Source organism: Vulpes vulpes, chromosome 12 (assembly GCF_048418805.1).
Source record: "Vulpes vulpes isolate BD-2025 chromosome 12, VulVul3, whole genome shotgun sequence".
Lineage (NCBI taxonomy): Eukaryota > Metazoa > Chordata > Mammalia > Carnivora > Canidae > Vulpes > Vulpes vulpes.
In genome coordinates, this window is record NC_132791.1 from 65,711,239 (window position 1) to 65,783,327 (window position 72,089).

The 72,089-nt window shown below is 40.5% G+C and overlaps 1 pseudogene; it reads left to right on the forward strand.

Moving 5' to 3' along the window:
* Positions 1-667: 667 nt before the first annotated feature.
* On the forward strand, positions 668-52,053 carry LOC140594901 (elongation factor 1-alpha 1 pseudogene; annotated as a pseudogene).
* Positions 52,054-72,089: the final 20,036 nt, after the last annotated feature.

A 72,089-nucleotide genomic window follows, 5' to 3' on the forward strand; every position in this document is an offset into this window, starting at 1 on the left:
AGGTTAAATAATTTGTCCACAGTCTCCCAGGTGGTAAGTGATGAGGTTGGCCTTGGAACTGAGGCCTGACTCCTTGCAGATTTTTTTTTTTTTTTTTATGAATGAGGCAATTTATTAACCCAGCATTTGTTCGAATGCTTCTTGTTGGCAGCTGCCACCTGTCGGCGATTCTGCCCAGATCCCACTGTCCCTGAGGTGTCAGTTTGCGGCCCCCATCTTGGTCCTTTTCCACCATTTTCAGCCCCTCTAGGGCTTGGAGGGCCCTGCGGGCCACGCTCTTGGAGCGTCTGCTGAAGTGGCTGGGCATGACCCCGTTTCTCGGACGTCCCCAGTAGATCTTAGTCATGGAGCCGACCCCAGCGCCGCCCCGGAGGTACAGGTGCCGTGCTGTGGAAGCAGCTCGTGTGTAGAACCAGTTCTCGTCGTAGGGAGCAAGCTCTTTATGCTCGGCCAGCTTGGCAGTGTCCACCCATTCAGGGACTTTCTGCTTCCCGGACTTTTTGAGGAAGGCTGCCAGAGCTCCGGCGAGCTCCTGCTGGTTCGCGTCTTCTACAGTAACTCCAGGCATCCCGTGGCCTCCGCGCTGCCAGCCAGGGGAAAGGGAGCAACGGGGTTTCCCGGGCGCACAAGTGGGGCCTCGAGTCTCGCGAGAGGCTCGAGAGGTCGCGAGAGGTCGCGAGAGCGGGCCCAGAAGAGCCGCTCCACCTCTCTCAGGCCGAACGCGGCGTCGCCTCGGTGGAGGCGGCAGGGCGTGTGGCGAGGGGTTGTTTTTGGTTTTGATTATCAAATATCTAACATGCTAGAATCCATACTGGTTTGAAGAGGTTTGCTTCAGTCAGGTTTGCTCAGCGACGGCACCTCAGGTAAGGAAGACCTCCCCAGCCACAGCTGACGGCGGGGAGTCTCCTTTTCTTTATGAAGCAATAATGTTTCCTCCGGCCTTTTCTCTCTCCTCTCTTCTCCCCCTGCAAAGCTCCTCCCACCCGTGGCCCCTGTCTCTGCCCACACTGGTTTCTAGTGAGGAGCAAGGGCATGATTTGGGGCAGGCGAGTTGACGTAAGTAACAAGGAGGAGAGGGAAAGACCCGGACTGTCCTCTTCGTCTCCCGACTCATGGTGTCCCGCCTTTTTCTCCCACTTTCCAGTCCTCCTATTCCACCCCCCAGACTCTGTTCTTTATATTTTGTGCCCCGTCCTAGGTCCAGAAATGAAATGCTCGGGTGTTCTTTGTGCGACAAGATGTCGGGGCGTCCCTCCGAAACTCAGATGGATCTTCACTAGATCCAAAGATCTATGCTGTAGGTCTTCAGTGGGAAGATCTTTCCCAAGCACCCCACACTGGGATGTGAATGAGTGATTGGAGCACAACCTATTTGTCTCGAGCTGCCTGTATTTTCTCCCTCTGAGCTACAAGTTGAAGAGCCAGTGAGTTCCGTTTTTGTTTTTATATTTTGCATACTATTTCTTCTTCATGTATGCACTATGGGAATATATTTATAAGTAAATTACCATAAGCATAATATTCTAGAGCATACAGTGAAGTCAAAGAATGTATTTTCAAAGAGCTTAAAGCCTACTTCAGGGTTGTATGACACAATAAGAAGTAGGGCTGAATTTTCAGAGGACTCTGTTTATGTGATACTTAGTTCTTCTGGGTTTGCAGCACAAAGTTAAAACGGGAAATTTTAAATTGTTGATGTCAACGAAATATATATGTTACACACATAAGAGCAATAGAAAGCAAATAATTTGCAATAATTAAGTGCTCAACCCCATGCTGAAATCTGTCCACTGTCATACAAAGCTTTTTCTCATGACTTTGAAGTTCTCATTAACCCAAGAGTCATAGCAGGTAGAGAGCCAGGATTCTGTGGTTTTTTCCCACCTCACTTACTCCTCCCTAGTAGAGGAAGAATGACTCAATTTTATTGGTAAACTAGAAGGAGATAAGGGTCATGGCATCCCATTCTTTGTTTCCTCTTTAAAAGAAGACATAAAGTGCCTGAGTTCACCTCCCAAGGGGAATCCTTTCCCAGTATAGCACTTCCTAGAACTGAGTGTGTAAGTTTAATTGTGGAATTTGCGGTTGGGAAGCCCATTGACTCACAAATATAAATCACTTTTCTCCAATGTCAGTTTCATAATAATGATAATAATTTATTATCAGAGGCAGCCCGGGTGGCTCAGCGGTTTAGTGCCACCTTCAGCCCAGAGCGTGATCCTGGAGACCCAGGATTGAGTCCCACGTCGGGCTCCCTGCATGGGGCCTGCTTCTCCCTCTGCCTGTGCCTCTGCCTCTCTTTCTCTCTGTGTCTCTCATGAATAAATAAATAAAATCTTAAAAAAAAACTTACAAAAATTTATCATCAGTAAAATGTGGCTACTGTATTTGGATTCTGTTTATCTTATTCTTATCTTATTCCCAGTTTGAATCCGGTGGGGATGAGGGATGTCATTTGTCAGTTTCTACTTAATTTGAATGTTCAAGTTTAAGGTTTCCTCATGAATTAATTCCAGACCCAGATGACTGCATACTAGACAGATCTGCATTTATTCAACAACATTGTGTGTGTGAGTGTGTGTGTGTGTGTGTGTGTGTGTGTGTTTCTTCCAAATAGGAGCTCTTGGGAAGCAGGAATTAGGGAAGAACTGCTAATTTGAGTAGATCCTCTTTATTCAGCTGAACAATCATTTTTAAACTCCCCAGATTAGGTAATTGGTGCACCAGGCCCAGAGGACACAGATTAATAGGACATGCCCAAGGGCCTTTGGATCCTACAAAAGATAGTGGCACAGGGGAGTGGAGGAAAGGTCAACCAGGAGTCAGGGTGGAGAGTGGTTATTCTTTTTCCTCTGTTTATAACACTTCCTGAATGAGGAGCACTTGGGTCAGGCTCTAGGGTCAACTGTCATCCTAGTGATAAGGATAATTGAAAGTAGTCTGATGTTTTTCCTCACATGTCAAGTTTTATATAGACTAATCCTATCATTGTACAGAGATGAGAGATAAAGAGTACATGCTTTGGAGTTTGATTAGGACAAGTGACTTAGCTGTGTGTTTTTGTTTCCTTACGTGAGAAACAGGGATGATAATAGTACCTGCCTCATAGGCTTATGGGGAAGCAGAAGTGAGCTTATGCACATGGAGGCTGAGACCAGTGCCTGGTATAGAGGGCTTCTCAACCCAAGTGAGATCCTATGGTTACTAGCTATTATCAGGAATGTAGACGTATGTTGAAAATTTAGCTAAATCACTCCATTGATATTGCTGCCTTGGCATCTGTTTCGTGTGGCCAGACAGTCTCCAAGATCCTTGAACTGTCCCTAGTCCATCCTGAGATGCATGTTCTAAATAATGGTCAGTAGAAAACGGCCCACAGGATCACAAGCAAATTTAAGCTCCTACAATTTCCCATCAGCTCTTGTGAATAACATTCTCCTCAGGTCTTTCCCCTTTTGTGTCCCTTAGATAAGACCCCCTTGAACTTACCAAAACTCTGCTCTTTTTGAACTGACCAATCTGGCCTTAGTCTGGGAACCCCAAAGCACTCTACCTCTGGTCTCTAATAAAGGCATGTGACCTAGGGCCTGTCACTGCCTTGACCTCCGCATTTAGCACCTGTAGGCATGCACTGTGTACTTCCTCCAGAATCTGTAATAATCTTCTCTATTTCAATCTCCCTGTGGTCTTTTTATTGAATCTAGGCTCACCATCCAATGTCCCAGGGCTCCACTTAACAAATGTTAAGTTAACAAAGTCACAACAATGTGGCATGGAACTGGGGAGGAGAATTTGAACCAGGAAGACCAGATAAATGGGTGGTTCTTTATAGCTCACTGAAAGACTTTCTTTACAGTTATGGTGGGGACAATTAATAGTGGAAAGGGTCTCCATATCCAGAGAGGAAAGTTAACTTATGTCCAGCCTCTCCCTTTTATCCCAAGTATTTGTTTGTCATTTGGCATAGCAGGAAAGTTTGGTGCTTGTCTTTTACCAGTAGTAACAGACAAGAAGGTCAGCAGTGAGAGGCAAAATGGTTTCCAGTGTCACCAAATCCTACTTGTTTTGGATGAGTGGTGAAAACTGCAGCCCAACCTTAATGTTCTTTATGTGGGAGCTACAGATATTTATCTCAAATGCCCATTCTGATTGTGTTTGAAAGTTGGACGAAGTACTTATCATTGAATTAAAATAGGAATTTACTGGATGCCTACTAGGTACATGGATCCATACCAGGAGCTTAGTTATTAAATGGTTTAAGCTCATAAAAATCATTCAAGGTAGGGGATCCCTGAATGGCCCAGTGGTTTGGCGCCTGCCTTCGGCCCGGGGCGTGATCCTGGAGTCCCTCAGTTTTCAACTTCTATCTTTATATACAAATATTTTTCAAAAATTTAACTATATATCCTTAAAATAGTGTCTAAAAGTACTCTACCCAATACTTCCATCAGTAACTATTTTTGAACACATCTTTATAATTTATCAATTATATACATTTTTTTTTACTATTGTATGACATATATCAATATGAACTTTTAATGAGATCATTTAGAAAGGGATCCCTGGGTGGCTCAGCGGTTTGGCTCCTACCTTCGGTCCAGAGTGATCCTGGAGACCCGGTATCGAGTCCCATGTCAGGCTTCCTGCATGGAGCCTGCTTCTCCCTCTGCCTGTGTCTCTGCCTCTCTCTCCCTGTGTCTGTCATAAATAAATAAATAAAATCTTTAAAAAAATCATTCAAGGTAGATGTTGTTTTATAGATGATAAACTTGGGGTTTAGGATCTTTCCAAAGATAATAAGATAGAAGTTGCCAGAATTTGAACTCAGGATTTCAATAAGACTTTTTAAAAGTTACATTGATTTAATGAGGTCCTTCCATTTAATATTAGCATGTTGCCTACTACTTTTATTATGAATTTTAGAAATGCAGAAGATCATCAAGAGGAAAATAAAAATCATCCATAATATCATAACTCAGTAATAGACACTGTTTAAGTTTTGGAGTATTTTCATCCAGTTTTAGTGCATGCATATATGTATATATATATATATATATATATGTTTTTTCCCACAAAAATGTTCTTTTAGAAATCTCCTTAAAAGTATGTTATGAAAGTTTTTTCATATTATTAAATAGCTTTCCAGAACCTGATTTTACATTCCTACGCCTACTTAGGTGGATGAAGAAAGCCCTTATTGTTCAAATGTATATGTCCCATTTTCCAAATTTTAAACCTCTTTGCGTATAATTCTTGTGCATATCTCTAATTATCCCCCAGAATAGACTTCAGAAGAATAATTACAATGTTAGAGGTTTTTTTCACTTATGTATTGGTGTATAACAAACCAGCCCCAAACTTAGCCACATTAAATAACCACCATTTTATTATGCTCATGGATGCTATAGGTTAGGTATTCAGTCAGGACACAGCAGGGATGGTTGTTCTCTGCTCCATGATGTCTGGGATCTCAGCAGACAGACTCAAAGGCTGGGTATAGCTAGGACTGTTGAGTGCTGTTCCTACATGTGGCCTCTCCAGCCTGGTAATCTCAGTGTGGTGGTACTTTTATGACTTGGCACAGGGATCCAAGAGTATGTCAGCGGCACAAGGCAGGTGTATATGGGCTTTATGACTAGCCTTGGAGGTTACATGGTGTCACTTTTGCTGTATTCTATTGGTTGAAGCAGTCATAATTCTGTCCCATTTTAAAGAGGAGAGAATATAGACCCTTACTCTCAGTGGAAGGGGTGTCAAAAAATTTATAGCCATGTTTTCAAACTACCAGAGAAGCTATAAACCACTTTAAGGATTTCAATGTATATCATCAGGTTGGTCCCCAGAAATGTTATATAAATCAATATTTTTTCTAGTAATAGCTGAGAGTACTCTCTTACTCATACTGGATATTGTAATTTTAAGAGTTATTTTTTGTCAATTTGATAGGCAAAAGATAGCATATCATGTCATTGTAAATTTCAAATATCTAAATTCTATTTAAATTCTGTGTTTCTTTTCAGATATGTGTCAAAATTTAATGTGAATTTTTTATTTTTTGCTGCTTTTTCTGTTGTCCTTCATTAATTGGTACATTTTGCCTATCTGTTAAGACTAAAGCCAGGTTATCTGACTCTGGGTCAAATTCCCTCACTACCATACTTAGCAATTGTAAGAAATGAATATTTTTAGGACTACGTGTAAGGCACTGTTTATTTGTAATCCTGACTCTGCCTCTTCCAAGCTATGTGGCTTGAACAATTTATTTAAACCTCCTGGACTTGGTTTCCTCTAATACTGGGATGGTAACATTCCTGTCTTACTGGTAACTGGGGGGGATTCAAAAATGTCCATGCAAATGCTATGAAGAAGACTTATTATATGCTAAGTATCCAGTAAAGGTAAATGGTTATTCTTAATATTATTACTGTCACCATAATGGTTGACAGTGAGACCTGGACACTTGTGACTATCCTAGTGATTATCTCATTCTTTCTCTTGGCCAGTTTGTGACTGTGTGTAACTGCTAGTCATGTCAGAGCCATTTGGCTTCTGAATTCAGAAGGCTCATGGTTCCCCTGAGAAGGATTTCATCTTTTGCTTGCTAAACTTGGTTCTCAAGTTTTTCAGAGTAGCTAAGTCACAAACAATGCAGGATGGGCTTTGGAGCAAGGGTTGGGAGGGGGCATTTTAATTAATTGTTGAGATGCTTGGAAATAATCACCAGCCTTGATTGCCATGCCAGTACAATTAGAAGGATGTGGGGAAAGAATTCATTTCTTTGTGAAACTCCTGAGACAAAACTAAATTTGATGGCATATCCTCTGCTTTTTTCATTTGTCTTTCCATCTGTCAGACTGATTGTAGAATAGAGCATCGTAGAGCAGTGCTGATAAAAGAAAAGTAAAACTCTTTAGAAGGGTGAGTACCAAAGGGCCCTCATTGCTTCAACTCAGGAGAGGCCTTGGAAACAAGCGGCCAGGGTCTGGGTCTGAGGTGGCCAGGGGCAGGGTTCAGCCGCACACCTGTCTCATTCCTCTGAGCACGCACCTTCCTCTCAGCCTCACACAGCCTCTTTGTGTTCTTTCTTTTCTGAGCCTCATGGGGGTGTTGGAGTGCCTTGCTTGGAGGTGTGGGGAATGGAGGGCTGCGGAGGCGGAGGCAATGTGAAGTGAGGCCTGGCGGCCTGTCTGTACCACCTCCGGGGGCACTGAACATTTGTTGTCTCCAAAGAGGGCTTCTCTGGCTTCAGCCCAGCTGTCCCTGTGTGATAACCACCATGGCTAATACTGTACTGATGAGCCACTTCGGGTCTCCGCCTCACCGCCTCTGATCACTGTGAAATATGAGTTGGGGGAGCTTTCTGTAACAAATGCCTGCTTGACTGAGTCCCTATTCAGGCATCCAGTGTCAGCACTTGATGCAGACAGCCGCTCCAGCCAGACAGTGACAGATTCAGCCTCCTGCTCAGACTGTCAGGGGAGTCTCCCCAACAGGCTTGGGCTTGTCACAGGAGTGCCTGGCTGAATCCTGCCAGGGCTGTGGGCCGCACCTGTGTTTCCAAATGTCAGTGGGCTTGAGAGCCAGCCACTTCCCATCGCCCTTGTTGTCAAGGTCAGCAGGCCTGATGGGGGAGGGGTGCTCCTGAACTGAGACGGACCTGCCTCTTTTGTCCTTTGCCCCTCCATCAGAAGACAGATCTTTCAATACCAGAGGGTCCAGGACATGTCAAAGAAAGCATGTGATAAGATCTTCAGTAAACATTAAGAAAAAAAAAAAAAAAAACGTAAACAAACTTGTCTGGAGATTGGTCCAGGCAAGTTTACTTCTTTGAAATGTCATTTCAGGTTTCCTTTAATACTATCTTGCTAGTCTTGACTGAATATGGTGAAGGAGAACAAAGCTAGTAGTGGATGATAAGGGAGAAAGAGTTCATTTCAGTGGCCACTTTTGGGATTCTTGCAGCGGTGGCCATATGGTGATCATAGTGATGATTTATAAATCAGAAGTTATAACCTGATGGCCCATGGACTGAATTTGGCACGAAGGATTTTTATTTGGCCTAGAATGCTTATTTGTTTTTGATAGAACTTAATGCTAATATTTAGAATCCAGACTATCTCACATACAAACATGGTTTCTGGCCTTTCTTGAAGCACACAACATTGGACTTGCATAGGTAAACAACATCATTGTCACTGCTCACTTTAGAAAGGGCACATAGTCTGACTTTGCCACAGTCCTCACTGTTCCCTGTTGTTAGATCCAAACTGCTTCTCTTATTTCTATTACATGGATGATTCCTGTAGATACTTGAGTTGGTAACATCCTAGAAAAAATGCTGAACTTTAAATTTTACTCAATCTTGAGTGAACTCTACTCAGTGTCTTTTTCCCCCCTTCCTGGGATGATATGTGATGGAATTGCTTGAATTTTCAAGATGTAAATGCAATTGATGTTAGAAAAGAAGAAAAATAGTGGTTTTATTGTTATGTGAGGACCATAGTTAACCATTGCCAGGCCTTACCTTTTGACTTTAGACAAGTGTTTCATAAATGATCCACTCTGTGACAAGTTTTGGTGTTTCTACTGCCAGGAAAAGAGAAATATGTTAATTGAAACCTATTATATTATCTCATTTTTAATCCTTACCCAAATCCTTCCAAGCTAGCAATATGGCTTCTTCTCTATGAATGACGAAATGGGGCTCAGAGTTAAGGACCTTTCTCAGTGTTTTAAAGCTGGATATTAAGGGAACCAGAATTTATATTTACGTTAAAGTATTTCTCTTTTCTACAGCATACTGCTCTAAACAATAGTATTTTGTGTTCTCTCTCAGCTAAAATTCAAGTATTGTTGAGATAAAGTGTGCTACCTTTCTGAAATAGGATGCATTCTGTTTCTGGAAGCATATGTTTTTTGTTTTGTTTTTAGTGGGGGAAGGGGCAGGGGGCAAGGGAGAGAAAGAATCTGAAGTAGATGAGCACAGACCCCGACATGGGGCTGGATCTCACCACCCTGAGACCTTGAGATCATGACCTGAGTCATAACCAAGAGTCGGACACATAACTGTCTGAGCCACCCAGATACCCCTAGGAGCACCTGTTTAAGAGTCTTTGATAATAATAGTAAAAAAAAAAAACAAAAAACAAAAAAACCTTAAAAGGCCTTGTTTTTTGTGATGATTTTTTTCCTTATTTTTTTTAACCCATGATGTGCAGATTAAAATAGTACTTTATTGATTTCCACAGTGGAAATAGTAACAACAAATTTATAGAGCACTTACTGTGTGCTCTATATAGGTAACATAGGTTACCTTACTTAACTATCTCAGCAACCATTCAAGGTAGATAGTTATTATCCCTATTTTATAGATGAGGAAGTAGAGTCATGGAGAATTCTGAGACACATTAATGAACTGCTTGATAAGCCATCAGACAGGTTGGGATCAGAATCATTAATAGTCTTCTGTGTTAGTCTTCTACCTGTCTGACCTTTGATGAATATTAGCCAAGATATTAGACGTGTTGTAACTATTCCATTTCTGTGGTCTCTAGCTATGCCAATCAGCTATCCCCTGTTCTACAGGGGAATAGTGAAAAAATCCCCTGAGAACTTATCTGACCAAATAGAACCTTAGCAAGTGCTTCTACAAATGGTGGTTTAGGAAGGTCATTAGTAGTTCTGATAGTTATAAATAAGTCGTTTTGCAGTGATGATTATGAGGTGGATCACTTATGGTTAAGTGGTATGACATGAGAATTGACCTAATTTCCAAAGATAATGAATTGTTGATTATGAGAAAAAAAAAAACACTTTTAGATGACATAACCACTGTGCTAGGGTTGCTGTTTGAAGTGTCCATAGATGGCAGTAGTTGGAACATTTGAAGTATTTGAATTGAATGCATTTGAAGTAGAGGAAAGCAACGAAATCTCTGTGCCTGTCACAAAGGTGCTATACGGGTCCACATTGTCTAGCATTAAAGTGCAGAATTGACTTGGAATAGGTTTGAAGGACTAATTCCTAATGCCTGCCTTTGAAGAATTTCTTGTTACTGTTTACTCTTAATGCAGTTGGAGGCTGGTCTATGTCTTTTGGAATCCAGGGTCCATTGACTACTCTGATGCTGTCGCAGGGAATATATGAGAAAGTTAGTATCACTCTGCTTTTTCTACCACTTGTCCCACATTCTGGAGCTAATTGGAATCTAGGAGTTGTCCATAATGCCTGTGTGCATGGAGCTGTACCAATGGCTACTGTGCATTTTTTTTCTGTTGTGACCAAAGCCATCTTTTTTTTTTGGGGGGGGGGTGGAATTAGGTAGGAAAAAGCATGAACAACTCATGGATAAGGTATTATGAAACCTCTCAGTATAGATTTAAGTGGTAAGCCATCTGACATCCTCTCTTTCCCTTCCCTAGAGATGTAATGGATTAGAGTCATTAGAAAAGCTATGCTTGCCCAAGGTTTCCTCTCTGCTGGTTAAGTAACAAACCAGAGCTGAACCCAGTGCTTTTGGTGCTATTACTTGCCATATTTCCTTGTGGGCTGCTTTTCCTCTGACAGCATCCTACACCTCCCGGTTCCCAGGGTTCATCTTGGGCCTTTTCTTACCACTTTTCTTTATCTCCAGGATGATTTTGTTAAAAAACAAACAAAACCCATATCTTTAGTTGCCACTTAAAAGCTGTTGACTCCTAAAGAAAACAGCTTCAGATCCTTTCTTTCCCTTGAGCGAGAGTCCTCTATTATCTGCTGCTCATAAAACCCATCCCTGTGGATATTCTGCAGGCTTGTCAAAAACAACAGGCTTTAAGCTAAGCTCATTAACCTTCTTCACTATCTCACCTGCTCTGTTTTGTGCATGTCTTACTTTTGTGAAGTGTGTTTCAAACTTCATCAAGCATAAATTTTGACTCATTAAAATGTCTACGATGGGGTGAGATACGTTGTTTTGCAAACACCTCTAGTGATTCTGGTGTTGTGGTCCACATATAACACTGAGAAAAGCAGCTGTGTGTCTGTGCCTCTCTCCATTTGGTCACATAAGGTAGAAATCTTGGAATAATTGTAGACTTATTTTTTTCTGCTTAACCAATGTCTCAGGGGCTACTGTGTCCTACTGATTCTACTTCCTCAGTGTGTTTCAAATCAGTCCCTTTCCTGTCCCTACTGCTGCTTCCTTCCTTCCATCTTAGATCATCCCAAGCATCTCCTTTCTTCTTCTTTTTTTTTTTAAAGATTATTTATTTATTTATTTATTAGAGACACACACACACAGAGGGAGAGAGAGAGAGGAGAGAGAGAGAGAGAGAGAGAGAGAGAAAGAGAAACAGACAGAGGGAGAAGCAGGCTCCATGCAGGGAGCCCGACAGGGGACCTGATCCCAGGTCTCCAGGATCACGCCCTGGGCCGAAGGCGGCGCTAAACCGCTGAGCACTGGGGCTGCCCTCCTTTTTTCTTCTTGACTTACTCTTGTCGCCTTTCATCTACTTTCTACTATGCCAGTAGAAGATTTTTCCAAAATACAAATATTATCTTGCTATTTCTCATCTCAGAGGTTTTCAGTGACTATCTATTCTAAAGGATAGAGGCTAACCTCCTTAGTGTGGCATATTAATTCTTGTGTGATCAGGCCCTGACATATACTTCTAGTTTCACCTCTTTTTCAATCCCTTATTTCAACCCATATTCCAAATATATTAAGCCATTTGTAAGTCTTAGCATTTTTTTTTTTTACTCTCTGTATTCCCTGTGTTATTATGCAGGTTAATCTTTTTGCTTCTACTACCCTTCCTTTTCTTTGGCTGGCTAAATTTTACTCTTTCATCTGGTAAATCAAGTCAAGCATTTCCAATTTAAAGAAGGACTTCCATAATCTTTACTGACTGACTTAAGGATTTCTCTGGTTAAATTTCTTTAGATCTCTATGTCTTTAGACATCAGAGTATTTATTACAGAGTGTTAAATTTGTTGGTTTACTTCTTTAAAACTAGAATGTGAGTTTCTTGAGAACTTTGACTATGTTTTTAATTTCTCTGTGTCTCATACTATGTCTGGCATTTACTGGGCAGGCAAAAGATTCTTGAGAATGAATGAATGGCCAAATATTTTTAAATAACTTGGTAAAACGTTAGTCACATAAAGATTCAGAATGAAGAGAAATGTCCTTTGGTCATAAGCCTAGCAATATAGGTAACTCTTGCTTTAGTAATGGAAGGGTCCCATCAGTTTCATTTTGTTTCTCCTAATGAAGGGGAGGTATATGTGAAGATCAGCTTATACCCTAGTCACCCTTCCCAAATTTTTTTTAACAAGTCCTAGTTCTTAGAGTATGCAAAAGTAGGTGGTGTTCCATTGCTAAAATGCAGAACCTCTGAGACAATTTTAGGATGTGGATTTCAAGCCTAATTTGTACCAAATCAAATGGAATTTCAGGAAGGTTGCTTTCAGTCCAATAAAAGCAGTTGGATTTTCCTGGGTAAGGGAGTGGAATCCAAATAGTGAAATAATCTCTTGTCACCCAAACTCACACAGAAACCAGGCTGTTGTTCGGGGCTAAATGGCAACTTGCTTATCAAAACATCGCTTTTATACAAATATTGTGAGGGTCTCTCTGGCTCTCCTGTTTCTTCTTAAGAATAATCATTAAGTCAATGTTCAGTAGTATTTACTGAGCAACTATAAAGACCCTGGGATTGTGTCACAAGCTTAGTGTACAACAGTGAACAAGACACTGTCCTGACACAGAATAGGCCAGCAGGTAAGCAAGCAACCTAGACTTTAGAAGTCCCTTACTGGCAATTTCTCAAAATCCTCCTCCACATCAAACAAACAAGAGCAGAGTTGGGAGTCAGGATGAAAGAAACTTTTGCTTTCTGTTGTGTAGAAAAATTCCTTTAATGAAAGGTGACATCTGCAATGTTTTAAGTGAGGATGTACCAGTGGTCTGGGGCTCCTCATTTTTTTTTTATTGAAAAAGTGTTTCAGAGTGCAAGTATGTTTGCTGGATACAATAAATGTGACCCTAGAAAAAAACACATTCCTAGAAACAGAAAGCCTGTGTGGCTTTTGTCCAACCAAGGCCTTTGGATGGAAGGAGCTGCCTCACTACACAGTGAGAATGTGAAGAGACTAGAAAGAGGACACAGGTGTCTTTCTGAGAGCAGCCCTAGGGGAAGTATATGATCAAGTGACATGGTAAGTGGGATTTGGTAGGGGATATCTCTGGTTACCTAGGGATTGCACCTTGTGTAATCGAATCCTATTTTAGATTTTAAGAGTATGCCATTCTTCTAGTTTTTTTTTTTTAATTTTTATTTACTTATGATAGTCACAGAGAGAGAGAGAGAGGCAGAGTCACAAGCAGAGGGAGAAGCAGGCTCCATGCACCGGGAGCCCGACGTGGGATTCGATCCCGGGTCTCCAGAATCGCGCCCTGGGCCAAAGGCAGGCGCCAAACCGCTGCGCCACCCAGGGATCCCTCATTCTTCTAGTTTAAAGCCATGTTACAAAAGAAGTGAGTTGAGGCTAGTCTATGAAAGAACATGGAACAGTTGATTTAAGTGAAGGAGAAGAATATGAAACTATCCATTATGTTTCTTAGTCTCACATCAAACTTATTTGTTTATTTATGATTTTTTCCCCCAGAGAGCAATGATTTTGTTGTTTTCTCCATAAAATACATTTATGTCACTGATGAGTTGGCTACAGATCCTTTCTCTAAATAGAGTGTTCCTTGAATATGATATTACCCATTCACACATCTGGTGTTTTCAGGATATTTCTGGAGGCAGAGTTGCTCTGTTACTTCCTACGCTGAGGAACAGGGCACAGCGAAGCATTTCCAGCATTGCTCCCTCCAAGGGAAGCTGTCTTTTGTTTGACCGTGGGTGATTAGATGATGGAAGGCAAAGAACTTTTGCTTGCCTGGAACTGGGCCCTGAGGAACTGTGCCACTGGCCTTCACCATGGAGCCAGGAGTGGCTCTGTCAGGGAGTAGAAATCAGCTTTTTTTAGAACTCAGGAAAAGCCTCACAGAGATACTTTTGAACAGTGCAACAAAAGTGATGTTAAATTTTAGCTCTCATTCTTGTCAATGCCAGGGGCCAGGAGCTGGGATCCTGGGTAACTTTATTATAAAGGGCAGTTACTCAGGACTTCTCATTGAACCCAAAGGGTGGTGGAACATCACTCATTGCTGGGGGGACCCCTCAGCTCACCAGTGCTGAACAACCGGGGGCCTCTGACTGTGGGCCCTCTGTCCAGCGTGGCAATGGCTTCCCTCTGCTCGCATGTCACTGCAGCATGGGAAGGAGCTGGGAGTTGGGTTCAGCCTGCAGATGAAATATTTATAAAATATCCAATCCACTCCATTTTACCAAATCCAGCAATTTGGATTATAATATACCATTAAAATAAATCTGCACAGGAAACAAAGGGGGTATTATGAATTGATGTCAGTTATTGTTCTACAGATAATAGTATTATATATCAACTTGTCATACCTTACGCAATAGATCAGCAATAGAACTTAGAGGAGAGAGCCCAAGACTCCTCTCGTTGCTCTTTTTTATGCAGCGAGAAGGGGTGTTGAGGGTACTGTGATGGCGTATAGCCTGTTTGTCCATATCCATCCTTTCTATAATGAATAAGAGGAAATTGGAAGAACGGTGTGAAATCCTTAGGGTGGGTCCCTGCATAATACGATATATCAGCAGAGTAGGCTAAAGATGGATTTTCCTCTGGAGGAAATACTGCCAGTGTGTAACTGAATTTTAGTCTAATTTGAGGCCAGAGTTTTAAGGAGTCTGTCCCCAAATAAGAAATTATCCTCTTCATGGTGGATTCTTGAAATTTTTGGTGTTTATGAGCTCTTGCTGGGGAAAATAGGGACCAAGGTTTACTCAAGATGGGATTCTGATTGTTAATCTAGTAGTCACTAAACTTCTGTGGGCCCCATTCCTTTATTAAAAAAAAATAGAGCATTGAATTGGAACTTTATTAGATCATTTCTTTATCCAAAGTTTACCTATTTATAGGAAAATCCTATGTTCACTTTTAATGCCGTTTCACTTTTCTATCATTCACTTATTTAGTAGATACTTACAGACTACATACTTCTGTTTCAAGCACTATGGGAGATGAGGGATATGCCTGCAATGGTGAAGAGCAGAGTCTGGCTTCCAAGGAGCCCAACATAGAGTATGTATGTTGTCAGTGTGTGGGGGATGATAAATGATACAGATAAATCAGTAACAATTACACAGTATAATACATGGTAATCTGTGAGAAGTATAGGGTGCTTTGGAAATGCAAAGGAGGGATAACTCAGCCCTAGGAGCAGACAAAGACAGATTCGAGGAGCAACTGAGATTTAATTTCAGTCCTGCAAGAGTTCTGCTGAACAAGAGGTTGAGGGGTTGGAGCTGCAGAGTAGGTCATTTTCAAAGGAAAGGATTTGCACAAGGATTGAGAGAGACAGAGAAACAGAGTGGGGATGAGTGATAATCTTATGGGGATGGAGGAAAATCTGCATGAAATCCAGCACACACAGACAGGAAGGGAGAAAATGGCAGGAGACAGCTGGAAAGTAGGGTGAGGGCAGGTCATGAAGTATATTGTACTTTGCGTGTGGGGTTTAGATATTATTCTGAATATTGGCTGAGAAATGGGGGTTTGTAAACCAGGGGAGTGGAGCTATCAGCACTTTGCTTTGGAAGGATCTTTGGCTACTGTGTAGATGGTATTACAAGGATGGGGAGGTGGCTTGGAGGGCTAGACTGGAGGGAAAAACCAGAGAAGATGCTTCCATTTCTTGACAGGGCCACCAGCTGCGTAACTGGAGTTTTCCAGGCTAGTGGACTCGGATCTTGAGGCTGTTGAGCCAGAAGTGAATGATGAGAGGGTACCAGATGCTGCTGTGTAAACTTGGGCTCCCTCTGAGGTTGCCTCAGCAGGCAAGGGAGGAGCTGCTCACTGCTTCTTCTAACCTGGGTGCTAACTGAGGCGTGTCTCCTGTCCAGATTGGGGCTGGCATTTGCAGCCTCACCAGGAGTGGAGAAAGAAGAGCCAACTCTGTTGTAGGCTGATAGGAAGAAGCTGAGGCTCCACAGGACATCATCAGTCAGGATTTGCTCATTGCCTGGCTGAGTTGTCCAAATGGACCCATATGCCCACAGTTCCTATCCGTGCCCTTGAATAACCTTGTCATTCTCAGCTTTTACTTTGTTGATTCATGCAATATGTGGACTTTCCAAAGAATGTGCAGACTCCTTTGTTGGAAGCAGACATCTTCTTCATGCTTGCAAAGGGCTGCAGAGTCCTGGGTGAGGGGCCTACAAGACCCCCAGAGAGAGCAGTGTTACAAAGGAAAACAGGCTTGGCCCCATATTTCAGGGTCCTCCTTGGTCCTGGTGGGTAGAAGAAATGCATACCAAATGCATATTTGGCACCTGTACCACATCCCATTCACACTCTAGTAAGGTGGGCTGAGGTAGGGGGATGAAGATTGCCAGTCTTTCTATCCAGAGGAATCTGTGCTTGTATCTCTTCTTTGCTACTTTACTTCTGGGCCTGAGGGATAACCACTCAGTGTCAGTCCTTGATGAGCCTGTGCAAAACTCATGGAAGGCCTATGCTTCCTGAAGGTGTTCTGTGAATATGTTATCTTAGATTTCATTCTATCTGTCACTGTTACATGTAACTGTATATTTCAATCCCTTAGTAGGCTGTAATTCCTTGAGAAAAGCAAATGCATTTATCTTTCCTGGTTTTCCTAGAATCAGTAAGCAGGGTGCCTTGATTTTAAGACTTGTCCAGTAAGTGCCTCTTGGAATACTGGGGACTATGCACTATATGCTTAGGTTTGCTCACTCAGGTCTTAAGAGTTTAATAGGGAAAGGAGGTCTTGTAGACAGGGTATGCTGCCATCAGTCATTTGCTTTTAATTATTGGATTCTAACCTTTGATAGCTTCCTAAGATAGATGAGATCCCAGATACAGAACAATTTCTGAAGGGCTCACAGCCAAGGGAAGGTCCATGAAAAGCATGGTTTTGTGTGTTCACTATCAGCCTTGGAGACCATTTACTGATCATTAGTCATCATATCACAACTTGTCCCTCACATACAGGACCTCAGTGTCAGGCCCTGTGTGCCCAGTGCTGTACAAAGAGCATCTCTGCAAATCCTTGCCACAACCTGTGAAAATAATATTGCTGTTTTTAAGATGTGGACACCTAATGCCCAATGGAGATTATGGCTTTTGTTCAAGCTTAAGTAATATTAAAACAGGCCTCAAATCTAGATATGCTTGACTCCAAAGCTTTGGAGTCATTATATAGCTTCATTGGTTGTGTTAGTAGGACAGGGTTTTGAGCAGGTGGGCCAGCATCCCTGCAAGCTTCACTGGCATGGGCATGCATGTGTGGGAATTTGCTTCCTGGAAGATTCCACAGCAAGTAGAGGGCCATGACAAACTCCAAACTCCCTCCTCCTAGCCCTGGAATAATGATGGGTTGTTGCTATAACTTCTTGATATGTCCAGTTATGATCTGGAACAGAAGGAAGAGATATGGTTGTGGCTGAAGGGCCATTTCCGGGCAGGACCGTAGAAAGTAATTGTGTGTGTGTGTGTGTGTGTGTGTGTGTGTGTGTGTGTGTGTTGGTGGAGTGGTTTACTGACTGCAGATCTCTGGGCCCTCTGTCTGACAATTGTAGAGACAGAAATAGCAACCTTAGAGTTTGGTGAGTTTGTGTGGACTCTGATTAAGGTAACCCGAACAGGTAGTATCTACTCTCTACCGAAAAGTTGCACTTGAGGGCCAGTCAGCTATAGTCTACGGAGCAGAGAGGCTGTTTCCTTGTAGGGATTACCCAGATTGAGGGGTTAGAGGAAAGAGGAATGTATAGAAGTCAGGAAGTCTAGAAACATTAAGGGATAAAGAAACCAAAGAGCCATTGATTATTTGTGTTGTTGAAATTGTCTGTGTTTTAGCTTCTGAATCTTTATGGCAGGTAGAATCATTCCTTCCTCTTAGAGCAGCATTAGGTACATGGAAAAGATAATATTCTTAAATGCACTTTTCAAAGTTTGGCAGAATTGTATGAACCCAAGGTGTTATTACTATAATGTAACAATCTTTGCTTTGCCAATAACCCTGATATTTTCTTGTGAATGCAGTCAAGAAATTGAGGCTCAATTTTCCAAAAATTCTGAAGTTTTTGTTGGAAAAGTAAAAGATGCTCTTCATTGTCACACTTATAATTCTAGTGAAAGTTCTTCTCCCACCACCTCCCTCAAAGACCCCATTGACTCTGTTCTAGAAATAAGGTTCAAATGATAGAACTGAACATATAGGCTTTGATTTATCTGTTTCTATTATTTTTTCTCAGTGGGAGAGAGAGGGCATCTTTGTTTAAAAAGGATTTGGAAAACAAACCCCCAGTCTAATTAAAGGCATTTTCCTGGTGATGTTAGACATTGTTTTTTAGAAATTGTTGCCATTGGCAGAAGAAATGGTTGAAGTTTGAACAATCAACAGCACTGAATTATCTACTTCTCTCTGCATAGTGAGCATATGGTAGTCCCTTTCATTGTGGTGTAGGCTTAATTCATCCAGGGAAGCTGTAAGTGGTCCCTTTTAGGTATGGCTCTGACATGATCAAGGCCACCATGAAAGAGAAAAAAATATATATATATATTGTAGTCATGCAGCAGAACAAATGATTATAGCCCTACCTACTATTCCCCCTAAACAAACAAGTGCAGCAAGAATTGATCTGTTTACAGAGAGACAACTTTAGACTATAATGACCCATTCCTGGCTCACCATGTCCCCTAGACTCATTAAATCCATTTCAGCCTTCTTTCTCCTTTGTCGAAAAGCTCTCAGTAGAGCTAGTGACTGAAACAGTAGGTTTTTGAGATTCTGTTATTTGGTTGGTATCTGCATAATTCATTTAACTAGTTAAGTTAAAATTGTATAAGAGTTGACTTCACCAAACAAATAAATGTGAAACCAACTTTGTAATTGCATTTTGGGTGCATTTTTCAAATGGCATCTCCTATCTTGAAGTCCCTTCCAGACTAAAATCCGTCATTCTGAATGGCAGTTACAGAAACCAGATCTTATTTGGATCACCTCTTATAGGCAGATTGTCCATCTGTGGCCTTGGTTTGAAATCTTCAGTTTGTTCTTTTCTGCAGAATCTGGTAATCACACCTCAGACATAGGTTTTAAGGGGAGAAAATCTGTGCTCCTGAGATATGGACTATCTTGAAATTTTGTTCAGAGATTACTATGGGTGCTTCTTAACCATTCTCTTACAATCATAAAATCATAAAATCATAAAAATGAGTCCTGGCTAAGAAGGACTTAAGAAGACTAAGGACTAAGAAGGACAGGAATGGTATGAATGTGAACCTCTGGCTTTGTGCTGATTCAAGTTCAGGGAGAGGCTGGGGGCAAGATTGCAGCTGTGACATCAACATAATAAAACACTTCTGTGATTCAAAAGGTACCTTCAAGGAAATGAATAGATACCCCACAGAAGGGTAGAAAAGTTTTGCAAATCATACCTCTGATATCAGGCTTGTATCTAGAATATATAAAGAATTATTACAACTCAATAATAAAAAGGTAACTAACCCAATTAAAATGGACAAAGGATCTGAATAGACATTTCTACAAAGAAGATATAAAAGTGTCCAATAAGCACATGAAGAGGTGTTCAATATCACTAGCCATCAAGGAAATGCAAATGAAAACCAAATGAGATAATACTTGTTACTTACTAGAATAGTTTTAGTCAAAAAGACAAGTGTTGATGAAGAAATGGAGAAGTCAGAACCCTCATATATTGCTGGTAGATATGTAAAATGATGTAATTGCTTTGAAAAACAGTCTGGAAGGTCTTCAAAGGGCAAAACAGAGAGATTTAAAAAAATCATTTGGAAATCTTGAAGGGAGAAAAATACATAGATGATAATGTAAAATAAAATCCCTGCTGTTCCAACTTCTGATTTGACCAAGCACAGTTATACCCCAGAATTGGGTGAGATGGCATGGAAGACTTGTCTTTCAATGCTTTATGCTTTTGTAAGTAAGGAGAAAATTTTCTAGGAAGTCTGGTAATTATGTAATTTCAGGAATGGCCAAAGCAGGTAGTGTACAGACTGGGAACTGAAAAGGCAAGAAAAATGAACAGAGAGGAAAGACCCATTTCTAAGGTGCAAGAAGCCTTTGAATCTGAAATTTTTGTTGTGGCCCATTCCAGGCCTGGTGGTGACTTTCTGTAGGCCTGTTTGTCTGTTGTTGTGAGATAAAGAATCAAAGCTCTGCCCACGGCTCCTCTCCTTCAACCTATACCTTACTGAAGATTTTTATTTCACCTGCCTCTGTAGTGTGTTTGGGATGGAAATTGTTAAAAAGAAAATACAACAGAGTCTATAGGCCAAGGCAACACTGGAAATCATCCAGGCGTCCTGCAGAGCATGCACAGAAGAGATGTTGAAAGCAAGGCTTCATTTTGAAAGAAAACCTTAAGGGAACACGTTTTAAAATTCTTTAAAAAGTCTTTGTTTGGCACATGAAAGTGAAATGACCAGAGGGAAGACTGAAGAAGTTAGACGCAATCAAAGTCCAAACTTGAGGGCACTTCCCTGTTTTCTCTTCTACCTTATTGTCTTCCACATCAGATCAGCTATCCTGTTTCCATTTATTACTTGACTGATTTATGAGTGAGGAAAAAAGAACTCAGAAGAAAGTGGTCTAAAATCCCTATCAGTGAATTGGATTTAAATAGCACCCAGGTGGCTGGTGAAAAATAAACCCAATAGCACAATCAATCAGAAACTGGCTCTAGTTGAGAAGTACAGTTTATGCTATGTGTTAAGCAAAATATTCAGGATTATTGGAATTTCTGCCCTTTTACCCTTTCTCTTTATTTGGTACAAATGTTTGTTTGAAGAGCTTAATTAAAAAAATATAAAAAGTACTGGGGGAGACTGAAACAGAAGTCCTTCAGAGCCAAAGCTCAAAGCTTCTTGCCATATGCTTTCCTAATATGGCTTATCTATGCTGTGTGTTTGTTGGCATATTGTTTTATTAATTGGTGTTGGCTTTTCTGCATGCTAAGCAGTGGATACAGGCAGATATTGATGTTAATTAGTGTTTTGTTAGAAACACAAAACAAAAACAAAACCCTTCTCACATGAGGCACTCTTAGGAATGTGCATTTGTAGTTAAATTGGCCCACTTGGGCTGACCTCCTATGACATTAACAGACAATTTAGATTAGCATAATACCCTTTGTATTGTAGATGTTTCTACAAAGGCATTTATACCAGGACTATAGAAAAGACAAGTGGCCTATAGATATTTTCTATGCATATCAAAATAATTGTTCACAGGTTGTACTTTTATTCTTTGGGAACAGACAGTATGGTGATTTCATTGTATCTCATTTCAGCAAGATGCAGAGGAACAGGTGGACACCTCTACTCCAAGATTACATTGTCCTACCCACCTTGGGCCTCTGGTGTACCTAGCACCTGCTGATGGGAAGTTGTTTCTGGAGTGGAATCTAGAGAACCTGGATTCCAGACATTGGCACTTGGATCTTGGACAGGTCCTTTAATCTTTTTTGAACTCTGGCTTCCCTTTTTGAAGAAGATTGGATCAGCTGAACTCTTGCATCCTTTCTAGTTCTCAGAGTTCATTATTCTATGATTTATATACTGCTGCCTCAGGACTACCATTCTTAGAACAGGTTAGGTCTAATCACATAAATTAAAATGTAGACAAGATAAAGCATATAGGACAGGGACATTATGCTTACCTTAGTTTTACATAATAAAAAAGGAAAATATGTTTACATATGCACAGATGTATAAATACTACATACACAACACATTAATGGTTTCTTATTTATTTCTTATTAGTGATTGAGCTGAACTTTACAGATAAATTTTTATTACATTACTCCAATTATTTGTGGCTGTTCTAAATTTCAGCAGCATACAAAACCAATAGCCTACAAAAGCCAACTACTATCAATCCCTTTCTCAATTAACAACAATTATTGTGCATCCGATATATGTTCACACTGTGCTAGGAACTCTAGGGCAATTGAAGAAATATGAAACTTAGTCCAATTAAGAACAAATCAGTGCTACATTCTTTGGCATTAATTGTATACATAATAGGGATTTAAGAAGGAGGAAAAAATAGAAAGTGGTTCTATTTAGAGAAAGCATCATTGAGTTTGTGACTCATGAGGTGAACTCTGAACATTGAATGGAGTATGGGCATTTTAGTAGGAGGGTGGAAGACAAACATAAGCAAAGGAATGAATATGGTATCAATCATGTGCACAAGCTATGTTGCTATTGGACACCGCTATGACTTGAGGGGGTGGCCAATATGGACAAGATATTTTAGAGAAATCACCAGGGAGTGTGCAGAATGAATCTTCATGCCCTGAGTTTACTTCCTCTATAGAACAATTCCATATGTTTCCAGATGGAATAAAAGTGTTCACTGCATGCTCTTTTTCCATTTCTAAGTGTTGGGTTGCAATTAAGATGGTGCTTATTGAGGAAACCTAAATTATCTAAGACCTACCTTAGCCCAGCCTATTTCCTTTTGAGGTCTTCAAAGGAGATATAATTCACAGAGTGGTCTTTTAAAACCAGAAAGCATATGACATCACTCCTGTGCTTAAAATCTCTTAATGGGCTTCAGTGCCACTCTAATATGTAAAAAAAAAACTTAGTCATCACTTTTATCCTCATGACAAGAAATAGCTGGGCACACTGAAAATCAATGACTTTTTGGACCCATCATAGAACTGAGTCTTGAGGCAAACTACAAGTAAGAAATTTGGAGAGCAAGATGCTTCCAGGGAGTCATGGCCAAGATGTATTTCCCTTAAGCAGAAGCTGCTGAAGCCATAGACTAGAAGGAACTCTTAAGTGGTAACTTTGATCAATTGTTAGAGGCTAAGTGTGGACTGTTTTGAGAGTGAGAAATACCCAGGGGACCACACTTTATGGGCTTGGCCTCCAGGAACCCCATGAGGTTCTCATGGTGAAGATCTGAGAAAGATCCTTATATGGCTCTGACAGACAAGGGAAGCATAATTGTTATTAATTTGCCTCCAGCCATCTCTGTAAACAGAGGACATTCTCCAGGGGAAAAGGCTTACCATGTCCCAGCTGAGGTCAGGTCATTCCTTCCACCCCTGCTCCCTCCAGCCTTCCTATCTAAGGGTGGAGGGTGGTAGTGGTGGTGGTGGTGGAGTGGTGGTAGTGGTGGACATAGATGACCAGGGCCAGGAAGAAAAGAAAGTTATGTCTGTGGATAAACAATAAAGATCAGCCCTAAGACAGACCAAAGAGAAGACCAGTGAGGTTTAATTGGAAGATGATGGAACACTGCCCCTCTCTACACTTTACCATGACATCAGAAGGGAGCCAGTATAACAGTTATCTATAGTTGAAAGAGCTTTAAGATATGGATTCTTTATCGAGAAGAGAATATTCAGGGAAGCAAACACTGGGAGTGGGTAGGGGGAGACATAAACAAGGACACTGGAAGTATTTGAAGTTCTGGCACCTATAGCTATAGCAAACATTAAATATAGCCCAACTCCTAGTTAGATTAATATAAGTACTCACACTGAAGACCATATACCTCAGTTCCTATTACCTGATACACATGAAACTTTCAACAGACCATTATAAGGCATGACAAAAGGTATGAAAAAAAAAAACAGTCTAAAGAGCAATCCTCAGAACCAGATGCATTTATGACACATAGTAGTGGAATTATCAAATGGGGAATTTAAAATAACTGATTGTTATGTTAGGAGCTCCAATGGGAAAAGCAGACAACATGCAAAAACAGATGAGTAATGTAAACAGAGAGATGGAAACTCAAAGTATCAAAAGGAAATACTAGACCTCAAAACAAATGAAAAGTGGGACAACTTTGAAAGGTGTAGTATGTATAACTGGAATAACAGAAGGAGAAAAAAGAAAGGAGCAAATGAAATATTTGAAGCAATAATGATTGTGAGCTTCCAAATTAATGATGGATATCAAATCACAGACCCAGGAAGCTCAGAGAACACTAAGCAGAAAAAATACCAAAAACACAAAAACAAAGCACAAAAGAACAAAACCAAACCAAACCCCTAAATCATGGCATATTATATTCAAATTACAGAAAACTCAAAACAAAGAGTTTTTAACCAGAGTTAAAAAACAAAATAAGAGTATAAATATCATCATGAGCACTGAGTAATGTATGGAATTGTGGAATCACTTGTACACCTGAAACTAAGATAACCCTGTATGTTAACCATATCAGAATTAAAATAAAAAATTAAAAAAAAAACAAAAAAACTCCCCAAATTAAAAAATAACACAGTCCTTTACATAGAGTAACAAGAACAAGAAACCATGAAAATAAGAGAACAAAATGAAATATTTTGAATGTTGAGAGAAAAATTCCCACCAACTCAGAATTCTATATCCAGTCAAACCATCTTCAAACTTGAGAGAAGAAATAGATTTTCTCAGACGTACAAAAATTGAGGGAATTCATTGCCAGCAGTCCTGCCCTTCAAAAAAATGTTAAAAGATGTACTTCAGGGGGAAGAAAAATGATACAGGTCAGAAACTTGGGTCTACATAAAGAAATATATTGGAAAAGGAATAAATGAAGGTAAAATAAAACATTATGTAAAAGATAATGTTTTTTGGAAGTGATGATAATCATTGGGTGATTATAATATGGGTAAGTGAAATAAAGTCAGTTGTGTCACAGGAATATAAGAGAGAAATTGGGAATGTTCAATTATAAGGTATCTGTACCACATATGAACTAGTAGGATGTTGCTTGAAGGTGGGCTTAGTTAAAAATGCATGTTGCAAACTCTACAGCAATGACTAAATTTTTTAAAAAGGAGAGTAATTGATACTCTAAGAGAGGAGATAAAATGGAATCATATGAATGCTCTAAATTAAAACCTGAGAAGGCAAAAAAAAAAAAAAAGAGGGTGGGTAGAACATAAAGAATAAATGCAGTGAATAGAAAACAGTTGCAAACATGGTAGACATTAACCTAACTTTATTAGTAGTCTCTTTAAATGTGAATGGTCAAAATATACTAATTAAGAGACAAAATGGATTAGGGGGGAAAACAGGCCCAACTATGTCTGTTGCCTACAAGAAATCCATTTTATTTATTTTTATTTGTTTATTTTTCATTTGAATACAGTTGACACATAATGTCACATTAGCTTCAGGTGTACAGCATAGTGATTTGACAAGTCTATACATTATGCTCTGCTCACCACAAGTAGAGCTCCCATCTGTCCTATTACCTTGCAATTACAATATTATAGACTGTATTCCATATGACCTGTTCTTTATTCTCATGATTTCCTCATTCCATGACTGGAGGCCTATATCTCCCTTTGTCTTTCACCCATTATGCTCAATCCTCCATCCCACTCCCCTCTGTAAAAGCATAGATCAGTTAAAACCTTCCAATGGCTTTCCATGGCACTTAGAGTTAAAATTCACATTCCTTTATAAGGGCTACAAGGCCTTGTGGTCTGGCCTCTGCTACTCCTCTGGCTCCAGTTCTTACTGCTCTTCCCCTTGATTATTTTGCACCCAAGTGGATTTTCACATGCACTTCTACCTCATGACCTTTGTATGTGCTGCTTCCTCTAATTGCGATGCTCTTTCCTCAGATGTCTCACTCCCTTGCTGCCTTTAGGTCATTTTTCAAATGCTACTTCTTCAGAAAGTTTTCCATGCTCCTGTGTTTAAAATCTTCACATTCCCCTCACCTGTCCGCATGTCTTTTCCCTACTGCATTTTTTTCTCCTTTAGCTCTAAACCATCTAATGTTCTTACATTTTACTTTTTTTTTTCTGTTCCAAGCTGTCCTTATCTACTACAATGAAACTCCATGAGTTGAATTTTTGAAAAAATTATTTTTTGGGGCACCTGAGTGGCTCAATGAGTTGTCTGCCTTCGGCTCAGGTCATGAACTCAGGGTCCTGGGATTGAGCCCCACATCAGGCTCCCTACTCATCAGGGTCTGCTTCTTCCTCTCCCTCTGGTCCTCCTCCCCACTTGTGCTCTCTCTCTGTCTTAAGTAAATGAATAAAATCTTTAAAAAATTATTTGTTAATACTATATCTCCAGGCCTTAGAATCATGCTTGGTACAGAGTAGGTCTTGATAAATATATATTGCATGTTTGAAGGAAAAATGGATATATTGTTAAATGCAGTGTCCTAAGTGCCTAAACCAGTGCCTAGAAGAATGGAGGCTCAATAAAATACTTGTTGAATGAGTGAAAGTAACATATTATTAGCTGAGTTTTGGACTCAAACTCTAGTAAGCTCCAGTGACCTAGGCTACTTCATGTGGGAGATTCCTTTTTCTTAGGCAGGTGGAGACTTAGACGGGCTCAGATCATATAGGCCTTAAGCCCTGCTCTATCTTTTCCCCAGTGTCCTACCAGTGGTGCTGAAGCAAGTTTGTACTTGGTCTGGAGAGTCCATTGTTTAATTCTTAGGAATTCTATAAGCTAGCTATTAAGCTTGAACTTGACCATGATGGAAGTATTTATAGCACAGTATTTATACTTCCCTTCCATGTTTCCTACTCACGCCTGGGCTTGAGAACTAGTCTTTTACTAGCACATCAGTAGGGGCAGGAAGGAGATGGGAGAGGGATTTTTTTTTTTCTCTTGGTTTTCAAATGGGAAGATACATTTTGATTTCCCTCGGGAGCTTAAAATACACACACACACACACACACACACACACACACATCTAATACCTGGGTTCCATTCCAGATCTACTGGTAAAAGCAGTGGTATACTCATTGCCTACTGCTGCTGTAACAAATTACCATAAACTTAATGGTTTAAAACAACAAAAACATATTCCTCTATTGTTTTGAAGGTCAGAAGTCTAAAATTAAGAGCTGTATTCCTTCTGAAGGTATGAAGAGAGTATGTGTTTGCTTGCTTTTGACTATTTCTTTTTTTAGCTTTGACAGGCCACCTACGTTCCTTAGCTCATGACTTCATGACATCTTCTCCTTCTATTATCATATCTGTTATTAGTGATGCTGCATGTTCTGCCTACCTCTTTAAAAGACCCTTGTGATTACATTGGGCCACCTGGATGTCCAGGTAATCTCATCTCAAGATCCTTAACTTACGTAATTATATTTGCAAAATCCCTTGACCTGGTAAGGTAACATATTTACAGATTTTGGGAATTAGGACATGGTCATGTTGGGACAATTATTCACACTACCACAAGAGCTTTTCAACCTTGGCTGAACATGAGAGTCACATGGGGAGCTTAAAAATTCTTATGCTTAGGTTGCATCCCAGAACAATTAAATCAGAATTTCTGGGCTGGGACTCAAGCATTTTATATTAAAAACTCTTCAGGTGATTCCAAATGTACATGTAGTGAAGGTTATAAAACACTGGGTTAGAGGTGCCAGGATGGGATCCAAGATGCATATTTAAAAACACCTCCAGAGGTGAAATCTGAAGAGCACCCTGATTTAGAACTCTTGCCTTTAAAACTGAGAGGATTTATTAATTTATATTCTGGTGGCTTATCAGCCTAGGGAGACTGTGAGCTCCTTAGGTTCAGGGCCATGTTTTGCTCATCTTTGTCACCACAGGACAGCATATGATAAATATTTGTTTAATGCGTGTGTATTTTTTTTTTTAAAAAGTAATCTTATACAATGCTTCATCTCAACACTGTCTTCTACAGGATGCATGCAATCTTTTTAATGTCCATGAACCTGTACAAATTTATTAGGAGTACCAAGACGGGGTAGAGGAGGGCTGAGTGATTTCAGTGGGAGAAAACGATTACCTTATCTGCATCTCACTTGCCTGGTGGCTATCTCCTTTTCTTCACACATCTCTTCCTCTACTGTGGGTCGCTTAATGTCTGTCTTCTCCTACGACATCCTATGAGACATACAGTCTATTCATTCAGAGCAAGGATAATGCATATTCCCCAGCAACAATGAGTGTTAGAAGTTTAAGAGGATAAGCTCCCATCTAGAGGAGGTGATGCAAAGTAATCTGTGTCAAGATTTTTTTATTAACCTGGGACAACCATTTTTTTTTAAAGGTCTAGGAACTACCCACACACAGATGCATATTATCAGATTTAAAAGGGATGTGATTCTACTTTGAGTGGGAGACACCGCATTCATCAGCAAATCGAGAAGGCCAGGTGATATTCCAGAGGGGTCAGTGAACCCCTGCTTGTACCCTTACCCACTGTGCTCTGGCCACAATAGCCTAGTCATAGTTTGTTGAATGTTCCAGATGAGGCCAAGTGCCTTTCTGCCTGACAGCCTTTGGTTGAGTTGGCTGTCTCTCAAATGCTCTTGCCTAAGATCTGCTTAGCTAACTCCCTTGCCAAGTTCAAGTCCTCCTCCATGAGGTTACCTCATCATACTTCTATATACCTTGCTCTGGTCTACTTTTGTCTCTCTCTTTTTTTATCCTAAGGTGCTAAGCACCATCTGGTAATGTTTAAACAGGATGCTCATTTTAAAATTTCTAAATTTCTTTGTCTCCACTTTCTAGATTGTAAGCTCTGCAAAGTCAGGGATCTTAATCTGCTTTGTTCACTGGTATGCCTCTGGACCTTGAACAGTTCCTGGCATGTAGTTGGCCCTCAGTGAATAATTATTGAATGAATGAGTGAACAAACGAGAGAAAAGGATTCCAACAGCAAACAGAGACACTAGCGAAGCACAGAGCATGGTATGGAGGAAACAGGATGCAATGTCCAGGATCTGTGGAAAGAGAGAAAACTTACATCTAGGCCAGCATGAGAGGAGATCCAGAGAAGTCAGCTAAGAGGAAGGAGGCTGGGGTGTCAATGCGGTTTTGATTAAGGTTAAGAGGCAGGAATTATGGTGCAATGGAAGAGACTTATTACTCCTGAGGAATCCAGAAAAAGGCTAAAGATGGTAATTTAACTTGAGAATGGAAGGGGAAAGTGTATAGGTACTAATCATTTATAAGCTAAAAGTTCAGGGCTTTGGAATGAGGGTAGAGAAGACAAAAGGGCATTTAAGGAGAGTGCTGACAAGCAGTGTTTGGAAAGAATTGTGCTTAATATATTTATACCTGAGCTGTCACCAAAAATGGTAATGGTGCGATTGAGTGCTTTAATTAAACCTGAGCTGTGCTGACCGTACAATGTGAGTGTAAGTATTGTGGTGCTTCAGTGGGATGTGGTCTGTGTGAAATTCCCTCACTGTGGCTACTCAGCCGACTCCTGTGTGTTGGACTCCTCTGAATAATCAATGATTGTGGGTGGATGATGGTGCAAGAGGCAGTCTAGAGGGAAAAGCTCCAGGAATTTTGGAAATGGGAACAGGCCAAAGCCAAGAGTGTGTGGTAGCACAGGTGTGCACGCGCACGTGTACACATATACACACGTACATTTACAGGCACACATGCATGTTTCCATAATGGCCAATCGGGACCAGTAGGAACCACATTTTACACTCTTCCTGTTTGCCTCATGATCCTTAGCAAAATAGAAAGTAAGCACTTGAAATTAATAACATTAGTATTTGGGGGTTGCTGGTGGTCAATGGAGCATTTTTTTGCAAAGGGTTCAAGGAGAATGGGATTTGAAAGGTTGTTACTAAAGTTCCCCACCCTATCCCCACCTCATAATGGAAACAAGCAGGCAAACTGATCCCAGAACTTTTAGGTTATAGCACCTGATTGCTCACATAAACCTGCTTAGACATCAGTGCTGTGTGTCTTACCAAGGGAAGAAATATTTTTAGAATTGGACCACCGTGATTAGATCCCAAGTAAACATGAGCAGCACTTGTCTGTTTTTCTTTTCTTTGGGCTAATCAGGTATTTCTAGTAAGCCCAACAGTTCTACCCCTGCCACAAGCTTGGTGATTGGGAAAGGGTGGTGGAGTGTGAGTATGTTGGAGGGTGAAGGTGAAAGGGCATTAGCATACACCTACAGCTTTCTTCTTCAGTTTATTCTTTAGAAGATTCCTTCTGAAATGGCTCTTACAAATAAGCAAGCGGCTGCTAGCACTACCATGCAGTCTTTTGAAGTTACACCACCCCTTTCTCCTTGATCCCTGAATCTCACTGATGAGCTTTTATCCTTGGCATCGTCCCAATCTTGCTTGGCTTTGATTGCTGACATAATGGATATGTTGTTATTTTCTGTAAACTCTACAAGTAGGTCTTAAATAACCTAATTAGCATTGAGGTTAATTAAGAGGGAGGAAATTGGCCTCATGATAAAAAGGACAGATAGGTATACAATGTCATTATACATTGAAGCCTGGAAACTGAAAGAGGAAAATATAGAATTCTGGTTTTTAGGATTAATAAGGCTAGGTTCTGTTTATGTACTTACTGAGAAGTGGAATACTTACCCTGATGTGAAGAACATTCTGGAAACAGTGAAAATCCTCTTCATTAGTATGGGAAGCTTTTCTAAGTTATTTACTCTTTGGTGCTTTAGGGAGATAGAATTTTAAAAGCTGGAAGACAGAACATCATGCTCTCTCTGACCCCAGGGCATATACAGAGGGATAAAAAGAAAGCACCTAGATAATATCAGTGGATTAAACACCAAGCACATTAGCCCTTTGAGGAAGCATGGTACTAAAAAACAACAGAGAAATGTTTACTTTATTGAAACAAAAACACGTGGAACTTATAATGTCAGTCATGACTCAGCTGCCAAACAAAAGTCACTTACTGTATTTTTTAGCTCTCTAAATAAAAATTATGACAGTAAAATGACTCAGTATTCTGGATGTCATACTGATAATTCTGAATGATGAACACAGACCAGCGTGCACTAAACACAGGCTCGTTTGTAGTTTCATTCTTGCCCTGATAGAGAGCCAAAAAGGACACAAGTTCTCCCATCCTGGATCACATCAGGCTTCTGTTGTGAACACTTAATATAAACCATGGACAATTTACTAGTTTCATTGAGTTCCATAAGAGCTGCCCAGTAGTGAGTACCTCTGTCTACCAAAAACACATGATAATGGAGGAAATTGAAGAACCAAGACCAGAAGCACCCCCCAGATCTGAGGGGTTAGAAACAGATTTTGAGTGTAGAAGAAAATCAGGAAATGGAAATAGGAGGTACAGCAGAGAAAGGATGTTTTAGGAAAATTGTTATGCTGCTCTGTGATGATTTTAATTAATTTATTTTTATTTTTTGTTATTTTTTTAAGAATTATTACATTTTATCTCATGTAAACTTAAACATTTTTTCTTTTTTTTAAAGATTTTATTTATTCATAAGAGATACAAAGAGAGGAAGAGACACAGCAGAGGGAGAAGCAGGCTCCCGGCAAGGAGCCCGATATAGGATTCGATCCTAGAACCCTGAGATCATGATCTGACCTGAAGGCAGATGCTCAACCACTGAGCCATCCAGGCATTCCTTAAACATTTTTAAATAGTGATTCCAGGACCAAGTGTAGACTGTGAAGCTATTAGTTTTAAAAAGTTTCCAGTCTTCCTAAAAGTAGTGTGGGATTTCGAGCTGATAGATCAATGTCATAGATCAAATCTGTTGATAAGGAACACAGATTTTGACCTGGTAACCTGAAATCATTCTAGAAACCTAGAAGTCACTGTACAGTGCCTTCGAAGGCCACTGTACAGTGTAGAAGTGGAAGAGGATGTACTACTCTGAGAACAAGGGGGGACCTGAGGCAGTGGCCTCAGGCAGGTTTATTTTCAGCAGACTTGAAAAGGTAGAATGAAAATGGTAGCTCTGGAACTGGTACTAGAGTGTCTAAGGGGAAGAGTGGCCAGCAAGGCGGCTGGGGGAAAGATGCTGTGGGAACGGGATTCAGGAGCCAAAAATAGATGGGGTTTTTCTGCTTCATCCAATTTTTAGGTAAAACTCTGTGTGTGTGTGTGTGTGTGTGTGTGTGTGTGTGTGTGTGTGTTGAGGACAGATGAAAATACATTTCTCAGTTCCAGGCTGAACCTTTGGCCAGAGCACAACTCACTCTTTGGCTCCTAACCATCTAGACCCCTTTAACAAACCCAGGTCTTGCTGGTGCAGTGGGTTGGGACAGCTGGCTGCAGGGTGCCACGTCGCGACCTTTGAAATAGTGGAATGAAAACTATTAACTTTCTGAAAGAACAGTTTTGCGAAGGCAAGAAATGATACCTGCTTGTGTTAACAGTTAACAACAGTCTGCTTAGTTTTGAGTTGCTCTCAAGGGCAGTTTTTGAGGCTTCTCACCATCTTCAATAGCAACTGTAAAGATATTTGCAGCTTTATTACACTTTCTTACCCCCCCCCCCCTTGGGCTAGTCTTGCGGTTCAGGACATTTATCAGGTACCATTACCTGCTATTTACATTGGCTTGTTACTCAAACCTCGTTGGGTCTTGAAAATGCGAAGTCTTGAGAAGAAACGAATCATAGATTTTTAGGGTTGGAAAGAGATCATGAAGGTCAACATTTGTCATTTTTATTTACTGTAAGGTTCTTAAGACATTTTACAAAGATCATTGCTCTTGTGCTGGAGAATGAGGTAGGAGTAAAGATAAAGACTCTAGCAACTGCAAAGACCAAATTGGCTCTAGGATCTGTATTCCCTACTTTGGGTTTACACTGTTTAGCATTATTAACAAAAGCTGATCACCTGGGAGTAAACAATCTTCCTGGAGTCATTGGGCCTTTTAGAAGCAAGCATGGCAACATGCCAAGCTGCCACCGAGAGGGGTTGCTTTTCTGCATGCAGTAAGTGGGCTGTGTAGTGTGATGGGAAAGTAATGTTTACCATCAGGTCTTTGATGCTAAAACATAGGGAAGACCCCATAGCTGTGTCTGTCCCATAACAGGTGGCTGGGCTTCCCTACCCACTTAAAATAGACATGCATGGTTTCCTAGAGAGATTGGGAGGCAGTTTAATACCAGTTTAATACCAGTGAAACAGGTAGGACATTTTCCTACCTTTCAGCAGCAAAGAATGCTGGAATATACTTGTGTGATGCCCACATCTGATACTGAAATTTAGCAGGTGAGAAGAAAGGCTAGATATTTACTAGGCCATTTGAAGATCTTGCTAGAAGTTGTATTCTATTGTAGACCACCCTGGAAAAGGACTCCAGAGTCTTTCTAACCTAAGGATCTCCTATAGCTGGGAGGCAGGACAGTGTGTCAGTGAGGACTCACATACATGGACACGCACTATTTGTTGAATGGAACTAGAGTTTTCACCTGCCATGTGTCAGACAGGGTGCTAGACCCTGGAGAGGTACAAACAAGGAAGACTTAGCTCCTTTTGAGGGGGAAAGCAAAAGACAGGCATAGATGAACGTCATGCGGCTGATGTCATTCTTGTTACCCTGGGAAGAATAAATCATTTTTTAGGGCCTGAAAGTAGCTCCCTTTTCCTAAAAGTGGGCATAGCCCCAGTGCTCTGTGCCCCAATTTCCCACACAAAGGAGGCAAGTAGGGTTGATACCCTTTAGTGGGTGAGTGGAAAGCCCTGTTTTCCAGCATAAGCAACATAATCAGAAATCTATGGGGGAGGGATCCCTGGGTGGCGCAGCGGTTTAGCGCCTGCCTTTGGCCCAGGGCACGATCCTGGAGACCCGGGATCGAATCCCACGTCGGGCTCCCGGTGCATGGAGCCTGCTTCTCCCTCTGCCTGTGTCTCTGCCTCTCTCTCTCTCTGTGTGACTATAATACATAAATAAAAAAAAAAAAATTCTATGGGGGAGGGGGGAAGAAGTCGATGAGGATGCTCCTCCTGCATGACCATGAATGGCATGGTGTGTGGCTTAATTACCTGGAAAGGAGATGTACTGAGACATTCTGTATTTCAGGAGATGAAGGGGAAAACTGTTTTTATTATAGATGATGAGAGTTTCCTAGAAGGAAAAGGAAGTTGAGACCAGGTCTGTAAGGGCAGGTACTGAATCATCTCTGACACAGCATTCTTAATTCAGCTAATTCATGGAGTATGGTGGGTAGGGGGTTCTCAGGGCCTTTATAACCCAAGCCTGGGACATTCTTGGCTGAGGTTAACTTCCAGGGAGTGGATTCACACTCCTATGCAATTCCATGGGTGGGCTGTGGAAAGACTTGGAGCCTTGCCCCCAATCCTCAGCACAGGACATCCCAGATCAATTAGGAGCATTAGGTGAACACCTTCTTAGCTTCCAAATCCCACTTCCTCAGCTCACCTCTTCTTTTGTATTAGTAGAGGTGTTCCTTATCCTGGCAGAGGTTAGGCCATCCTGTTCTTTTCAGGGATAATTATCCATAATTACCCGTCTCCTCTCAAGCTTCTATGTTTAGCTGTGTGTCCTCCTCTCTAGCTTCATGTTATTCTGCATCTCAACCCTCTCCCTCTTTCAAGTCCTAAAGCCATTAGATTTCCTTCTGCCACAGGTTATTTGCTTGTGTTGTGCTTTATGCCTAGAAGGTTTTTTCCCATCTGAGATGAGCCCATACTATGAGGGGAATACCAGACTTGTGGGTTGGCAAAATGTGGATTGGAACTCAGGTTATTTTTCACTTTAGTTATTATTTATTGATCCAGTAAATGTAGATCAACATTACATGATAGTATGTATGGTCTCCTCTTTTTCTTGTGCAGGAGGGAAACCCAGGGAGTTGGATGACAGAATAGGGCCCACTACCTCTTTCAGGCTGGATGTTGGAGAGGGTAGCAAACAACAGAATTCAATGATAAGAGGAATTCCTGATTACACCAGTTATGTTTCTGGACTTAGTCAAGGTTCAGTAGGACTGGATATGGCCTACCGGGCTCTCTCATCTTGGTGCCTTCTCATTTCAGAATGTTAGCTGAAACTTCACTCCTCAGAGAAGGTTTTTCTGATCCCCACTCTGCCCTCCCCTCTTGAGTGGTTAATATGAGGGATTATGTTGCACATCTCCAGGACCATAAGCTTGTGTAGTAGATTCAGATGTGGATGGTGTCACTTCGAGTTAGGTAGTGCAGTTGCTCTTGGCATAAGTGATGAAGCCAATTTATTATCTTACATAAGGAATATGTGTGTGTGTGCTTGGGTTGGGGGGCTTGAAGATTGTTCAATTCACCTCAATGATGACATCAGCCATCACCTACCTTCTTTTAGCTTTCCTGATGGCTCCCATATGTCTGACACAGGACATATACAGTGCAAGAAGAGAGTCTGGCTCTTGCTACATGTCTCTGTGTAAAAGCAGGATGCTGTTTCATATGTGACCCTGGAAATCTTATGTTCATATCTCATGAAGCTGTAGGCATATACATGGTAATCACTGCAAGGGGAACGGTGTCATAGCTGTTGACATATACCATTATAGACTTACACTTGGACTCACCATAGGATCCCCTCCCTGAGTCACCTGGAGGGAAAACACCTAAGTATAAAGGTGTTCCTTCCCTGCCACCAAGGAAGAAGAGAGAAGAAGCTTTTATGCAGGCCACTCCCAGTGTTGGTGATGTCCTCAGTTTGGGAGGGGACCTTGTAAAAGCTCCTGTAGGACCATGTTTCTTTCTTCAGGGCATTTCCTCTCAATTTGTCATTACATATTTATTAGTATTACTGTTAAATTAGTCTCCTTGACTTGTCTAAGTCTTCCTCAAGAACAAACTGGTGACTCTCAGTTCCTGGCATTTTGCATGGGGTCTAGCTCATAAGAGGCATTCAGTAAATATATATAGAATGTCTGAACCAAAGAGCCACTGTCTTCCTTTAGGGCACGGAAACAGGACTGGCTTCCCCTTCTGGACTCCATAAGTCTCTAGAGATCTTGAACCATGATGGGGTGCATCCTCAGGAGGGAGATCCTGAAATTCTACCTACAGGCAATCCTCATTATTTGCAGTCTGTATTTATCAATTTGGTTACTTGCTAAAATACATTTGTACCACCCTTGCTTGCAAATTAATAAAGCATGTTTGCAGTCATTTGCAAACATTGAAGAGAATGATAAAAAATATGAAATGTCTAATCTACATAGTCCCTCCTGGAGTAGAATAAGGTGATGCTCTGCCTTCTTGTATCAGCTCTCATGCTGCAAGTGAATTCTCTTTTATGACCCACTTAGGGCTGTGTTTTTCACATTTTTGTGTTTTTGGTTGGTAATTTTACTGTTTAAATGGCTCCCAAGTGTAGTACTGAAGTACTATCTAGTGTTCCTTATGTAAGAAGGCTATTATGTGCTGACAAAGAAAATGCGTGTGTTAGATAATCTTCATCAGGGATGAATTATAGTGCTGTTCACTGTGAGTTCTGTGTTAATGAATCACCAATATATATTAAATAAAGTGTTCTTAAAGAGAAACACACATAAAACATGGTAATGCACTGATTGGTGGATGAAAATATTGTGACAAGAGGCTCGTAGGAACCTAATCCTATATTTCCTGTAGGAGCAATGGTTCAGTATTTGCTAATTCAGTGTTCATGGCAACTTTTGGAGCATAACTACTGCAGCAAGAATCAACTGTACTTTGGTTTTTTGAGTAAAGAGTCAATAGATAGGACTACATTAGTTTGTAGATTATAGAAATATTCATAAAATTACATAATTAACACTAAATCTTTGTATAACCTCTGACAAAAGTACATAGGCATGCTCCTAACATTTTCAGATAATGGAACAAATGAATCCTCCAATCTAATTTTTTCCCATCTCTTGTTTTATCCTATACTATGTAGAACCTTACATGAATGTGTGAACAATTCAAATTCCATGTCCCAGCTCCATTCATACTCCTGCAAATATTTGCCCCTTGGTGATCCCTGTGGTCCAAGGGTGAGTATGCTGGTGGCATGGTCCATACTTGGGAGGCAGGCTAGGGAAAAGGCCTTTGCAAACCTTGGAAGAGGGCTCAGGGCCACTTCTTGGATCCAAATGTTGAGTCCAGAAGGAGGGGGAGACACAGACTTTAGGTGATTGAGTCCTTCTTCACTTGTAGATTCCTGGTCCTCAGGAAAAGGTCACAGTCAGAGGAAGGACAGAGTAGGACCCCCCCGCCCACAGAATGCTGGGCTCTGCATAGGAGACTAATAAGTTTGCTAAGTGTAAGGTAAGTACAATGTATGGAGTATGATATGGCACACAAGTGTTTTTTTCTCTTTCCGTATTAGGTAAGAAACAGAAATTCCTTATGCAGAAATAGTGTTTGAAGTGAATTTTGAGAGATGACTAGGAACTTTCCAGTGTATGGAGCTCAGGACTGGGTTGGGAGGAGAAAATTTTTCAGGCAGAACCAAGTAATATGGTAGTGTTTTCAGTGAGCTGTGAATAATTCTGGAGGGGTACAGCATGGTATGAGAGGCACAGCATGGTATGAGAGATGTAGAGGCTCAGATTCTGGCAGGGGCTTGGTCATGGAGGGCATTGCATGCTGAATTGTAGTTTCTTCTTTATCTTGCTGGTCCTGGGGAATTATTGAGTGACACGATCCCATCTGTTTTAGTTAAAGCAATATGCGTGTTGGATTGGAGAAGCATGGGGTGGAAGTTGGACTTTGGAAGTAGCTATGGGTATATTGTAATTTTTCCAATTGAAAGGTGAAGAAAGGCTGAACCTCAGTCCTAGCCTTGTGGGGTAATGAGAAAGAACATGAACAAGAATGATGAAATACATTTATTATGTTAAAGGAACTGTCCTTTACAAATGTTTTACAGATGTGATTTAATCCTTATGTCAACCCTGAACAACAGGTGCTGTTATTTTCCTCTCTTTTATAGATGGACAAGTTCAGACAGAGAAGGGTTAAATAAACCACTTGCTACATGGACTTAATGTGTATGTTTTCTCAAAATTCATGTGTTGAAGCCCTAATCCCCATTGTGATTGTATTTGGAGGTGGGTTCCTTGGGAGGTGGTTAGTTGTAGAGAGGTCATGATGTTGGACCCTGGCTCACGGGTGCCAACGTGTCCCGGTGGACGCCCCAGAGACTCAGACCCCAGACAGGCAGATGCAACAAGCAAGAGGGTTTATTGGACGTTTGTGCAAACGGGCTCCCCGCCTCAGAGGTGGCAGAGCCCCGGTTAGCAATTACAGGCATCTTTTAAAGGCAAAAAACCGCGGGAGTAGCATAGCATTCGGGTTATGACATGATTGATTTCTTTGAAGGTCAACACGACCATGTTCAGGGACTTTTCCAGTCAGGGCGAGGGGGGGGGATATTTTTCTTCTCTCGGAAAAACAGAATGTTTTTGTTGCTTGAATTCATGGGAGGCGCCTGGATGGGCTGCCTCAGGGTTAGGCCTGGGCCCACTCATGGGGGGTGGGGGTGGAGTTTCTTCAATGAGAGTGGAGACCAGAAGAAGAGGAGGGCAGAGCTCCCTCTCTTCCTCATGTAAGAATACAGTGAGAAGACAGCTGTATGTAACCAGGAAGAGAGCCTTTACCAAGAACCATGCTGGCTCCTGATGTCAGACTTCCAATCTCTAGAACTGTGAGAAATAAATGTTTGTTGTTTAAGGCACCCAAGCTTAGGATATTTTTCTTGGGGGGGGGGGGCAAGATGGCGGAAGAGTAGGGTCTCCAAGTCACCTGTCCTCAACAAATTACCTAGAAAACATTCAAATCATCCTGAAAATCTACGAATTCGGCCTGAGATTTAAAGAGAGACCAGCTGGAACGCTACAGTGAGAAGATTTCGCGCTTCTATCAAGGTAGGAAGACGGGGAAAAAGAAATAAAGAAACAAAAGGCCTCCAAGGGGGAGGGGCCCCGCGAGGAGCCGGGCTGAGGCCGGGGCGAGTGTCCCCAGGACAGGAGAGGCCCGTCCCGGAGGAGCAGGAGCTGCACCAACCTTCCCCGCGGAAAGGCCTCCCAGGGAATTGGAGCAGGATCCCCAGGAGGGCGGGGATGCCCTCGGGCTCCCTGGGACAGTAACAGAGGAACCGTGCCCCGGGAGATGCGCCGAGCTCCCTAAGGGCTGCAGCGCGCACGGCGGGACCTGGAGCAGCTCGGAGGGGCTCGGGCGGCGGCTCCGCGGAGGGGGCGGCGCGGCTCCGGGAGCAGCTCTGAGGGGCTCGGGCGGCGGCTCCGCGGAGGGGGCTGCGGGGCGGGAGCGCGAATCCAACAGCGCAGGCCCCGTAGCACAGGGCGCCGGGACACAGCCCAGGATCCGGCCTCCCCCGGGACAGGCAGAGGCCGGGAGGGCCCAGGTCAGCAAGGACGCTCCTGCCTGGAGCTGAGCAGATCAGCGGCCCCGCCCGGGAGCCCCCAGGCCCTGCAGACGGAGAGCCCCGGAGCTACTGCGGGAGCTGACTCCAGGGTCCCAGAGCTGCCCCCGCCACTGGGGCTTCCTCCCGGGGCCTCACGGGGTGAACACCCCCCACTGAGCCCTGCACCAGGCAGGGGCAGAGCAGCTCCCCCAAGTGCTAACACCTGAGAATCAGCACAACAGGCCCCTCCCCCAGAAGACCAGCGACACGGACCAGTTCCAGGGGAAGTCAAGGGACTTAAAGTATACAGAATCAGAAGATACTCCCCAGTGTTTTTTTGTTTTTGTTTTTGTTTTGTTTTGTGCTTTTTTTTCTTTCTTTCTTCTTGATTTCTGATTGCTTCCCCCACCCCACGCCACCCTTTTTTTTTCTTTCTTTCTTTTTCTTTCTCTTTTTCTTCTCTTACCCCCCTTTTTTTCCTTCTTTCTCTTTTTTCTTTTTCTCTTTTCTTTCCTTCTCTCTCTTTTTCTCCTTTTCCCAATACAACTTGTTTTTGGCCACTCTGCACTGAGCAAAATGACTAGAAGGAAAACTTCACCTCAAAAAAAAGAATCAGAAACAGCCCTCTCTCCCACAGTTACAAAATCTGGATTACAATTCAATGTCAGAAAGCCAATTCAGAAGCACTATTATACAGCTACTGGTGGCTCTAGAAAAAAACCATAAAGGACTCAAGAGACTTCATGACTGCAGAATTTAGATCCAATCAGGCAGAAATTAAAAATCAATTAAATGAGATGCAATCCAAGCTAGAAGTCCTAACGAGGAGGCTTAACGAGGTGGAAGAACGAGTGAGTGACATAGAAGACAAGTTGATGGCAAAGAGGGAAACTGAGGAAAAAAGAGACAGGCAATTAAAAGACCATGAGGATAGATTAAGGGAAATAAATGACAGCCTGAGAAAGAAAAACCTATGTTTAATTGGGGTTCCCGAGGGCGCCGAAAGGGACAGAGGGCCAGAATATGTATTTGAACAAATCCTAGCTGAAAACTTTCCGAATCTGGGAAGGGAAACAGGCATTCAGATCCAGGAAATAGAGAGATCCCCCCCTAAAATCAACAAAAACCGTTCAACACCTCGACATTTAATAGTGAAGCTTGCAAATTCCAAAGATAAGGAGAAGATTCTTAAAGCAGCAAGAGAAAAAAAGTCCCTGACTTTTATGGGGAGGAATATTAGGGTAACAGCACACCTCTCCACAGAGACCTGGCAGGCCAGAAAGGGCTGGCAGGATAAATTCAGGGTCCTAAATGAGAAGAACATGCAACCAAAAATACTTTATCCAGCAAGGCTTTCATTCAAAATGGAAGGAGAGATAATGAGCTTCCAAGACAGGTAGGAGCTGAAAGAATATGTAACCTCCAGACCAGCTCTGCAAGAAATTTTAAGGGGGACTCTTAAAATTCCCCTTTAAGAAGAAGTTCAGTGGAACAATCCACAAAAACAAGGACTGGATAGATAGGATGACACTAAACTCATATCTATCAATAGTAACTATGAACGTGAACGGGCTTAATGACCCCATCAAAAGGTGCAAGGTTTCAGACTGGATAAAAAAGCAGGACCCATCTATTTGCTGTCTACAAGAGACTCATTTTAGACAGAAGGACACCTACAACCTGAAAATAAAAGGTTGGAGAACCATTTACCATTCAAATGGTCCTCAAAAGAAAGCAGGGGTAGCCATCCTTATATCAGATAAATTAAAATTTACCCCGAAGACTATAGTGAGAGATGAAGAGGGACACTATCTCATACTCAAAGGATCTATCCAACAAGAGGACTTAACAATCCTCAATATATATGCCCTGAATGTGGGAGCTGCCAAATATTTAAACCAATTAATAACCAAACTGAAGAAATACTTTGATAATAATACACTTGGTGACTTCAATCTAGCTCTTTCTATACTAGATAGGTCTTCTAAGCACAACATATCCAAAGAAACGAGAGCTTTAAATGATACACTGGACCAGATGGATTTCACAGATATCTACAGAACTTTACATCCAAACTCAACTGAATACACATTCTTCTCAAGTGCACATGGAACTTTCTCCAGAATAGACCACATACTGGGTCACAAATCAGGTCTGAACCGATACCAAAAGATCGGGATAGTCCCCTGTATATTCTCAGACCATAATGCCTTGAAATTAGAGCTTAATCACAACAAGAAGTTTGGAAGGACCACAAACACGTGGAGGTTAAGGACCATCCTGCTAAAAGATGAAAAGGTCAACCAGGAAATTAAGAATTGAGAAGATTCATGGAAACTAATGAGAATGAAGATACAACCGTTCAAAATCTTTGGGATGCAGCAAAAGCAGTCCTGAGGGGGAAATACATCACAATACAAGCATCCATTCAAAAACTGGAAAGAACTCAAATTCAAAAGCTCACCTTACACATAAAGGAACTAGAGAAAAAGCAACAAATGGACCCCACCCCCAGCAGAAGAAGACAGTTAATTAAAATTCGAGCAGAACTAAATGATATCGAGACCAAAAGAACTGTGGAACAGATCAACAGAACCAGGAGTTGGTTCTTTGAAAGAATTAATAAGATAGATAAACCATTAGCCAACCTTATTAAAAAGAAGAGAGAGAAGACTCAAATTAATAAAATCATGAATGAGAAAGGAGAGATCACTACCAACACCAAGGAAATACAAACGATTTTAAAAACATATTATGAACAGCTGTATGCCAATAAATTAGGAAATCTAGAAGAAATGGACGCATTCCTGGAAAGCCACAAACTACCAAAAATGGAGCAGGAAGAAATAGAAAACCTGAACAGGCCAATAACCAGGGAGGAAATTGAAGCAGTCATCAAAAACCTCCCGAGACACAAGAGTCCAGGGCCAGATGGCTTCCCAGGGGAATTCTATCAAACGTTTAAAGAAGAAATCATACCTATTCTACTAAAGCTGTTTGGAAAGATAGAAAGAGATGGAGTACTTCCAAATTCGTTCTATGAGGCCAGCATCACCTTAATTCTGAAACCAGACAAAGACCCCACCAAAAAGGAGAATTACAGACCAATATCCCTGATGAACATGGATGCAAAAATTCTCAGCAAGATAGTAGCCAATAGGATCCAACAACACATTAAGAAAATTATTCACCATGACCAAGTAGGATTTATCTCCGGGACACAAGGTTGGTTCAACACTCGTAAAACCATCAATGTGATTCATCATATCAGCAAGAGAAAAACCAAGAACCATATGATCCTCTCATTAGATGCAGAGAAAGCATTTGACAAAATACAGCATCCATTCCTGATCAAAACACTTCAGAGTGTTGGGATAGAGGGAACTTTCCTTGACATCTTAAAAGCCATTTACGAAAAGCCCACAGCAAATATCATTCTCAAAGGGGAAGCACTGGGAGCCTTTCCCCTAAGATCAGGAACAAGACAGGGATGTCCACTCTCACCACTGCTGTTCAACATAGTTCTGGAAGTCCTCGCCTCAGCAATCAGACAACAAAAAGACATTAAAGGCATTCAAATTGGCAAAGAAGAAGTCAAACTCTCCCTCTTCGCCGATGACATGATACTCTACATAGAAAACCCAAAAGCCTCCACCCCAAGATTGCTAAAACTCATACAGCAATTTGGTAGCGTGGCAGGATACAAAATCAATGCCCAGAAATCAATGGCATTTCTATACACTAACAATGAGACTGAAGAAAGAGAAATTAAGGAGTCAATCCCATTTACAATTGCACCCAAAAGCATAAGATACCTAGGAATAAACCTAACCAAAGAGGTGAAGGATCTATACCCTAAAAACTATAGAACACTTCTGAAAGAAATTGAGGAAGACGCAAAGAGATGGAAAAATATTCCATGCTCATGGATTGGCAGAATTAATATTGTGAAAATGTCAATGTTACCCAGGGCAATTTACACGTTTAATGCAATCCCTATCAAAATACCGTGGACTTTCTTCAGAGAGTTAGAACAAATTATTTTAAGATTTGTGTGGAATCAGAAAAGACCCCGAATAGCCAGGGGAATTTTAAAAAAGAAAACCATAGCTGGGGGCATCACAATGCCAGATTTCAGGTGGTACTACAAAGCTGTGGTCATCAAGACAGTGTGGTACTGGCCCAAAAACAGACACATAGATCAGTGGAACAGAATAGAGAACCCAGAAGTGGATCCTGAAATGTATGGTCATCTAATATTCGATAAAGGAGGAAAGACTATCCATTGGAAGAAAGACAGTCTCTTCAATAAATGGTGTTGGGATAATTGGACATCCACATGCAGAAGAATGAAACTGGACCACTCTCTTTCACCATACACAAAGATAAACTCAAAATGGATGAGAGATCTAAATATGAGACAAGAGTCCATCAAAATCATAGAAGAGAACACACGCAACACCCTTTTTGAACTCGGCCACAGTAACTTCTTGCAAGATACATCCACAAAGGCAAAAGAAACAAAAGCAAAAATGAACTATTGGGACTTCATCAAGATAAGAAGCTTTTGCACAGCAAAGGATACGGTCAACAAAACTAAAAGACAACATACAGAATGGGAGAAGATATTTGCAAACGACATATCAGATAAAGGGCTAGTTTCCAAAATCTATAAAGAACTTATTAAACTCAACACCAAAGAAGCAAACAATCCAATCATGAAATGGGCAAAAGACATGAAGAGAAATCTCACAGAGGAAGACATGGACATAGCCAACATGCACAAGAGAAAATGCTCTGCATCACTTGCCATCAGGGAAATACAAATCAAAACCACAATGAGATACCACCTCACACCAGTGAGAATGGGGAAAATTAACAAGGCAGGAAACAACAAATGTTGGAGAGGATGCAGAGAAAAGGGAACCCTCTTACACTGTTGGTGGGAATGTGAACTGGTGCAGCCACTCTGGAAAACTGTGTGGAGGTTCCTCAAAGAGTTAAAAACAGACCTGCCCTACGACCCAGCAATTGCACTGTTGGGGATTTACCCCAAAGATTCAGATGCAATGAAACGTCGGGACACCTGCACCCCGATGTTTCTATCAGCAATGGCCACAATAGCCACACTGTGGAAGGAGCCTCGGTGTCCATCGAAAGATGAATGGATAAAGAAGATGTGGTTTATGTATACAATGGAATATTACTCAGCAATTAGAAACGACAAATACCCACCATTTGCTTCAACGTGGATGGAACTGGAGGGTACTATGCTGAGTGAAATAAGTCAATTGGAGAAGGACAAACAGTGTATGTTCTCATTCATTTGGGGAATATGAATAATAGTGAAAGGGAATATAAAGGAAGGGAAAAGAAATGTTGGGAAATATCAGGAAGGGAGACAGACCATAAAGACTCCTAACTCGGGGAAACGAACTAGGGGTGGTGGAAGGGGAGGAGGGCGGGTGTTGGAGGGGAATGGGTGATGGCCACTGAGGTGGACACTTGACGGGATGAGCACTGGGTGTTTTTCTGTATGTTGGTAAATTGAACACCAATAAAAATTAATTAAAAAAAAAAAGGATATTTTTCTTACCACAGTCTGAGCTAAGGTCCTGATCAGGGTCCTTTTGCTCGTAAGCAGTGGGGTCAGCATTTGGACTAGCTTGAACTCTAGAGCCTACTTTTATTATTAGCATGGTCAAGTCAAAATAGTAGAGAAGAGGCAGAATTTGAGAGGTTGCAGAGAGGTCAAATCTTCAGGACCTGGTGTGCATTAGATGTGGAGATGAGACACAGAGGGTGTTCCTCAGGTTGATTCCAGGTGACTTAAGAAGATACTGTTCCAGTTTGAAATGGGAATATGAAAAGAAGAGTGATTCTGGGGGGAAGGGGCCATGTTGATCTAGGGGCATTCTGAGTTTGAGGTGACAATCACACATGTGAGTGGAACATCCAGTTGGCAGGTTCTCGAGCCCAGGGAATAGGTCAGTCAGAGGGTGGCATCCAGTGAAAGGTAAGGGCTTCTCATTTCTGATGTGCAACCTTTGGCTAATAGAAGATTAGTGGAAAAGTGGACATATTTAGCCTAGAAGCAACCTCTTCACCTAAAAAGTATTGTAGAATGGACAATAAAGTATTAACTGTGATCTTCGTCACTTATCAGCAGTACATCTGCCGTGAGTTGCTTCACTTTTCCTGGCCTCAACTTCTGAATCTATAAAATGGGAATGATAAAATACTGTCCCTCACATTATGATTATGAAGATTCATGAGATCATCCTGGAAGCTATTTACGACAGTGCTTAGTCCAAAATGAGAGATAAGTAATGCTTTTATATATGGCAGATATTTCTATAGGGAAACTAATTCCAGAGTAGAGTCTTTCTCTTCCTGGCTCTGTGTCTCTCTTTTTCTCTGCCAAATATTGACAGTATTTTGGAGGAAAGTCCATCTTAAAGCAAGTCTCTATAAAATAGACTTCTTAATGCCATATTGAAGTGAAGTAGTAACAGGTACATACTATATTCAGATACTCATGCAAAAACAGTCACTTATTTTTTATTCTGTAAATTTCTTCCTGAGCCCTTCTCTGCTGAATACATAAAAAGAAGTAACATTTAATACAACACAAATTTTAGTCCTCTTCAAAAACTTAAAACAGTGGTGACTCATTCTGTCACAGGTAAATGCTACCTATCTGTAGATTTTCTTCCTCTTATAGTTTCCTCTCCAAGATGGAGCCGGGTGTATGGTGGGGGGGGCATGGACACCCTTGAAGTGGCAAGAAGAGGGTGGCCTGAGACCCATTGTGGGGCTTTATCCTTTTCTCTGGGCCTCTGGCTTCTGAGGTCATCCTTGTCTGTCTGGTGTTGCCACTTGATCCTCATGTCTATGGCTGGTGAATTCATGATGGAGTCTATCATCCTGATGAGGCACCAGCTTGGTCCTTGCTGGCTCTTGCGCACTGCCTGAGCACTAGTTATGGCTCCTTTCAGCCCTCAGGCTGGGTGACCTGCTCTGTAGCCACAGAGTTGTTTCAGCCCATCATGACAAATCCTGAAATAAGCTCCTGAGATAGATCATCTTTGACTATACTCTGCAATCTTACAATGTGGGAAACAGTCTAGGCCCTCCCAGTCTAGGAGCAGGTAGGGTTGGGTGTGGAAGGGTGTATGCTTTCTTAGACACAAGCAAGAACATGGCCACAGCTCCTCTCTGAGTCTTCTCTTCAACCTAATTATCATAATTTTTTTCCACGACTTGAGCCTCTAGAATGTGTGGTCAGGAAGGCCTTGTCTCCTTTCCCCATATCTCTAAATCCAAAGGGGCTGGAGAGAACCTACTTTTCATTTCACCTTTGGTTTTGTGGGACATTCTCCATGTCATATTCACTTCCATAATGGTGTTAATGTTCCCTATTCCCTTTTCTGGAACTAAGTGGGAAATGAAAATAACATTGATTATTCTAGTGATACCAATGATGAAATCCTGTTTTTCTGATTAAAGATGGACCATTGATATAAACCACCAGAAGAACCCTTGAAGAAAAGATAGGAAAAGCATAAACTCTACAAACATGTATGCATGTAAATAAGATTTCTAAATCTTAGAAAGTCATTTTTAAAGAAAATATTTTATTTATTTATTTTAGAGAGAGTGTGAGGTTTGGGTGGAAGGAGAGTCTAAGCAAACTCTGTGCTGAGCATGGAGCCTGATGTGGGGCTCAGTCTCATGACCCTGAAATTATAACCTGAGCCAAAATCAAGAGGCAGACACTTAACTGATTGCATCACACAGGTACCCCTTTATAAAGTCATTTTAATGCTTATATCTCAGTTTATGTGAGGAATTCCACAGTATCATCAGTGTCACTTTAGCATATGAAAGGAAATTCAATTGTGTCATTAATTGGACTTTAAAACCAATATGCTAACATAATAAGCATTTATTAAATATTTAATTAGCAGGAACTTAGCCTGCTTTTTAGAATGTGGTTATGTCTCCTATGGGCAGGATGGTAATTAATACATACTCTTACTAACAATGTATTCCTAAAGAAGTTACTTAGCTCTTTATATCTATGATGCCCCGTTTATTTGTAAAGTGGGTGTATTGATACCTGTGTCGTAGGGTTACTGTGAGGATTTGATTAGAACAGCATCTGGCACATAGTAGGCACTATATCAGCATTTGCTGCATTCATTATAATTTGAGGAGGCTGAGTCTTAACCTCTTAACCAATGCTTTCCTTTATGTCTGCAAAAATGGTTGTTAAAGTTTACTTTTTAAAGTAATTATTCTTTTTGTTATTTTTTATTATATGTCATTGGAGCAACTGAACATTTGAGACATACCTGAGATTGTGAGAGTTTGGAAAACAAAAGTAACTTGACTTAATGTAGAGCTTCATTCCCATTGCCTCACTGTGTTTGTTTTTTTTTTTCTTTTAAGATATCCGAGGTCCTATTAGTTCTGGGAAGCCATGATTCTTTCTGCCTCTTTCTTCCTCTCCCTCAAATTCTTTGAACACTAAATAATTCAGGCATTACAATGATTTTTGGTCATTTTTTACTCAATTTATATACAAAATTATTTCAAGTGGGGAAAGATCTGATGTCATAGCATTTGCTAATCATAGCTACACCCTCAAAGGTTGTATCAAAGATGTGAAAAGTTGGTAGACACGAATGTTGGGTGTTGGAGGAAGGAGAGAGTATTAAACCATCTTCTTGTTTAGTTTTGCATTTCTGGGATTACTAGTGAGGTGGGCCCCTCCTTCCTTTTGTTTGTTCAATTTTTTTATTATTTTCTAAATTTTCTGTTCCTGTCCTTGTTCATTCATCAGTTAGGGTTTTTAACAGTTTGCACATGGACTTACATGAGCTCCTCAAAATTATTAAAACCTTATTGGTCATATTTACAGCAAATATTTGTTTTTACCAGTTATCTTTTGAGTTCAGATATGAAAAAGTTTTGAAATTTCCCATAACCAAATCTACTGACCGTGTGTTTTGAGACTGCTTATGTTGCTTTAAAGGTTGGGCAATTTCCCTCTCCCTTCCTTTGCCAGAGTCACCTATATTATTCCAAAGTTGGTGAATTTTGACTCTTTAAACCATTTAATTCTTTTATATCCTTGGAGCTTATACTCTCACTCATTGAGAGATATATATTTATACCTATAAAGGCATATATAAAGAGAAACTGTTTTAATACCACCTAATGAATGCGTGTTTTATTAGTTCATTTGCTTTTAGAGAGGGAGAGAGAGAGGATGGGGGGAGGGAGAAGGAGAGAGAGAATTTTAAACAGGTTTCACACTCAGCACCAAGCCTGCTGTGGGCCTCGATCCCACAATCCCGAAATCATCACCTGAGCCCAAATCAAGTCAGATGCTTAACCAATGAGCCACCCCTGTGCCCCTGTTTTTTTAAAATCACATTTTCTCTGTACATGCACTGTCCAACACTGTAGACTGTAGCTTTATGTGACTCTCAAGCCCCTGAAATCTGGCTAGGCCATGCTGAGCTGTGCTGTTAGTGTAAAATGCCTATTGCACTTCAGGTCCTTAGAACAACAGCAATAACATAGACTATAAAACACCTCAGTAATGTTTGCATATTTATTATGACAAGTAGAAGTGATTAATATTTTGAGGGCACGGCAGCCCTGGTGGTTCAGCGGTTTAGCACCGCCCCGCCCAGGGTGGGATCCTGGGGACTCGGGATCGAGTCCTGCCTAGGGCTCCCTGCATGGAGCCTGCTTCTCCCTCTGCCTGTGTCTCTGCCTCTCTCTTTCTTTGTCTCTCATGCATAAATAAATAAAATCTTTAAAAAAATGTATCTTGAGGGCAATAAAATATATATAGTAGGATATATAACATATTAATGACATATAAGTAATATAATTGACATTCTTCAAAGTAACTTCACTCTTTCCTTTTTAAAACAATAGTATTAAAAAATTTCAATTCTCTGTTTGGCTCATATTACATTTCTATTGGACAACTGCTCCATACCTCAGGGTTTATTTCTATACAGTTGATTTTTTTTTCTCAATGCTGTTTGCAGATTCAATGATGATAGCTTTATAATATGTTTTCAGATCTGGTTGAACTAATTTCTATTCTTTACTTTCTTTCTTTCTTTCTTTCTTTCTTTCTTTCTTTCTTTCTTTCTTTCTTTTCTTCTTTCTTTCTTTCTTTCTTTCTTTTTTTCTTTCTTTATTTCGCTTGTTTGTTCTTCTAGACAATTTAAACATTTGTGCCAAGTTTCAAGAAGATTAAAACCCTCTGAGTCTTTGACTTAAATCACACAAGATTTGTAAAGTGATTTAGAAAGAAGTGACATCTTTACAAGACTAAGTCTTTTTTTCTCAAGGAAATAGCATCTCTTTCCATTTTTGTCTTCAATGTTACACTTCTCCAGCAAGCTGTGTTTTTTTTTTCATATAAATCATGCACATTTGTTTTTTTTGGATTATTGTTAGGTATCATTGGTATTATTGTTAGGTATTATTGCTATTGGAAATGTGAGTTATTATTATTCCAATGCACTTTCTAAGTGATTTATGTTAGTTTGCCAAAAGTGATCTTTAAAAATGAACCTTGTGCTTTTTCGCAACAGGTTTGCCGCCAGTACACAGGTGTGAAAACCACCGCTAAACCTAAACCAAAATGGGAAAGGAAAAGACTCACATCAACATCGTCATCATTGGACACATAGATTTGGGCAAGTCTACCATTACTGGCCATCTGATCTACAAATGTGGTGGGATCGACAAAAGAACTATCGAAAAATTTGAGAAGGAGGCTGCTGAGATGGGAAGAGGCTCCTTCAAGTATGCCTGGGTCTTGGATAAACTGAAAGCTGAACATGAATGTGGTATCACCATTGATATCTCCCTGTGGAAATTCGAGACCAGCAAGTATTATGAGACCATCATTGATGCCCCAGGACACAGAGACTTTGTCAAAAACATGATTACAGGCACATCTCAGGCTGACTGTGCTGGCCTGATTGTTGCTGCTGGTGTTGGTGAATTTGAAGCAGGTATCTCCAAGAATGGGCAGACCCGTGAGCATGCCCTTCTGGCTTACACACTGGGTGTAAAACAGCTAATTGTTGGTGTTAACAAAATGGATTCCACTGAACCACCCTACAGCCAGAAGAGATACAAGGAAATCATTAAGGAAGTCAGCACCTACATTAAGAAAATTGGCTACAACACCGACACAGTAGCATTTGTGCCAGTTTCTGGTTGGAATGGTGACAACATGCTGGAGCTAAGTGCTAACATGCCTTGGTTCAAGGGATGGAAAGTCACCCGTAAAGATGGGAATGCCAGTGGAACCACACTGCTTGAAACTCTGGATTGCATTCTGACACCAACTCATCCAACTGATAAGCCCTTGTGTCTGCCTCTCCAGGACGTCTACAAAATTGGTGATATTGGTACTGTCCCAGTGGGTCGAGTGGAGACTGGTGTTCTTAAGCCTGGCATGGTGGTTACCTTTGCTCCAGTCAATGTTACAACTGAAGTAAAGTCTGTTGAAATGCACCATGAAGCTTTGAATGAGGCTCTTCCTGGGGACAGTGTGGGCTTCAATGTCAAGAACGTATCTGTCAAAGATGTTTGTCGTGGCAACGTGGCTGGTAACAGCAAAAATGACCCACCAATGGAAGCAGCTGGCTTCACAGCTCAGGTGATTATCCTGAACCATCCAGGCCAAATCAGTGCTGGATATGCACCTGTGCTGGATTGTCACACAGCTCACATTGCTTGCAAGTTTGCTGAGCTGAAGGAAAATCGTCATTCTGGAAAGAAGCTGGAAGATGGTCCCAAGTTCTTGAAATCTGGGGATGCTGCCATTGTTGATATAGTTCCTGGCAAACCTATGTGTGTTGAGAGCTTCTCTGACTATCCTCCTCTGGGCCGTTTTGCTGTTCGTGACATGAGACAGACGGTTGCTGTGGGTATCATCAAAGCAGTGGACAAGAAGACAACTGGAGCTGGCAAAGTCACCAAGTCTGCCCAGAAAGCTCAGAAGGCTAAAGGAATATTATCCCCAATACCTGCCACCCCAGTCTTAATCAGTGGTGGAAGAACGGTTTCAGAACTGTTTGTGTCAATTGGCCATTTAAGTTTAGTAGTAAAAGACTGGTTAATGATAACAGTGCATCATAAAACCTTCAGAAGGAAAGGAGAATGTTTTGTGGACCATTTGTTTTGTTTTGTTTTGTTTTGTTTTGTGCGTGTGTGGCAGTTTTAAGTTATTAGTTTTTAAAATCAGTACTTTTTAATGGAAACAACTTGACCAAATATCTGTCACAGAATTTTGAGACCCATTAAAACAAAAGTTTAATGAGAAAAAAAAATAGAAATGAACCTTGTAACTATTTTTACTGAGCTTTTGAAAAATTAATTCTGATAGTTTTACAACTAATTCTTTTGAGTTATTCTCCACTTCAAATTAAAATGCTGTATCACAGTAAGCTCCAAATCAGCTTCTATAGTTCTCTCCCAAATTCTAGCTGTTGAAAGCTAATTTTTCAAAGTGGAAAGTGGAAGGTTTAGGTGTAAAGTCCTCTTGTGGGCAGCCCCAGTGGCTCAGCGGTTTAGCGCCGCCTTCATCCCAGGGCCTGATCCTGGAGACCGGGGATCAAGTCCCACATCAGGCTCCCTGCACAGAGCCTGCTTCTCCCTCTGCCTGTGTCTCTGCATATCTCTCTCTCTCCCTCTGTGTTTCTCATGAATAAATAAATAAAATCTTTAAAAAAATAAAGTCCTGTTGTTTATTTTAGATGGAATTTTATCAGAGTTTATCTGTAATATTGAAAATCACAGAGGTAGAATATTTTTCTTCTGTGTCTTCTCATTTCCAAGGACTTGATCCAAGAGCTAGGGAAAATGGGATATTATTCAGCGAGTATAGCCAGTATATTCACAGTGTGTGCATGTATATAAGACTCGTTGTAAGGAAAAATTGTTGACTTCTGATAGTTGCCTTTTGCTGGGCATTTTTACATTCATCTCCCCATATGGTTGCAATGGCTAGCTGAATTATCTTCTCAATTGGGGTTTCACCTTAAAATTCTGAGCCATTTTCTTGGATCTCTGAGAGCCTGGGCCTTAAGCTTCATTCTTGCTATGTGATTATAGGATTTCAATTTTTATTTGGTCTTAAGCAATCTTTCCTTTCTGCTCTCTCTCCATATCCTTTTATTAATGACTTTAAAAAGCTTTCTTCCTTTTTGGGGGGAGCATGAATAACACTTTTATTTCATTTAAAAATAGTAGTTTATTTTTTTATTTTTTAAAAGATTTTATTTATTTATTCATGAGAGACAGAGAGAGAGAAAGAGAGAGAGAGAGAGAGACTGAGAGAGGCAGAGGCAGAGACACAGGCAGAGGGAGAAGCAGGCTCCATGCAGAGAGCCCGATGCAGGACTCGATCCTTGGACTTCAGGATCATGCCCTGTGCTGAAGGCAGGCGCTAAACCGCTGAGCCACCCAGGGATCCTCAATAGTAGTTTATTTTAAAAAAAGTCTTTGAGCACAAAATTGCTCAAGTATTATAATGATTTTAGTTATCTCTGAATCGACTAATAATGTGAATTATTTCTAATCACAGAAATTATGATGATGTTGCATTCCATCATAGGAGTTGCAGCAGTATGGGACAAATGCAAGAAAGAAAAGAACCCGAGGGGAGGGACACGTCCTCATTAGAAGTGTTGGTAATCAGCACTGTCAGAGATCAAACCAAATTAATACTATCTTTCCAAAGATAACACATATTTGTAGATTACCTTCAACCTTTGCCTTAGGGGGGAAAATTAATTTTCTCTGTTGATGTATTTAAACAAAGTCTGCCCATAACAAAATGTTTCCTCTCTAGATAACTGTCAGGGCAAAAGACAGGCTCTAGACTTCTGATGTGCGTGTGTGGGCATGCACCAACTTCCCCCACCCACTGCCCCACCAGATTTCTCTCAGGGTGCTTCCACATGGCTGGCAGAAAACCCCTGAGTTCGCTGGGGTGGATTTTTAGCATCCTTATATGGAGGCCTCCTCGTTGGGTGCTTTTGGTAGTCTTTGCCTGCTGCCAAAGGGAAAACATGAATGTGACATTTGGAAACATGAGATAGCTGTTATGTTTTTATACTGTGAAAGGTTACGCACACACACATAGAGGCATATAGTGTAATACAGAATGAAATCTTTAATGGAAAATGTTGTACTGACATGGTGCAGAAATGTGTGTGTATGTGGTGGTGGTGGTGATGGTGGTGGTGATGAGGCTGTACCATTCCAACCTACTGAGATTTTCATATAAAGAGAGATTATTTATATGTGGTTGGTATGTGGAATGTACCTCTCTTGCCAAGTACTCTAGTTGGGTAGCTTATTTCCTGGGTAATATAATTAGGAAAGCAAAACCCATAGAATTTAAGATGTTACACATCTCTTCAGCTCTGAGTGAGAAATCACTTTACATGAGACGGGAATATATTAATTTGTATTCCAAGTAGAAATGGAAGAATATCTTATAAATTTTTAATCCACCAAGTGGCATGTATTATCCTGACTTAGTATTGTCCTGGATCAGGCTGCATTTTGTACCTGATTGTTCTCCATTTGGAGAGGCAGCTACTGTAATGCAGAGGATAGAGCCACCTCTTTCCCCTACTCCCAACCTCAAGAAATACCAAAATGATGGGTTTTAATGAAGGGTTAAAATTACTGGAGTTTATTCTTCTTCATTTCCCTTTTCACCAGTGAGCTTAACTGAAGCAACATGGATTTTTCTTTCCTGCATCCGAACACTGAAGTTAAAATGTATTCCGCAATGAAAGAAAAAAAAAAACCCTCATAGTAAAGAATGTATATATGTACATATATATGTATATATGTGTAGTTTAATTAGAGCATTTTTAAAACAGTATATTATGTTACTATAATAACAAGATTCATGACATTGGCTCTCTCTAAGATATGAAAAATTGAAAGCATTACCAATAATTATCAATTATTAATTTTAAATGATTAATATTATTTGTTAAGACTAAGTATAGCCTTAATTAAATACATCGTATTTTTGTAATTATTAAATTCTACTGCAGAAATAAATCTTCACTACTTAAAACCAAGTGTTTACAGAAGAAATTCTCAAAATTACTAGAAAGATATATAATATCAAATAGGTTATTAATTTTTCTCACTTATTTATGGCCAGAAGTAGGAGATTGAAATATCTCAGGAAATCTCATAGGTGAGTATGAATATATCCTGCAATCAAAGGGCAAATGAGGAAATAAGGTTCTAGGATTATTTTTGTCTAGGCTTCTTTATGTAGTTTAGGTATGAAGCTTACATATTTCAGGTAGGGTTTGTGTATTTCAGTAAGAGTTTGTGTATTTTGGGTTTAGAGTATTTAGCCTACTGGATGTGTGTCTGCACTTAATCGTGCAGTAAATATAAGACCCCCTACATAGTTGAGTGATAGGGACACCTGGGTGGCTCTGTGGGTGGAGCATCCAACTCGATTTCAACTCAGGTCATGACCTCAGGGTCGTGAGATCGAGCTCTTGTGCCAGGCTTCTTGCTGGGTATGGAGTCTGCTTAGGATTCTCTCTCTCTCTCCTGCTGTCCCTCCCTGCCACCACTACCAATGCTCCCTCTCATTCTCTCTCTCTGAAAAAAGAAAAAAAATAGTTGAGTGGCTAAAATTCTCTTAAACTGTCCTACACCTTTCTCTATTGTGATTTAATGACTTAGAGTATAGCATAGTGCTACTATCCTTAGTTATTTAGGTTTTTCTGTCAAGGAATAGGGGTATTTTCAGAGGATGGAGAAGGATTTCTCTGGGAACATAACTGAAGGAGGAGCCAGGATGAATATTTCCAGCCTGAGATGTCTTGGTGAGTGATGGTGCCCCTGATGTTCCTTCTGTGAACTCTTAAGATGGCCACAGTGAGAGAAACATGCTTTTGTTATAGTGAGGCTTTCTTAAAAAGAGCATTGTAATAAAATAGCATTTGGCAGTAAAACTCAATATTCAGTAAAATATATTTAAAATTGTACTGATTAAATTTTCCTGGGTATCATGGGTTATGACATTCTTCTCTGAGACATAAGGTCAGAATTTCACTGGTGCCAGAAATTAAGACCTACTGAAATGTTAGGTCATGGGAATGGTCTGGTCCCCAGTAGGAAGGGGAACCCCCTGATGGCCAAAAGGACCTTTGATGTTCTGCCCCTAGCGAGTTCTGCCTCACCTCTATTTCTGATCTTCCGCTGAATAACCTCCTAACTAACCTAATTGGTGGTCCTCCCGCTGGCTACCTCCAATTCAAATGAGAATGGCTAGATAATTAAGCCCTTTCTCAGCTGCCTTAAGCCTGGCCTTTGTGACAGTGTGGTCAGCAAGCCAGCTGACCCTGCAAGGCCCCTTTGTCATCATCCCCTTAGTTTGCTGGGATGGATTTTTGGCATCCTTACATAGAGGTCTCCTCGCTGGATGCTTTTGTCAGTCCCTGCCCGGTGCCAAGCAAACAACTCTCTTAACACTGGACGTGCCCAAGTGATTAAAGCACCATAAATTGCATCCCCTAAGGGCCTTAAACTTGACTACCTCCTTCCCTTACCTTGTTCACCAGCTTCAACCCCATTTGAATAGCATTTCTTCACACTACATTCTTAACAAGGTTATTTACTCTGCATGCACAATGAGATTGTGCCTTATGTAATAATTTCTCAGCTTTGAGAGATGCCTGAGAGGGCCAACTTTTTGGCTACTAAAAGAAGGTGGCCTTTATGGCTGGATGTGCCTTCGTAGCCCAAGTCTTTGGCCATTTAAGAATGTCACAGTGGTATATGGAGACTTTTACATTCTCCACGATAGATCTGTTTCACTAGTCATAGTAACCAGGGGTGAGTAACAATCTGTGCCAGCTGTGTAGTTAAGTATGTCAATTTATTTAAAAAATGGCTCTGTAGAGTCAACTCGATTATTTATGGAAATAGGAGAAAGGAGTGACAGTGATAATCAGAATCCACTTGTAATTTCAGACTTCATTTGGGTGAGTTCAACCCACTGACTGGCTCCTAGAAGGTAAGAGAAGTAAATGGGTCAGGCAGTGGGCTCATTAAACTCTCAGGATGTTGAGATCCTTGGATGTGCGAGAAAACCTTTCTTAGTTTTATAACTGTGTACTGAGTTGTTTAGACAGATTTGACAGATATATCTAGGCTTGGCACAGGGTAGGTGTTGTACAAATTCTAATTCCCCTGAATGGTTCTTGCCTTATTTGTATGTTCGATGCATTTATTCACCTTGATAGTACCCAGATACTACCTGCATCCCAAATACTCACCACTGCTAAACTCTCTGCTTCCCTCCACTTTTGATTTGATGCACAGAGGGGGCCCTCTTACCACCTAAAACACCACCCTTCTGTTCTCTTCTTCCCCTTTTGTCCCAATATATTTTCATTTTGTTCTTTCTCGTCTTGCTTCTCTGCCACGGAGTGGAGGACTTGGCCCCATGGGGTGCCATTGAGCGAGGAAGGCGAGAGATGGCAGCAAGAAGTAGGATAAAGGCCTTAAGACTTGGCACAGCAAAAAAAAAAAAAAAGACTTGGCATAGCTGCAGAATTTTTATATTCAAAAGGTAGGTACCTCTTGAACATGGATCAAGTGGGAGTTGTATGTTGCCCTACTTTTGATGGCGCTTGAGGATATAGTTGTGATTGCAGGGCGAAAGGGGAATAGAACAGAGTAGACCCAGAATCCCCTCAAACACAAAATATGAAAACAGTGATTTCAACAAAAACACTGCCTGAAAAAAATCTGAGCTCAGAATTCTACTATGTTACTCTGGAGCCCTCACTTCAAATGGAAAAGGCACAGACCTTTTGGCTCTCTGTGCTTGCACCTGCCCTTCCACAGGTTGAAGCAGGGTTGTAGGATTGCAGGTATGCTGGGAAGAAGGAAGCCCAGCCTGTGGAAGGGGAATGACAACTTCATGCGGCTGTGGAAAAGGAACTGTGAGGAGGCTGCCTGTGGATTCATCTGAAATTCTGCCAGCTATTCTGAATGAGACGATTCTCGTGCTCAGATAAAACAATCCTGATTCAGTCTATTCAACGATCTATTGAAGAAGCAGTTAATGGGGAGAAAGTTGTCAAATCTTTGGCTTCTGCTGCTGTTTATAGTAGAATCTGGAACGAGACGGTGTATAATTTAACCCCAAATGATCGCATTTTAATTTCAGCAGATTGCCATTGTGCAGTGCTCTGAGAGAGCTCCTTGCTGTCATGAGTTGTGCCTCTTGGAAGGCAAGGTGTAGTCTCAATGGCACAGATTTTGGAGCTTAGAGTCCTGGCTTTCTGCATAAGCTCTTCCGCTTTCTGGCTTGCTCTTGCTCAGGGAGCGCCTCCACCTCTCTGGATCTCAGTTTTCCCTGAACTTTGGCAAACTGAGACACTGACAATCACAGCAGAGCATTATTAGGATGGTTAGCTGCAATTATGCGGGTTCAAAGTGCTCAGCCCTTTACCACAGTGTGTGACTTGCATCTGCACAGAATACGTCTCTACTTTTTTTCTTTACTTTTCCTGAACCAGTAGGAAAGACCACAAGTAGAGGAAACAGTCTTTTTTTTTTTTAAGGCAATTTGAGTTCTGTCAAATTGTTGACCAGTGTTCTCAGACTTCCATGAAATCTTACCTGTAAGCTCTCTATAAAACAGAACTCTGTTTAGAACATATCACCACATGTGGCAGAGGTATAATACCACCACAGAAATGGAACTTCAGTTGGGGGCCTGGGGTTTCCACTGTCTTAGTCTCTCAAGCAGCATTTACCCTGTGACCTGTGAGAAGCACTCCCAATTCCTTGAATGGAGTGACTGTGAAGTTGTATACCGAAATGTACTCCCAGGTATCTCCATGAGCTACTCCAACTCTGTGCCTCTGGTGATTGGAATTACTTGTTCTCCCCTCATTTGCTTATGTATCAGAGATATCTTAGTGGTATCCTACACTGGATTCATAGAGAATATGTTGGAACTCTGTACCACACATTCTCTCTGAAACCAAAGGGAGAGAAGCACATGCCTAGGGGATCCTGAAGCACCATGTGTTTAGACCCAGGATATTTCCTTGAGGGCATTCCATTTTTAAGCAATGGAAGCCAGCTAAAAGCACATTTCTCAAGGATTATTGCTTATGCTTGGGCATACACTGACACCTGAGGTCAAGATGAGCTAGGATATTTACTCAATCCCTGGGATGTAGTGCATTTCCTGCTGATAATATATAAATAAAATATTTTAGTAGGAAGTTATGAATTCCTCTATATGTGCTCATCTATGCTTAACTCAGTGGAACATCAGTACCCAGAATGTTAAATCCTTTTTACACAATTGGATTGTATACTTATGCATACTAATAAGGTGTGAATGCAGGATGTTTATCTTCTTCCTGAGGATTATAAATTCTTTTGGCAGGTACTGTCTCTTTCTATTTCACTGTGTAATATGTGCCTAGAGGCAACTATTCTTTGCCAGAGTGTATCCTTCAAACCACAGAAATCAATGTGGTTAAAGAATGTCCTGAAATGTGTGTTTCAAATAGGTCGCGTTTTTCCCTCACCAGTACATGCACCACCATTGGTGGCTGTCTTCCCGTAGCTGTTATATCTATCATGTTGGTTTTCAAGATAGGTCCTTTATTTTATGATCATTTAAAGTGAAATAAAAATTGGTAGAGTGTAGAATGCCATACTTTGTTTTTGATTTGGAACAAATACTTAAATGACTATTGTAAGGGCCAAATTTTCTCTTCTTTTCTTTTTTTTTTTTTTTGAGATTTATTTATTTATTTGAGAGTGAGACAGTGGAGAAGGGGCTGAGGGAGAGAGAGAGAGAGAGAGAATCTCAAGCAGACTTCCTGTTGAATGTGGAGCCTGATTCAGGGCTCAATCCCAGAACCCTGAGACCACAACCTGAGCTGAAATCAAGAGTAAGACGCTTAACCAACTGAGCCACTCACGTGCCTCAAGAGCCAAATTTTAATTCTCAACTGCAGTTGACTATATTTTGAAATTTGAAAAATGTATTTATGCTCTCACTGTATTTGGTTTTCATTTGTTTGTTTTGTTTTTACCTGTCTTCTTGTATCTGTAAACTAGAGTAAAGATCTTGGTTACCAGTTCTTTTGGTGTTTCCAATCCAATCTGTATCAAGCATTTGAATGAGAGGTCATATGTTTGGGGTCATATTGCTAGATCATTGAGCACTCAGTCTATTCTTAATCTCAGGAGAGGAGCAGTCCTGGGTTATAGAAAGATAAAGAATAAGAGGAAGAAGGAGAAGAAAAACTTTTATGCATCTACATTTTCTGAATCCAGGGGCCCTTATGACTACACCAACTGTTTGCAAGTGGTCAGTGCTTTCTTGTGGATATGTAAGTCAATATCCACTGGTGTGGTTCTATCATATTTTTTGTTATCTTTACAAATTTGAAAGCAATGGTAGGCTTTAGCAACTCATGATTTAGTAATAGATGCTTATAATTGTCTGCCAGGCATCCAAGGTTGGGCTTCCACAGTGGTGGTAGGGACTGTGTGCTTACTACTGGCAGTACATCAATTTGACATACTGGTTATTTGCTTCCTCCACTCTGCTAACCACAGTGGATCTCAGCCCTTATATGTGAAACCAAGAGAAGTGATTTGAAATGAAAATGAATATTAATAATCTATCACATAGGTGGCTGGTGGCTGTAATTCATTCTAAGTAATGCTGGTGAGGACTCTGAACACATGCCTGAGAGTCTTCAGACATACGACTGATTCTATCACACAAAAGCAGCTATGTACAACTACACTGCAGCAAGCTTCAGTGTGTATCAGCCTATATCAGTTTTAGGAACATCATTTTCTTAGATCTGATATCACCAGAGATAAACACGCCATCATAATTCTGTCACAGAGAGATATTTTTGAGTGTGGTGGTATTATACCTCTGCCACACATGATGATATGTTCTAAATAAAGGTCTGATAATTGTAGACATTATCTTTATTTTGAAGATGAGTAATGTGTAAGTTGTGTGGAAATAATGCATCCATTATTTTATACACACACACACACACACACACACACACACACACACACACACACATGCATCCAAATTGCATACTGGGGAAAAAAGTATTTTTTCCCCCCTGAGATTGCATCAGAGGTCAGGAAAGAAAAGTAGAAGCTTGCTCAGTTTATGAGGAAAGAGCTAGGTTCACTGGTGATGAGGCGTTAATCAGGAAGAGGATCCCAGAATGAGCTGGGAAAGGTAGCAGCCAGATCTGGAAGGATACAGTCTCATGGCCCAAGGGGAACCTTGTACTTTCCTGTGTCTTTGATACAGAGGTTGGCAATTGTTTTGCTTCAAAGGGGAAGAGAGTGTGTGGACCAGAAAAAATAGTGCAAGGTGGGTAAAAGCAACAGGAAGAAATCTTAAGGTAAATCTGCAGGTTGTTAAAAGCCCATGCAGAGTGCTGGTACAGAGTTCGTGTGGTGGTCTGTATGAGGCACCAAGGGGATTCCAGGCCTCTGCAACAGACCAAGTAGTAGGGACAATGACAATGACAGAGGTAGCAAGAGCTACCAGCTAACATGTGACAAATTCTAGGTGTAAATTACTGTATTTAGCACTCGACATGCATAATCTTATTTAATACAGTAGTCACAGAAAGATAATATTATGCCCATTTTACAAATGAGGGAATTGAAGCATAGAGAGGTTAAATTGCTTCCTTGAGGTCATACAACCAGTAATAACAATAATTTAATCAAAAAGGAACCAAATTGCTTTTAGGTGTTTGTAGCTCTATAGTGGATTTTTTTTTTTTTCCTGGAAGAGTAAAGCAATTGATTCTCAATTTTAGCTGTGCTTTTACAGTCATTTGGGGAACTTTAAAAACTGGTGCCTGATCCTACCTTCCAGACATTCTTTAGTTGATCTGAGGTGGGATTGGGAATTTTCAGAGCTTCCTGGGAGATTTTAGTGTAATGGCCAAGGCTGAAAATCCCTGCTTTAAGGTAGTTTCTCTTGTTTTTTTCCAGTAGGATTTCATTTGACTTCATCATTTGATTTAATCATAACTGTGAATCACGTGTCTTACCTGTTCCCTCTAGCAGAATGTAGACTCTTTTCCTGTTTAGGAGTCCTGTTTAGTGCTGGATAAATGAAAATGAGAGTATCATCCTTCTGTAAAAATAGTAATAACCAGTCAGAAAGTATCCATGCTCCAGTTTTTAAAGCCAACATTTAACAGTTGTTTGGAATAGTAATTTATTTAAAGGGGTTTGGGGTCCTGGCAATCTCTCTTTGTGTGGGACCATCTAAGACAGTCGGATGGAGGAGAAGATGAGGAGGAAGAGAAAGATCAGGAAGCCAGTGAGGTCAGTGGTGTGGAACTGTATTCCTAAGAGGAATATCCATTATACAAGGATTTTTCAGGATGAGAAGTGGGTTATTTGGTTTAAAATGGCATTTTAAACTTCAACCTAATATTTGATTCAAACTCTTACATCCATGTAAACAAGGAAACTTGTTGGATGAAGACAATCTGGGCAGGGAACCTTCGGTTTAACCAACCCTGCAGGGAAAGGCTTTGCTTTTCACCCAGTGCAAGTTGGTGTGGGCTGGACTGGGCTGGGTTGGGCAGGGGATCATCAGAAGCAAGGCTCTACTGTGTCTACTTTAGTCCTGGGCTATGATGAATACAACCAAAAGGCATCTTTCAGCCTGGAGAATAATTCAGGCCCCAACAGCTCATCAATCTGCTATTGCTTTGCAGAGCAAAAATTTAATACATAATAAATAATTTCTCGCTGCCTCAAAAGGAATGAAAATTTCTTTGTAAGAATATTTCCTATTTTAAAGTTAACCACCATCACACCATTAATGCTTGATCATACACTTAATTTGAAACCCAAATACAGATTTAAACTAAAATTCTACTCGTAGAATGAAATGATTCACTTGGTATGTTGTGTTTTCTGCATATAGTTTCAATACTCACAGAGATAAGATATGGAGGAGAAACAAAGTGAAGCTGAATGGAAAACACACTGAGTCAGGGTATGTGTTTCTATAATTAGTGTCATCAACTATTTTAAAATTCATTTAAAAGTCATTTTAATAATACTTAGTATGTACCAGGCACTATTATGAACACAATATAAATATTAATTCCTTCAGTCATCATATCAACTCTGTGAAGTGGATATTATCACTATTATTCCTATTTTACAAATAAGAAACCAAGGCACAGAGAGGTTAAGTGACCTGTTGAAGATCATACATCTTATGAGTGATACAGCCAGGACTTGATCCTCAGCTCTGGCTCTAGGACCTGCATACCTAACTACTAAACACATCATCTCTCTAGGAAAAAAAAAACGCTTCCCAGATTTACATGCTCTCTTGTGAAAGCTGAGAGATTGCTTCCTCTGGAAAAAGCCCATTCTTGTCAGTTCAGTTGAAGATATCCCATGCCTGAGATGAAATCTATAAGATTGTTGAACAGTGACGAATGGCACTATAGGCTCATCTTGAAGGAATGGCCATCTGGCTGTCAGACATGCACTCATTGGATCAGCCCTCCCCTCCATGGTGGGAGTGGCTAAGACTAGAAAGGTGAACTCACATGTGTGTTTGCAGATAGGCTAAAGGAGAAAGAAAACATGTATGGGATAGATACAGTAAAAACATGCTCTAGGAAGTAGGCTGAGGTATGTGGCAAGTGGAAACTCACTTATCTTTATATATTTTCTCTGCTGCAAAAGTATTTTTTTCAATACAATGCAGGTACTAGTTACATAATATTTTCAATAAAAAGGGATATCACTCTGTATATGTGTCAATTGGGGTAAGACTGGACAGGGAAGCTAGGTGGCCTTTGCAGTCATACATGTAGAAACTGTCAGTGTCTGAGCAGAGAGAGAGCAGATGAGGACAGGGTTGGGGGGGTTTGGGTTTGGGGCCATTAAGAAGAAGCAAACTTGAATCATTGGCAAAAGTGAAAGAATTGAGATGCATGATCTTAATGCCAGGTGGCATTGCCACTTGATGCACATGCACGTGTTTGACTCTGAACCCTGGATGAACCATATTTTGACAACTTGGCAGTAGGAAATGTGCATGGAGGTAGTCTATGCCTGTCCAAGCTGGCAGACATTTTTTAAAAAGTTTATTTATTTGAGAGAGAGAGAGAAGGGTGGAGAGGCAGAGGGAAAGAGAGAGAGAGTTAAGTAGACCCCACCCTGAGCATGGAGCCTGACATGGGGTTCAACCCCAGGACCCCAGGATCATGACCTGAGCAAAAACCAAGAGACAGTTAACCGACTGCACCACCTCAATGCCCCCAAGCTGGCAGACATTTTTGTTTATGCCCATGTCTGTAAGTCTAGTAGGAGAATTACTTGTCATGAATTAAAATATATATGATTAAGTATTTTTTAAAGCTATGGTTAATCAGATCATGACAGAGTTAAATGAATACATTTAAACCCTTATTAATGTTCCTAATTCTAAGCATTTATAGTTAAAATCAGTATTTTTCTCAAAGCAATGACTCTAGGTACTGGATTGTATCATTTAAGCATAAAACTATCTGTGACAAATATGCTAATTGGGAAATGATTTCACATCTAACTTTTCTATTAGGTAAACTGAAAAAATTAAAGGGTTTGAGAAAATCACATACAGCAATCTATTATTTTATGTAGAAGTAAATTTTTTGTCAATAATTAATATGTGTTTAAAATACTGTAAATGTATGAACTCTATAATACTGTATGAATTCGAAGAAGGCAGGAAAAATGACTATTAATCAACTGTTGGATTAATGTTTATTATAACTAGGAATTTATATTTAGAATTGTCAAAATTAGGATAGAGTGGAATTGTATTTTTTATATGTTATAATACTTTGGATCCCCTCATATAAATAATGTGTCAGCATTAATAAAAATATCCTTTTAAGGGGTGCCTGGGTGGCTCAGTCTGTTAAGCATCTACCTTCAGCTGGTATCATGATCTCAGGATCCTGGGACTGAGCCCTATGTCAGGCTCCCTGCTCAGTGGGCAGCCTGCTTCTTCCTCTCTTCCCCACTAGTGTTCTCTCTCTCGCTATCTCTGTTGCTATCTCTGTCTCTCTCTCTCAAATACATAAATAGCATCTTAAGAAAAAAAAGAATATCCCTTAAAAATGGAGCTTAACCATTTTGCTGTTGTTTCCATTCTTTGTTTTCCTAAGTGGGTCTCAAGTATAAGTTCTTTCTGGCTTCAGGTAAAAAGGAATTTGGAAAGTTTGTTTAGTGTAATAATTAAGAGTGTGAGCTCTAGAGACAGACTGCATAGATTCCAGTCCTAGTCCCAGTACTTACTAGCTGCATGGCCTTGGAAAAATTATATAATTTTTGTGTGTCACAGCTTCGTAATCTATAAAAGGGGAATAAAAGTGGTACGAATTTCTACAGATGTAGGAATTACACTAGTTACTATATAAAGCAATCAGAACAATGCATACATATAGTAAATGTTCACTTAACATCACATATCAGTATTAGTCCAAAGCTAATGACTAAGAATAGCTTTTGACTAATAATCATATCTCAACATCTTTGACTTAAGATCTTGGAATAATGTGCTTTTAAGTAAGCCTATTATGAAAGCCTAAAAAGAGAACAGTGCAGCTCACCCTTGTTGGGTGCTTACTCTGTGTCAGGTTCTTTTCTAGGTACCTCACATGTAATCTTTTAGTATATGTCAAGAAATAAAGAGTAAAAGGAATAAAAAGGCATAGAAAAACTGTCTGAGATAAACATAACAGAGAAGAATTTTCCCTAAACCTAAAAGAATCCCTAAGTTGGCATGAGAGATGGTGAGTCTTGGTAGGAGGATGGTCTTGGGTACAGTTTCTCAGCAACTGAGAAGACGCTGCTGATTGGTGTTTCCAGGTCCATGAGATCATAGGCACTTTTGTAAAAGATTCCTGACAGAAAGATAAGGAAGGCTGAAAGGAAGGAACATCCTAGTAGGTTCCCTGTTCCAACTCATCTTGTCCTGCAGATTAGACGGCTGTCACTAGAGGGCACAGTGCCCACGTTTGCACACAAGGACTAGATCTGCTCTTCTGTACATGGACATCTCTAGAAGATTTCATTTAGAATCTAGGGCAATCCTTCCACCAGGGGAGGTACCTGCTTAGTACAGAGACTGCCCTATTCCATGTGTACATCCTTCCTCTTCTCACAACACTCCAGCACATCTGAGATCAGAAAATGTAGTGTGGCCCCCATCACTCAGAGAGGTAGGCTGTGTTATTGTAGGGCTGCTGTGAAGCCACTTAAAACCCAGAGCTGGTATCTTTTGCTTTGCAAAAGCTTCTTATCTTGATGAAGTCCCAATAGTTCATTTTTGCTTTTGTTTCTCTTGCCTTCATGGATGAATCTTGCAAGAAGTTACTCTGGCCAAGTTCAAAAAGGGTGTTGCCTGTGTTCTTCTCTAGGATTTTGATGGAATCTTGTCTCACATTAAGATCTTTCATCCATTTTGAGTTTATCTTTGTGTATGGTGCAAGAGAGTGGTCTAGTTTCATTCTTCTGCATGTGGATGTCCAGTTTTCCCAGCACCATTTATTGAAGAGACTGTCTTTTTTCCAGTGGATAGTCTTTCCTCCTTTGTTGAATATTAGTTGACCATAGAGTTGAGGGTCCACTTCTGGATTCTCTATTCTGTTCCATTGATCTGTGTCGGTTTTTGTGCCAGTACCACACTGTCTTGATGACCACAGCTTTGTAGTACGACCTGAAATCTGGCATTGTGATGCCCCCAGATATGGTTTTCTTTTTTAAAATTCCCCTGGCTATTCGGGGTCTTTGCTGATTCCACACAAATCTTAAAATAATTTGTTCCAGCTCTCTGAAGAAAGTCCATGGTAATTTGATAGGGATTGCATTAAACGTGTAAATTGCTCTGGGTAACATTGACATTTTCACAATATTAATTCTGCCAATCCATGAGCATGGAATATTTTTCCATCTCTTTGTGTCTTCCTCATTTCTTTCAGAAGAGTTCTATAGTTTTTAGGGTATAGATCCTTTACCTCTTTGGTTAGGTTTATTCCTAGGTATCTTATGCTTTTGGGTGCAATTGTAAATGGGATTGACTCCTTAATTTCTCTTTCTTCAGTCTCATTGTTAGTGTATAGAAATGCCACTGACTTCTGGGCATTGATTTTGTATCCTGCCACACTGCTGAATTGCTGTATGAGTTCTAGCAATCTTGGGGTGGAGGCTTTTGGGTTTTCTATGTAGAGTATCATGTCATCGGCGAAGAGGGAGAGTTTGACTTCTTCTTTGCCAATTTGAATGCCTTTTATTTCTTTTTGTTGCCTGATTGCTAAGGCTAGGACTTCTAGTACTATGTTGAATAGCAGTGGTGGGAGTGGACATCCCTGTCTTGTTCCTGATCTTAGGGGAAAGGCTCCCAGTGCTTCCCCTTTGAGAATGATATTTGCTGTGGGCTTTTTGTAGATGGCTTTTAAGATGTTGAGGAAAGTTCCCTCTATCCCTACACTCTGAAGAGTTTTGATCAGGAATGGATGCTGTATTTTGTCAAATGCTTTCTCTGCATCTGTTGAGAGGATCATATGTTCTTGTATTTTTCTCTTGCTGTTATGATGAATCGCATTGATTGTTTTACAAGTGTCGAACCAGCCTTGCATCCCGGGGATAAATCCTACTTGGTCATGGTGAATAATCTTCTTAATGTGTTGTTGTATCCTATTGGCTAGTATCTTGTTGAGAATTTTTGCATCCATGTTCATCAGGGATATTGGTCTATAATTCTCCTTTTTGTTGGTGTCTTTGTCTGGTTTTGGAATTAAGGTGATGCTGGCCTCATAGAACGAGTTTGGAAGTTCTCCATTTCTTTCTATCTTTCCGAACAGCTTTAGTAGAATAAGTATGGTTTCTTATTTAAACGTTTGATAGAATTCCCCAGGGAAGCCATCTGGCCCTGGACTTTTGTGTCTTGGGAGGTTTTTGATGACTGCTTCAATTTCCTCCCTGGTTATTGGCCTGTTCAGGTTTTCTTTTTTTTCCAGTTCCAGTTTTGGTAGTTTGTGGCTTTCCAGAAATGCATCCATTTCTTATAGATTGCCTAATTTATTGGCGTATAGCTGTTCATAATATGTTTTTAAAATTGTTTGTATTTTTTGGTAGATACTGTCAACAAAACTCAAAGACAACCTATAGAATGGGAGAAGATATTTGCAAATGACGTATCAGATAAAGGGCTAGTTTCCAAGATCTATAAAGAATTTATTAAACTCAACAGCAAGAAACAAACAATCCAATCATGAAACGGGCAAAGGACATGAACAGAAATCTCACATAGACATGGCCAACAAGCACATGAGGAAATGCTCCGCATCACTTGCCATCAGGGAAATACAAATCAAAACCACAATGAGACACCACCTCACACCAGTGAGAATGGGGAAAATTAACAAAACAGGAAACCACAAATGTTGGAGAGGATGTGGAGAAAGGGGAACCCTCCTGCACTGTTGGTGGGAATGTGAACTGGTGCAGCCACTCTGGAAAACTGTGTGGAGGTTCCTCAAAGAGTTAAAAATAGATCTGCCCTATAACCCTGCAATTGCACTGCTGGGGATTTACCCCAAAGATACAGATACAATGAAATGCTGGGACACCTGCACCCCGATGTTTCTAGCAGCAATGTCCACAATAGCCAAACTGTGGAAGGAGCCTCGGTGTCCATCGAAAGATGACTGGATAAACAAGATGTGGTCTATGTATACAATGGAATATTACTCAGCCATTAGAAATGACAAATACCCACCATTTGGTTCGACGTGGATGGAACTGGAGGGTATTATGCTGAGTGAAATAAGTCAATCGGAGAAGGACAAACATTATATGGTCTCATTCATTTGGGGAATATAAAAAATAGTGACAGGGAATAAAGGGGGAAGGAGAAAAAATGAGTGGGAAAGATCAGAAAGGGAGAGAGAACATGAAAGACTCCTAACTCTGGGAAACAAACTAGGGGTGGTGGAAGGGGAGGTGGGTGGGTGTTGGGAGTGACTGGGTGATGGGCACTGAGGGGGGCACTTGATGGGATGCGCACTGGGTGATATTCTGTATGTTGGCAAATTGAACACCAATAAAAAATAAATTTGTAAAAAAAAAAATAGAAAAAGAAAACATACACACACACACACACACACACAAAATAAAAAAATAAAATCAACATTTAAACTTAAAAAAAAGAAACCCAGAGCTGGGACAGTGATTAATGATCCCCACATTGCATTGATATTTTGTGTATATTTGTGTTTATTTCAGAGACTTTTAAAAATGTATACTTTGCCCTGTAACAAGACAGAAGAGGTAGATTCTATACAGATCTCCCTAAATCCTTGTGAACCTAGGCAAGTCACTTCATGTTACTCATTTCTTTCATCTTGAAGAATTGAGAGCTTGGCTTATAAGGTGATAAAAATTTCTAATAGTTATGAATATCTTGTGTCTTAGAACTCAATCTGATGATTTTGAATACTTACAGAAGATCAAGGCTAAATTTTGGAAGCAAGGTTGTGATGTAGGGCTCTGATTTGTAGATTGACAAGGATGAAGGCTAATAAAAGGAGAGCAGCCTTTGGTGGGACAGGCACAACAAGCTGGTCAAGGAAGGAGAAACAAGAGTCTGGAGAATAGAAACAGGATGGTGACTGCTGGAGAATGTGATTAAGATCTTACCTTCTGGTGACAAGAAGCAGAGATTAGAAATCTTTGTGCCTTGGGTAGATTTGCAGGATGATTTTCGTTTGTTTATTTGTGGACCAAACAGTAATTTACAGCTCCTCTCTGATTTCCATAGGGTCTTTGATTTCCTTAACCCCGAGAACTTAAAAAATAGAAAGCTATGCATTGAGTACCTGGACAAAAGGAAAAATATAGGAAGAGTTGGCAGAAATAAGTTTCTTAGCTTTTTGGTCCCCAGTGCTTGGCTCCAGGATGTAATCTTTCACAAATTCAGGCCCACTTTCTTTAGGGAGCAATGTGGCATGGAGTAAAGAAATATTCATCACTCCTTGTGGACCTTGGTGATAGCTGTGTAAGTAGCACATATAACTGTGACCTTGAAGAAAACCAAGGACTAGAGATAGATCTCAGGGGATAGATATCATGCCAGCAGTAGCAACTATGACCCTCCCAGCTTCTGTGTAGCGGAGTTGAACCATTCTCTTGTTGATTTCTCTTCTCGAGAGCATCAAAAGTGACTACCTCTCATTGGTTTATTTCTTCCCCAGGCTCATAAAATGGAGAACGAATCTAATTACTTTCTACTATATGGGGATACAATTTCTATGAATTTGAAAAGCACTTTTTGGGGGCATTGGTTTTAGTATATTAATTAATATATCATTTGATATATAATACTTTCTAGATTTTTCACATTGTTATAGTACTTTTTAAAAATAAAAACAGAAGATAAAATATCTGTAGAGGGATTTTTTTTGATGAGGTTGAAGTCTCTTTCATTTTCTTACCCTAAGTAGTTGGGTCCAAATGACCCATATTCATACTCAGCAACTTAATAGCCATTAAAAAATTTAAAAAAAATTTAAAACCCACAGTTACTTGCTAATGGGATACATGTATCTGTTCAGCAATTCCCAGTCTCTTGAACTTTGGAATCAGACTGAACTACCTTTACTTCCTGTTCCATGTTGATTTTCATGATATACTTGCTTTTTATCATAGCAAATACCCAACACTTAGCTTTGCAAATATGTGACCCTTGTCAAAAGCAATATAGTGTGACCTAATATCAAAAGTATGAACTATGTCAAGCTAGGATTTTGTGCTATGTCTGAAAGATATAAAATAATGTTTTCCTCAAAAATACACAATATCTGACATCACTGTAGTGTCCCAGAGTGCCTTGATACATAATTTGGGACCCATGACTCTAAGGTTAGATGATGGTACTTAAAAAGTGGAATTTGAAGCAATTCCACTATAGTAGAGAGTCAGACAACTAACAACTTCTCCTTTGCCTGTCACTCTCCAGATGGTGGGAAGTTGAGAAATCACAATTTGAGCAACCAGGAAGGCAGGTGTGATGCTAGCAAGGAGAAAGGAGGATAGCTCTCTTGGGAAGGCGCTGAGAAAAAAAATTTTTTTGGCTCATTTTGACTCATGGAACACAGTGAAGGTCCTAGAAAAGATAATTCTACCTTGCATCTTAAAAAATTAGTGTTAGAATAGATTTAGGTGACCAGATCTCTGATATATCTGATATTGTCTTCAAGGTAGGATTACAACTTCTAGAACTAACATTGTATCTCAAAGTCCAATCTGTGTTAAGTTGGTTCTTTTGCATACTGGTTTTCTGTAATGAACTATGGTTAAAATGTGGATCATCTGTCTGGTACTATTGATTTTTCAATATACTAATGATGAGTTATGTTTATAATATAGTCCAGAATGTATAGAGAATTTCCTTCAGGTGAATGCTTCTAGTCATTAGAATAAAACAATGCATATTTATTTCCAGGCATCTGTCAAGGCTCCAAGCCTATTGATACATGCATATATTTTTTTAAAGTCCTGATGGTATGTTATATACATAAGTTTGTGCCCCTCATTGAAAATAAAACAAACCCTCTTTATTTTCTATCTTTTAGACAGGTTGGGAAAAAGAAAATACCAGAAAATATATCAGATACTGTTTAAAGTCTGTTACCTAAATGGTTATGTTAATATCGAACACCCAAATTAGGCAGATTTAAGCATTCACTTCAAGTCAGCATCAGAGTGAGGCAATCTTCTCCCTGCAGGAAGAGGCTCTGCACAATTTATGCCATGGAGGAGTAGAGGAAAATGTGTGCTTTCCTCAGATAAAGCCCATCTACCAAAGAAGAATGCACCCCAAATTTAGCAGTCTCTAGGAGTAGTGTGAGTCTGGGCCAGCAAATGATCAGGTGATTTGCTGATTAGCATCCTCCACAGAAGGGAAATGTTGGGAGTAGGGAAGAAATATTCCCAGTCACATCTGAGAGTTAATGGGAAGGGCTCAGAGAGTTCCTCTTTGGGGCTGAGATCATCGTGTCAATTTAGAGACTTCCAATCCATGGCTCAACGTCTTTAAGGGTTAAGCTTTGGAATGCCATCGATAACAATTCCAGACTCTTACAGAAAACAGTCGTGTATCTAATTGTTTGTTTATGGTGGTAAGGACCTACTCATTCTCAACCAGAGAAAGAATCAGCTCTGGCTACACATAACAGATGACAAGAAATGAGAAAGACTTTCCTTTTCTTATAAAAATGGTGACCATGAGATTTCACCTAAATGGTGATGAGAGAATACTATCTGGTGTCAGCACAGCATCCACAGAAAGAATGGGCAGCTTGACATTGATGGGAATGCTATTAAGGGCACAATATTATGTGAATAGCACTGGCTCCAGCGCTTGGAAGACTAAATTCTTCCCCGAATGGCTACCATGGAGGATGTCCCACTTATTGCCCATGCACACTCTGGTAACCATGAGTCCCACGGCTCGGGTGGGGTTCCTAGCACCTAAGCTCTTATCCCTAGGAAGGCAGTTCAATGCCTTACTTAAGACTCAATTTAAATTAGCTGTATCTCTTTTCAAAATAAAAACAATCCAGCTGGGGAGAAGGATGACTTCACATTATGAAAACA